General features: G+C 51.5%; 4 protein-coding genes across 22 annotated transcripts; 3 read left to right on the top strand and 1 right to left on the bottom strand.

The window, feature by feature from the left end:
* Nucleotides 1-2,371: 2,371 nt before the first annotated feature.
* LOC141935315 (rho GTPase-activating protein 20-like) lies at nucleotides 2,372-20,883 on the top strand. Of its 13 annotated transcripts, none has more exons than XM_074851429.1 (16): nucleotides 2,372-2,695; nucleotides 3,124-3,302; nucleotides 11,150-11,269; nucleotides 11,472-11,642; nucleotides 11,994-12,035; nucleotides 12,202-12,286; nucleotides 12,389-12,503; nucleotides 13,174-13,358; nucleotides 13,557-13,718; nucleotides 13,803-13,912; nucleotides 14,068-14,263; nucleotides 14,488-14,605; nucleotides 19,426-19,466; nucleotides 19,907-19,998; nucleotides 20,085-20,241; nucleotides 20,630-20,883. In XM_074851429.1, exons 1-16 carry the CDS (start codon nucleotides 2,387-2,389, stop codon nucleotides 20,741-20,743), a joined length of 2,196 nt encoding a protein of 731 aa, XP_074707530.1. In that variant the 5' UTR covers nucleotides 2,372-2,386; the 3' UTR covers nucleotides 20,744-20,883. The 13 variants fall into 13 exon arrangements, 7 of the variants coding, with proteins under 7 accessions (XP_074707530.1, XP_074707531.1, XP_074707533.1 ...); XM_074851430.1 differs by having other exon boundaries at nucleotides 20,085-20,232; nucleotides 20,630-20,789; XM_074851432.1 differs by having other exon boundaries at nucleotides 20,085-20,255; nucleotides 20,630-20,718.
* Nucleotides 20,884-22,069: 1,186 nt separating this feature from the next.
* LOC141935317 (uncharacterized) lies at nucleotides 22,070-37,382 on the bottom strand. 7 transcript variants are annotated; one of them, XR_012626538.1, is made up of 12 exons: nucleotides 37,268-37,382; nucleotides 35,688-35,731; nucleotides 34,477-34,588; nucleotides 33,745-33,922; nucleotides 32,967-33,112; nucleotides 31,877-32,127; nucleotides 31,703-31,787; nucleotides 31,546-31,599; nucleotides 30,922-31,063; nucleotides 29,872-30,017; nucleotides 28,811-28,973; nucleotides 22,070-22,843 (listed from the first exon to the last, which is right to left on the bottom strand). XR_012626538.1 is itself a non-coding variant. In XM_074851436.1 (11 exons), the coding sequence occupies exons 9-11, from the start codon at nucleotides 29,971-29,973 to the stop codon at nucleotides 22,767-22,769; spliced, it is 342 nt and encodes a 113-aa protein (XP_074707537.1). In that variant the 5' UTR covers nucleotides 29,974-30,017; nucleotides 30,922-31,063; nucleotides 31,546-31,599; nucleotides 31,703-31,787; nucleotides 31,877-33,112; nucleotides 33,745-33,922; nucleotides 34,477-34,588; nucleotides 35,688-35,731; nucleotides 37,268-37,382; the 3' UTR covers nucleotides 22,070-22,766. The 7 variants fall into 7 exon arrangements, 4 of the variants coding, with proteins under 4 accessions (XP_074707537.1, XP_074707538.1, XP_074707539.1 ...); XR_012626539.1 differs by having other exon boundaries at nucleotides 32,086-33,112; XM_074851436.1 differs by having other exon boundaries at nucleotides 31,877-33,112.
* A 5,033-nt stretch (nucleotides 37,383-42,415) lies between these two features.
* On the top strand, nucleotides 42,416-58,696 carry LOC141935605 (uncharacterized). The gene is made up of 10 exons (XM_074851999.1): nucleotides 42,416-42,421; nucleotides 42,755-42,898; nucleotides 43,142-43,339; nucleotides 44,273-44,384; nucleotides 45,017-45,162; nucleotides 46,002-46,252; nucleotides 46,342-46,426; nucleotides 46,530-46,583; nucleotides 47,104-47,492; nucleotides 57,165-58,696. The coding sequence occupies exons 1-6, from the start codon at nucleotides 42,416-42,418 to the stop codon at nucleotides 46,077-46,079; spliced, it is 684 nt and encodes a 227-aa protein (XP_074708100.1). The 3' UTR covers nucleotides 46,080-46,252; nucleotides 46,342-46,426; nucleotides 46,530-46,583; nucleotides 47,104-47,492; nucleotides 57,165-58,696.
* On the top strand, nucleotides 54,112-58,696 carry LOC141935445 (syncytin-2-like). Its single transcript, XM_074851617.1, has 2 exons — nucleotides 54,112-54,350; nucleotides 57,142-58,696. Exon 2 carries the CDS (start codon nucleotides 57,147-57,149, stop codon nucleotides 58,473-58,475), a length of 1,329 nt encoding a protein of 442 aa, XP_074707718.1. The 5' UTR covers nucleotides 54,112-54,350; nucleotides 57,142-57,146; the 3' UTR covers nucleotides 58,476-58,696.
* Nucleotides 58,697-60,948: the final 2,252 nt, after the last annotated feature.

Below are 60,948 nucleotides of genomic sequence, written 5' to 3'. Positions count from 1 at the left end.
TGAGTCTACCAATAGGAGAGTACAATTACTACTATAAAAGTGTGTTCTGGGATGTAAGCATTCAGTTTCTGCTTGAACTACCAAGACAGGAGATTTACCATTTCACTGAGAACATTCTTGTCTCACTACAGAGAGGGCAGCTTTGCAGAAACCTAGGCAGGAACAAGGGAGGCACAATCTTTTGTGGCAATATCCTGGGCTTATCTTAAATTGCCTCAGCAGTCAGTGCTGGCAGTTTTTTCTCAACTAAGGCGACATCACCTCCGCGAATGGGAGGAGTGGAGCGTAGCCAAGGCACAGCAGCCCTTTCATTTACCCAGGTGCTGCTGTTTGTTTGCAGAGAATACGCCCTGGGGTCGTGGCAGGGGGGAGGAAGAGCAGCAAGAAGCCACTTCTAGGAGCTTGGGTCTTCTGCTTTGATTAGGTCACAGCTACAAATAGCTTTAGGACTCAGCCATGCTTAGTACAGTCCTACTTGTACACGATGCTTTTAAAAACAACAAATTAAAAAATGGAATGGCAAATTAAGGAGGTTGGTTTAAATGACAGCAAAACCAAAAAATTACAGATCTCAGAGTCCAGCAGCTCCTTAAAAGAATCTTAAACATCAAAAGGCAAGAAAAATCCTCAGTCTGACTTTCAGTGTTTTAGTGCTTCTGCCCTTTCATGGCAAAACCATCAGCAGCTATTGGTTTCCTGGGCATAAAGTATTTCACTGTGCCTGTTCTGCTGGTGATACAGTGTACTTCATATTTACTAAATTTCATAGTTAATGATTGTGCTAGTAGCTATAGCTACTGCACACCTGGGGATAATCACAAGATTGGTCAGCTGAGACACTGAGATTTATAAAGAATTCCACACCCTAGAAAATAACTAGAACGTCCTGGGCCATAAAGACAATGTATAGAATTGTGCTGAGAATGAGTTGTCTGACAACCTGACAAAGTGATTAATCGATCAGTTAACTTGGCAATGAAACCAACTTTTCATTGTCCTGAAAGTGAATTACCTTCATTATAATACTAAAAACCACACCCACAGGTCAAAAAGCCCCCTGCCTGGGTTAAGACCCTTCCCCTGAGCGTTAGTATAGAAGTGTTAGTTAAGCCATATTATAATTGTATGTTAATTACTAACCAATCAGTACCTAGTAGGCATGTTATGGAAAAGTACTGACTTCTGATTTTTGTCTATAAAAGGAGCATGAAAACCTGCTGGTGGGGTGCTTGATTTGTGGAAAAGTCCACCAGCACCCAGGCCTGAATAAATACACCCTCTCTGCTGAGCGTGTTCCGAGGGGTCACTGTACGCCGGGCACGAAGCCGCTTTTCAGGGAACAGCACCAGTGCCTGGGTTTGTTTTACCCTTGCTGCAGAACGTGGCACAGCTCCTTGCTGAGCTTCATGAGCTGGGTTCTGCCTCACCCTCCAGGGCACAGAGGTCTCTGTTAAGGTCCTGCAGTTTCTTGTATGAGCCAGTTTAACCAGTGCAGTGTCACCTGTCAGTTTGCTCTGGCTGTGCTGTGTGTCACCAAGCCAGCAACTCCTGAAATGCTGAGCCATGTGGGCCCCAGTACCTGTCCTGGGGGTGCTCCACGTGTTACAGTCGCTGGCCGGGTGTCCTGCTGTCAGTCGGTTTTTGAGCCTGGAGGTCCAGCAAATTTTCAACCCATATAACAGTCTGTTTATGCTGCCTGTGAGTCCTTAACTTCCAGATGAGAAAGGTCCAAGACGCTCTGTCAAGAGCTGTTCAGAGCCTTGGTCTCTGCCTGTCTGTCTGTTCAGGGCTTTCTTGCAACTCTGCCCTTTACCTTTTAGTTTCCCAGAAAACGGCAGGAGGGTCAGTGGCCTGCAGGTGTTAAGTCTTCCTCATCTGTTCCCGGTTAATCATGAAGTGTCGATTGCCAGTGTCCTTCCCCTGGGCATTGAGATGGCAATCCCAGGCCTTTACTCTTAGAGGCTTTGCGTTTTCAGATGGAGAAAGTGATGGAGTTGCAATGAATTGAAACTGTAGGCTGGTAAATTGGAGTCGAACAGCAGCATTATGGATATTTCCCTTTCAGAGGAGGGAGCCATCTCCTCTTTGAAATGTTCAAATCTATCAGAATGTCAGAAGAAATGTCCTATGGGAATTTCCCCTTTAAGCATTGAACCAACTTTTTCTATGAAGGAGTCTTTTTGCAAACAGTTGTTTCTTACAGAACCTGTCGACAGTCCCCTGCGCACTCAGAGCTGTGCGGCAGATACTCGAGCATCAACCGAGCAGTATTGCTGCCCAGACTCCGTCCTGTTCTCAGCAAACTATTTTATAATTGAGATGTGATCTGTTTTCCCTGTTTTTAAAGCAGTGGTGTTGGAGTTTAAACTTTTAGAGCAGTGTAGCCATGCTTAGGTCGAGCAAGACGTTCTTTGTGTTAAAGCCAAAGGCATCCCGCGTCAGCAGAACAAGTCGACGGCTGCCTTTGAGCAGGACAGACCGTCCCCCCCCATCCCGGCTGCCGAGCCGAGCTGAGCCCAGCCCAGCCCAGCGCAGCCCAGCCCAGCCCTGCCCGCGGCTCCCACGCGTGTTCCCGGGCGGCGCTGCCCGCGCTGCCGCTGGGCGCCGGCGGTCCCTCAGCGCGGGGCTCCCCGCGGCGGATGCTTCGCTCCGCGGACGGGCAGGTGCGCGCTGCGGCCCCCACTGCCCCCCCCAGGTACGGCCCGGAGAGCGTTGGGTGGGGGGGCGTGTGTGTCTGTGTGCGCGGGGGGTGCGCGGGGTTTGCGCGGGGGGTGCGCGCCCGGGCGGCCCCGTCCGGCTGCCGATCCCAGCGGCGGAGGCGGCGGCAGCAGCCTCGGAGGTGCCCGCCGGGGCCGGCGCGGGCGGGGGGGGCTCGGCCGGCAGCGGCGGCGGGGCCGGGGGAGTGGCGGGGCCGGGAGGGCCCGGCGGGGCGGGCGGGGGGTGCCCCGGGGCGGGCGGGGGGGGGGGCGGGACGCTGAGCCCGGGGCGCCGGCGGGGGGGAGCGGAGCGAGCGGAGCGGAGCGGCTCTCTCGGTGCCGGCGGCGGCGAACCGGCCGCCTTTGCCGGGCAGAAGCTGCGTCCCGGCCCCGCGCCGAGAACCGCCCCCCCCTGCCGCCCCCACAGCCCCGGCCCCGGGAGGGGCGAGCGGCGAAACTGCCCCCCCCCGCGCCCGGCGCCCTCCGAGGGAGCGAAGCGCCGCTCCGTCCTGCCCCCCCCCAGCCCCCGCCGCCTCCGGCCCCCCCCTGGGGACCCCCGGGAGGAGGGAGCCTCGCCCGGCCCCTGCGAGGGAGCAGCCGCTCTGGGTGAGTACAGCGGGACCCTGGAACGGCGGGAGGTTTGGGGGGGAAAGGGAAAAAAAACCAGAAAAGCGGCTTCCCCCCCCCCTCGGGCTGTCCGGTGGCTCTTGGTGCTGAATTCCCGGGGGAAGCTGAAATGGGGCGGGGGGGCAGGGGGGGGAGCAGCGGTTTGGGGCTGGAAGGGCAACGTCCTTCAGCACTGTCCTGGTGGAGGAGCGACCCAGCCTCATCTGGCCGTTTTAATTACATTTTGCCTCTCTCCCTGTAAATCCCTGAGCCCGGGAGGTATCTCCAGCAGGTACCTTTAATCACAAACTGCTTCCGATGGATTCCGGAGGGAGACTGGGATTGCTGGGAAAGGCCTGAAGGAAACTGCTGTGCTGCCAGATGGCCTTGGCTGGGCACTGGGAGCAGCTTCCCATCCCTACTGCGGCACGGGGTGAGATATTGGTGTGGGGGAAGGAGCCATTTTATGGTTGAATCCCATCGCTGACGGCAGACAGAGCCCAAGGGAAAAACTGCCTGGGCTGCTTCTCCTGCCAGAGCTTAGGGCAGAGTTTCCTCCCGTGAGCGCCTCAGCCCAGGCAGCTCTGACCCATCCTCTTCCTGATGGGATTCACTCCGAATTTTTAATCTGGAGGTGACAATGCCATTTTCCAACAGAAATGGGATTCCAGCTAAACAAGCGTTTAACCCATCGCAGTCTCTACCAATCCCTCTTTATTAATCAGTGGCTCTTTTCCCCGTTCCCCTCGGTTTCCTGGCCAGCTCGCCTTTCGGCGTGGTGGGGCTGTTCTGCCTGTCCTGTGCCTTCCTTGCAGTCGGAGCTGGGGGAGCCCCTGTCCTTCCCCAGCCTCCTGCTCATGGCTCCGCTCCTACAAATGAGACTGTCCCAAGGCCCCTCCTCCCCGAGGCTGTGCACATCCCCCAGGCTGACTGTCGGCATTTCTGTAGCTGATGGGTGCCAGAGGTTCTTCCCAACAGGGTTTGTGTCTCCCTTGGGTGCAGCAGGTTCATCCCAGCCTGCAGGGAGTTCTGCTGGGATGTTGATCGTTATCAGCACCGCTGCCGTTCACCTCGGGGGTGTAACTACTTCTGTGTCAAATGCCATTTGTGAGGCATTTGAGGATCTTTCAAGAATTATTTTTGTGGGGTCCAGAGTCTAGGAAAAGGCAATACGCTGAGCGATGGTGCGTGGGTGAAATAACCAGTGAGAAATGCTCATCGCTGCTCTGAAGTTGTTATTGCTGTTATTTTCTGGTGTGGCTGTGCTGGGAAGTCAGGCACTATATAAATACTGGTAAAGGTACAGAACTTTCACAGGGTATAGTGTATGGTTGTTGGTTTTTTTTCACCCTGAGTCATTCGAGTGGTAAAATTAACGAGCTCTGTAATTAGAGCAGAGGACTGTCAGTTAGGATCCCTCCTGGTTTAGGCTCTGGTGTAGCCGTGAGCGAGCTTGCTGTGGTACACAGCTTGCTGTGAAGGCTCCGCTTTTGGCCCCCCAGCCTCTGACCCAGAGTTTGAGAACTTGGAAGCAGACGTTGACATCGACCAAAGTTACAAGTTTGCCAGGAGCGTTGATCATGTACTCCATTTTTTTCCCAAATATTGTCTACCTCTGATTGTGATTCAATTTTTGTACAACAAAATACACATTATTAAAAGTAGAAAACCTTGCAGTCATGCTGTGCATTTCAGTGAGGTTTTAGACATAAAAAGGCCAACCAAGTGTGGCCCGAATTCATATTTGCTATATCCCACTGCAAATGGGAATGAAAAACTGGGCTGCACTTACTGGTGAACATGACTTGGTCAGAAACTGAGCTCGAGGGGTAAAGTCGTGTGGTGTGTACAGTTTGATTCAGTAAGTGTAAAAATTTGCTCTGCTCACAGATTAAGGGCACTGAAGGTCCATGTATCTTCCCAAATTCAGCAGCTTAGCTGTGAAAGCAACACCTCCTCCCTTGGTTTTACATCTTCTCAGCTCCTCTCTTCGATGTGGCACAAGCACAGCGTGATGAACCCAGTCACAGGCTGTACATCGACTGGATTTCACAGCGGAGCGGTTCATAGCAGCAGTTTGTAATGTCCACGCTCACCCTCTGACTGCCTTAGCCCGTTGCTTCTCTCGACACCGAGTTTGGCAGCCTGGCTTTTCCTGAACAGCCGGGCTGATGATGGATTTATCCAAATCTGGGTGTTTCTTTCTCCACATGCTGAAAGCAGTGGAAGAGGTTGTTGGTGCCGTCTGTGCTCATGGAGCTCTTGCGGGGAAAATGTGTCGGACGTGTTTTCACTCTCATGATGGGTGACCCCTGAATCGTATCAACTTTTAAATTGGGTAGTGTCCATCCTGGGTTGCTCTTCTGCTCCTCCTTAAGGGATTATACAAAGCTTTTGCTCTGTGGGGAAGTTCCAGAATTTATCAGGAACATTTCCGTATTAAACAAGCCTTGTTTTTGTCAGTATGACCAACTGTATCAAGCAGTATACGGGGCTTTTCTGCCAGCGTCACTACTTACTTTTGATAAGTATGTGTCATTAAACCCATCATTTGACAAATCGTCTTGCTGATGTTAGGTTAATACTAACAATAGTGATAAAAATGTGACTTTTTTTCATACAGTCCTTCAGGTTTGTTATGGGGAAATGACTATAGAAAGATTAAATGACTTAAAGACACGTTTCATGTAAGAAACTGAGCTTGTCATGGACAGTGACTATGAGCCAGCAACGTGCACTTGCAGCCCAGAAAGGCAACCATGTCCTGAGCTGCATCAAGAGAATTGTGGCCAGCAGGTCAAGGGAGGGGATTCTCCCCCCTGCTCAGTTCTGGTGAGCCCCCCCTGCAGTGCTGGGTCAGCTCTGGGCCCCCAGAAGGGGTCCCCCAGCTCAAGAGGGTCCAGAGGAGGCCACAAAGATGCTCGGGGGGGCTGGAGCTCCTCCCCTGTGAGGACAGGCTGAGAGAGTTGGGGGGGTTCAGCTGGAGAAGAGAAGGCTCCGGGGAGACCTTAGAGAGGCCTCCCAGGACTGAAAGGGGCTACAGGAAAGGGGGGAGGGACTCTTGATCAGGGAGTGTAGGGATAGGATGGGGGTAACGGTTTTAAACTTAAAGAGGGGAGATTTAGATTAGATCTAAGGAAGAAATTCTTCCCTGTGAGGGTGATGAGGCCCTGGCACAGGCTGCCCAGAGAAGCTGTGGCTGCCCCCTCCCTGGAAGGGTTCAAGGCCAGGTTGGACAGGGCTTTGGGCAACCTGGACTAGTGGAAGGTGTCCCTGCCCAGGGCAGGGGGTGGGACTTGGTGATCTTTAAGGTCCCTTCCAACCCAGACCATCCTATGACAGGGCAGTGATGGGTTTGCCAGGTCTGTTGGTAACTCGGCATCTGGGTCTGTTGTGATCTCCTGGGCTTCCCCTGTGACCTGGGCTGGGTTTGGTCCCTGCTCTGGCTTTCTCCAAGGGCCGGAAGTGGGGCCTCTCGCCGGCTTTGAATGACGGTGACACTGGAGACTCATGGTTTTGTAAATACTCCGAAAAAAGGAAATACAGATGATCTCTTGAAACTGCAACCAGATTCTCAGCCAGTGAGGAGTGTTCAAGCCCTTATCATCGTGTTTTCCCTATGTTACTCCATGGGCTTTTCAGGAGAAAGCGCAGGCTGTGTGCAGTGAGGATTGCTGCGATTGCTATGGAGGCACCACTGGAGAGATGGCTGTAACCTGTTAGGGGAAGGTGCTGCTCGTCATGGCACAAATTGGGTTAATACACAAGAACAACCTACCCAACCTCCAAGCAATTATTCCTCTCATGGGGTGTGTTCTACTTGATTTAAAAGAAGGGAAAAAAAACCCCACACAACAGAAACCACCATATGGACTTATCATGTCATGTTTCAGTGTGGGTCAAAGAGGTGAAATTCATCAAAGTAGAGAAAACCAGGAGGAAGGACATTGTCCGGGATTGCTGCCGCATCACCCACGTGCGTGGGAGCTGCGCTGTGGCTGCTGCAAGGCTGCGCGGCGCTGCTGGCGTCTGGGCAGGTTGTGAGCGACCCACCTCTCGACAGCCTCGCAGACGGTGTCGGCTCATGTCCCGCCACGCTCGGCCCGCTCGACGAGGAGACTGAGCTTGGGGACGCAGAGGTCGAGCAGCTCCGCGGATACCCGGGTCACCTCCGCGAAGTGGCGGAGGATGAACGTGTCGGCCGCATCTCGCAGGTTGGGACAGTGGTAGCACCCTGCGAGCCTCCAGATGCTGATGCAATTTTCCAAGCACAGCTGGGATTGGAGGAACTCACAGCACAGCCCGGCGATGCCCATGACGTTGAACTGGTCTGCTGCAATCAGCAAACTCTCCACGTTGTCGGCTGTGACCGGCGCTGTCCCGGTGTAGGCGTAGGCGATGATGAGCCTCATCATGTCAGGTGAAGTGCCGGGGATTTTATATACTGGCTTCCCGGCGCTGTTGCACCTGCTGCTGAACAAAGCCCTGGAAAACCAAAGCAGCGCTGGGGGAAAAACCAGCTGTGCTGGGTTAAGCCCGTGATCCCCTGGGCCGCATTCCCCGGGCACCAGCGTGGGCACCTGCAGTAGCCATGCCAGGAGGCCGGGCAGTGGGTTAGTGCCTGTTTGACGAGCTGGGGGCTGGAAAAAGGAGCCACAGCCTCCGGCTGTGGCCAGAGAGTGACAGGGCGAGGGGTCCCCATGCTTCAGCAAGAGCAGCGGCGTGTAACGGTGTCGTGTGGGGAAGGAAAACCTCATGCTCGAGGGCAGGTGAGTCCGCTGGCCACGCTGCCAGCCCTGCGCTGCCTCGGGTCTCGACAGGCACCGCCTCAGATCTGCTGGTCAGTGCTGGGCTGGGGGTGAATTCTGGTGCCCAGGGAGGGACCAGGACCACAGGAGCTGCTGGGTGAGAGTTCAGTGCTGGTGGAAGCACTGGAGATACCCCCAGGCGCTGTGACCCAGGCCAGGAAATGCCGTCTGTCCCCATCCCCTCCTGCGTCCAGCACTGACCTGAAATAGTCGCTGCAGCTACAGAGGACGGTCTTGTGAACCTCGAACTCGATGCCGTCCACGCTGATGGTCACGTCACAGACTGTCCCCTCCAGGCAGCGATTGCTGAAGCTGGCACAAGCCATCTCCCTCACCTGCTTCTCCGGGCGTGAGGACGAAGAGCCAACGGGTGCCAAGCTGTCACCCCTGCTGCAGCCCGAGACAGTGGCAGGTGCTTCTCCCTGCGGTGCTGCAGGGCTTTGTTGTGGCCCTGCAGCATCGTCCTGGAAACCCTGCCCAGTGGTTCTGGAATCTCCCCAGTATGATGTCACTCCCTCACAATGTCACGGATGCGGGGGGACCAGGGCCGGCTGTGAGCCCCTCTGCAGGAGACGGGGTCCTGGTCCTGCCATCCCCTGGCTCCATGGCTGCCCTCGGCCTTTGCTCGACTGCAGCCCCGGTGACCCGGGACCCCCATGCCCCCCCATTTCTGCCCCCCCCCATCAGGGCCTCCCTTCCCTCATGGGGCCTCCTGAGTGGAGCCTTCCTGGGGGCGGGGTCTGCTGTGATGGGGGCATGGCCTATCCCCAGGGGGTGGAGCATCTCACGGGGGTGTGGCCTGTTGGTGGGCAGGGCCAGCCCCAGAGCCCCACCCATTGTTATTGAGCTGTGGCCGAGGGGGCTCTGTCCCAGTGGGGGCATGGCTTGACCATGGGGGGGCGTGGCTTGTCCCAGTAGGGGTGTGGCCTATTCAGGAGTGGCGTGGGCAGGTCCAGGGGCGCTGCTGTCCAATGAGGTGCTGCTGTTCCATGAGAAGTGCGGGGCCCTCGCCAAGCTGAGCAATGGGCACAAGACAGCCGAGCTTGGGGGGTCACGGGGGCTCTTATGGGGGTCCTCAGCAGCATCTCTGGGTGTCAAGGGGTGCTGGGAGGGTCTTTAGAGGGGTCCTGAGGGCCCTTGCAAGGATCCTGAGGGGTGTCATGGGGGTCCTGGGGGGCCTTAGAAGGGTTCTGGGGGTGTTCTAGGCTCCTGAGGGGAACCTACTGTGGTTCTGAGAGGTCAAATGGGGGTCCTGAGTGTTCCTGGTGTCTCATGGATGTCCTGGGGGGCATCACAGGGTTTCTGGGGGGGTCTTGGTGAATTATAGGGGTCTTAGGAGGTACCCCAGGGTTGGGGGCAGGGCTTGGGGAGAACACTGGGGACCTGAGAGTGCCCTGGGGACATACTGGGGGTCCTGGGGGCAACTGGGTGCCCCACAGGATACTGGAGTTGCTGTAGAGCACACGGGGTGGGGGGGGGGGGAATTCTTGGGAGCCAGCAGGGGCTTCTGGGGTGTTTTGGGGGTCCCCTGACACCCCCCCATGACCTGCCCCGGGTCTCTATTGACAAGCTGGTGGACAAATGGTCAGGCTCCATTGAGATGGGGGTGACGGCACACAACCCCAACATCCTCGAATACCCCACCACCATGACCAGCCTTCAGTGACCCCCATATACACCAGGGTATCCCCCCGGCTGCCAGGGTACCCCCCAGACACCTGGGTTCCCTCAGAGTGGGGCTGGGGACTCCCCAGGTGCCTGGTTCCTCCCAAGACAGCCCCCCTCTGTCACTCTGTGTGTGTGTGTGTCCCAGGCACCATCATGATGAGGGCTGCGGGATCCTGGCCAACGCGCAGTTGAACTCCAGTTCAGCCTCGACGAGCTGCAGGCTTTAGTCCCCTGCCATGTACAATCCACACCACCCTCGGCTGGTGTGTGGCCCAGGAGAGGGGTTGGAATCACACCAAGCACCAGGCGGCCCTGCAAGCAGGGGGGGAATTGCCCCACCACAGCTGCTTCTCCCCTCTCGTGTAGACTCATGAGGACAAAGCCCACACATCTTGTTCAATAGTTACTATAGTGTTCACAGTCACGTTCTTGGAGAGGCTTGAAAAAAACACGCCTGAATTAAGGCCAAGCACGCAAGTATTTCCATAGCAGTTTTAGATAGGACCAGGTACCCTGAACGTATTATTGTATTGGATAAGAAAAGGGGATCCTGTGTTCGTGGAGATGCTGGGAATGCCACAGCATGTCCTGGAAACGTGAAGGAACGGTCATTGGAACTAGGCGTCAGCATGGAGTCAGCAGGAGAAACCCTGCTGGCCCCACCTAATAACCTTCTGTGGGGAAATGACTGGCTGGGGAGACAAGAGGAGTGCGGTGGCCACTGTCCCCCCGGACGTGAGGAAGGCTTTCCGCAGCGTCTGCCAGAATAGCCCTGTGGAGACACTGAAGCAGTGTGGGCTGGCTGAGGAGAGGGGGAGGTGGGTAGAAAGTGGCTGACCAGCCAAGGCCAGAGGGTGGTGGGCAGCGGCACCAAGTGCAGCTGGAGCCTGGGAGCCAGCGGGGAAGCCCAAGGCAAGAGGCATTGCCAGCAGGTGGAGGGAGGGGGGGTCCTTCCCTCTGCTTCATCCTGCGCTGGGCTCCCCAGGGCAAGAGAGGCGGGGCCATGCTGGAGAGAACCCCCAGCCCGGGGCCCCTCCCACTGTCCGTTGGGGTCGGGCTGTCGGTCAGTTGGAGCCAACAGCCCCCAGTGCTGGCAGCACGGAGCTGTGCTGGCACGGAGCGGCACTGGGAGGAGGCAGGGTCTGGCCGAGCAGCGCTGACCAGGCTCCGGCAACCGCTTCCCATCCTCGCTGTCACCAGCTGGGCCGTGTCCTTGGTGCACAGCGAGGGTCCTCCTGTCCCAGGCAGGATGGGCCAGGCCAACAGCTGCTGCGGCTCCAGGTGGGTTCCCCCCATGGCTCAGGGACAGGGGGGCACGGCTGGGCCCCGCAGCAGTGGCCTTTCTGACGCTTGCCGCGCTCTGCTCTGCAGGGACGCTCTCGCCAACGCAGAACCGGTGCTGAGCGCAGACGTGCAGCTGACCTGGGGCTGCAAGAGGAGCGAGAGGCGCCTTTTCCTCCTCCAGGAGGAACTGGTGGTCACCAAGCTGCGGTAAGACCCTCGGACCCAGCTGCCCTTGCCCCATCCCTGGCCCCGGCTCAAGGGCTGGAACACCCTGGCCCCAGGCTCCGGGACCTGGGTGCTGGATGCACCAATGCCTGTCCCAAGGGCAGGGGGGGAGCAGGGCTCTGCCTGGAGGGGGGCACCCCAAGGAGGCCACCTCCAGCTCACTGCCTGCCTCTGCTCTCTGCAGAGGTGGCACCATCCTGCGCCCACAGCTCCGCCTGGCCCTGGACCAGCTGTGGGTGCTGAGTGACGGGAAGGAGGCGGCGTGGGAGGAAGAGGTGGAGGGTGTTGGCAGCCACGAGGAGAGGAGCTCCCTCATCTTCCTCTGGCCCAGGGGCTCCTGCACTGCCACTTTCGGGTGGGTCGTGGTGCCATGTCCCACGGCCGGGCAGGAGAGGTTCCTGTGAAGGGCCTCTGCCCTCCGTGAAGACCTGGGCAGGGAGCGGGCAGCACGCCGGCAGGGAGGGATGGGGGGCATTTCTGCATCCTGCATCCCCTGATCACCTTTTGGTCCCCAGAAGGGAAGGGCCAAAGCAGCTGCTCTGGCAGGACAGAGGGAGCCAGGGCTTGGGCAGCAGCTCTGTCCCGCCCCACAGGGCTTCGTTCTGCCCCTGTGTCCTTCCCCACGGGGAAGGGCTGTGCAGGCGCCCGCCTCTGCCCATGGGCTGGGGGGCAGCGGGGCCTGATGCTGTTTCTCCTCTTGCTGAAGCTCCCAGGCACTGAAGGAGCTGTGGGTGCGGACATTGCTGGGGTAAGCTGGGGGGTGCTGCAGGCACAGACAGATGGGGGAACACAGCTCCCCAGCTGGGGAGAGGTGCCCCCGCAGCTGCGGGCAGCTCTCGGGGAGAGCTGCCTGATGAGAGAAGAGGCGGCTTGGGGCTCACCCAGCTCTCTCCCTGTCTCTTCCCGGTGCACAGGACACCCGACGGAGCCAAGAAGCCCCGAGTGACCCTCGTCCCATCACTCAAGCTCCTGGAGAAGGAGCTGAGCCGCCGCCATGCTGTGAGTGTCTCTCTGGCCTGGGCGCTGTCCCCAGCACTGCTCCTCCAGCCGAGCAGCACAGGCATCACTGCTCACCTTCTGCCGCTGCTTCTCTCTTGCCAGTGGAGGCCGTTCAGCACCAGTAGCCTGGAGAGGCTGGTGGAGGGCCAGGCAGAGGTGAGAACGGCTGCCTTTCCCCTCTGGCTGTGCTGGGGTGCAGGGATGGGCGTGCAGTGGGGTGAGTTTGTGAGGGAGGGAGGGTCCCTTGGTGCAATTCGGGGAGCAGGGAGGGTTGAGGAGCCACCAGGAATGCTGTCATATCCTCGCTGGTGGCACTGGGAGGAAACCTGCCGCACGGGGCAGAGGGCCCGGGAGGGCAGAGGGTCCCCACTCCGTGGTGCTCAGGCTGCTGGTGCCGGGTTCTTGCAGGCTGATCTCAAGCAAGGGCCTCCAATGGTCCCATCTAGCAGTGAAGGGGAACTTTGCCACTCACCAGGTGAATTTGGGAAAGAACGGCCCCTCCTGCAAGCGGCTGGGCTGTGTTCACTTGTCCCTTGAGTGTCCCCGTGCAGGTTGGGCAGCCCGAGGGAGGACGTCAGTCGGAGAAGGAAGGACAGCGCTGGGCAGCGGCTGATGGACGTGGCTCTGCAGGGACACGCAGCCTCTGCTGCTGCCCACATCCTGGAGGAGGACAGGGCCAGGGCTGAGCCGGGCTGTCCCATGCTCTCAGGAGCCCCTGAGCCGGAGCTGTTGAGCTGGAGCTGTGGTTCCAGCTGCCGGCTCCCTGCCCGTCCTGCCGCACCACTCAGCACCGCGCTGCAGGCAGGGCAGGGCAGGGCAGGGCAGGCTCTGGGAGCGCTGGCCTGGCGTCATCCACTGACGGGCTCTTGCTCTCTTTTCCTTTGCAGCAGGAGGGATAATCAGCAGCAGCAGGAGGAGGAGGAGGGGGCTGCCCTGGCCCTTTGCTCTGAGGCGGAGCCTGGCCGCTGCCCCGGCGCCAGGGCAGGCGGGCTCCGGCTGCAGCAGGCCGCTCTTTGGGCAGCCCCTGGCAGCCCTCTGCGGGGAGGATGGCACACTGCCCCGGCCCATCCAGGTCAGCCAGCCTGTCCAGGGGGTCCCCAGCCCTCCCTCTGCAGGCTCCGGAGGGGCAGTGGGTGTCCCCAGGAGCTCCGGGGATGGGGCACTGGGCTCTTCACCCCCAGCATGGAGCCAGCTCTGGGGCAGTGCTCTGGCCACCGCCGCTGGAAGGCGGCTCCTCAGCCACGCAACTGTCCTCCTGCCTCTCCTGCAGGAGCTGCTGGCTGTGCTGCAGCAGGAAGGACCATCGACGGAGGGGATATTCCGCAGAGCCACCGGTGGGACAGAGCTTCGGGAGCTGCGGGAGGCCTTGGACTGCGGTGCAGACGTCGACCTGGGAAGCCAGCCCACGCTGCTGCTGGCCGCCATCCTGAAGGTGAGCGCTTCTGCCCTGTGGCTGGAGGAGCTCCTGGCTGGCCCCGAGTGTTCAAAGGCTCACCTGGAGCCCTCGGCCTTGCAGGACTTCCTCCGGAGTATCCCCTGCAAGCTCCTCATGACCGACCTCTACGAGGACTGGATGGCGGCGATGCAGAAGGCCAGCAGGGAGGAGAAGATCTGGGATATGAGAGTGTAAGTGTGGGCAGCAGCTTGCCTGTTGAGCAGGAGCCCTGACCGCTGGCCCAGAGCACCTGGAAAGCTGTGCTTGCTCCCACCGGCCTCGGGCGAGTCTGGGGAACGCTGTGGGCAACATCTGCTTTATTAGCGCCGTGTTCCTGTTCCCCCAGGGTGGCCGAGAAGTTGCCTGCAGCTAACCTTCTCCTCCTGAAGCGGCTGCTGTCCCTCCTCCAGCACATCGGCCACCATGCAGCCACCAGCAGGATGGGCTGCAGCAACCTGGCTGTCTGCGTTGGGCCGAACCTGCTGAGCCCAGCCCATGCGGACCTGGTCCCGCTGGAGGCCATGCTGGAGGTGACCCACAAGGTACGCGTCCCCACCCGCTGGGGCAGCCTTCACGGCCCACCAGCGCTTGGCTGCGCAGAGGGCTCTGCAGGCCTCCTCCTGCCAGCAAATGCTGTCGGGGTGGCTGCCTGGAGGAGCAGCCCCACAGCCACAGCCTCTGGGCAGGAGCAGGGGGCAGGGGTGGGAAAGGCTGCTTGGTCCCTTGTCAGGCAGCGGGGTTGAGACCAATGGTTTGATGTGTGCAGGTGAACGTGCTGGTGGAGTTTCTGGTGGAGAACTGCGGGGAGCTCTTTGAGGAGGAAGTGGGCAGCCTTTCCAGCCCAGCAGACAAGGAGCTGCCAGCCCCCCTGGAGAGATTCAGAGGTGAGAGGGGGGACTGAGGGTTGGCACCGGCTGGGGCTTGGGACACCAGAAACCTCTGTGTTGCTTCTGACAGGGCTGGGCATCGAGTGTTGTCCTCTCAGCACCGCTTGTCCTGTGGCCTCTCTTTGGCCACTGCTCTCCAAACATGAACGTTTTCCTCCGCAGGATGAGCTGAAGCCTGCAGACAGGGCATCGGAGGGCTGACCACAGAAGTGTAGGGCTTCGGGTGGGGGTTGCTTTAGCTCTGTTTGCTTCCAAGAAGTCACCATGTTGCACATGCTTTTGCTTTCTAGACCTGAGTTTCACAGAATCAACTAGGTTGGAAAGGACCTTGAAGATCATCTAGTCCAACCATTAACCTAGCACTGCCAGTTCCCATCTACACCATATCTCTCAGTGCTATGTCGATCCTACTCTTAAACACCTCCAGGGATGGGGACTCCACCACCTCCCTGGGCAATCCATTCCACTGCCTAATAACCCATTCTGTAAAGAAATACTTCCTGACATCTAGTCTAAACCTTCCCTGGCGCAACTTGAGGCCATTCCTTCTTGTCCTATCACTTGTTACTTGGTTAAAGAGACTCATCCCCAGCTCTCTGCAACCTCCTTGCAGGTAGTTGTAGAGGGCGATGAGGTCTCCCCTCAGCCTCCTCTTCTCCAGGCTAAACAACCCCAGTTCCCTCAGCCGCCCCTCATACGACATGTGCTCCAGACCCTGCACCAGCTTCATTGCCCTTCTCTGGACACGCTCGAGTCATTCAATGGCCTTTTTGTAGTGAGGGGCCCAAAACTGAACCCACTCATCGAGGGGCGGCCTCACCAGTGCCGAGTACAGGGGTAAGATCACTTCCCTGTCCCTGCTGGCCACGCTATGGCTGATACAAGCCAGGGTGCCATTGGCCTTCTTGGCCACCTGGGCACACTGCTGGCTCATGTTCAGCCGGCTGTCAATCAACCCCCCCAGGTCCCTCTCTGACTGGCAGCTCTCCAGCCACTCCTCCCCAAGCCTGTAGCACTGCTGGGGGTTGTTGTGGCCCAAGTGCAGCACCCGGCATTTGGCCTTATTGAACTTCATACAGTTGGCCTTGGCCCATTGCTCCAGCCTGTCCAGGTCTCTCTGCAGAGCCTCCCTACCCTCGAGCAGATCAACACTCCCACCCAGCTTGGTGTTGTCTGCAAACTTACTGAGGGTGCATTCGATCCCCTTGTCTAGATCATCAATAAAGATGTTAAACAGGAGTGGCCCCAAAACCAAGCTCTGGGGGACACCACTTGTGACCGGCCTCCAACAGGATTTAACTCCGTTCACCACAACTCTCTGGGCCCGGCCATCCAGCCAGTTTTTTACCCAGCAAAGCGTGCGATCATCTAAGCCTCGAGCAGCCAGTTTCGCCAGAATGCTGTGGGAAACGGTGTCAAAGGCCTTGCTAAAGTCAATGTAAACTACATCCACAGGCTTTCCCTCATCCAATAAGCAGGTCACTCTGTTGTAGAAGGAGGTCAGGTTTGTCAAGCAGGACCTGCCTTTCATAAACCCATGCTGACTGGGCCTGATCCGCATGTGTTGTAAGATGGTACTCTGGATGAGCTGCTCCATCAGCTTCCTGGGTACCGAAGTCAAGCTGACAGGCCTGTAATTTCCCGGATCATCCTTCCGACCCTTCTTATAGATGGGCGTCACATTGGCCAGTTTCCAATCTGTCGGAACTTCCCCGGTCAGCCAGGACTGCTGGTAAATGATGGAAAGCGGCTTGGTGAGCACCCCAGCCAGCTCCTTCAGCACCCTTGGGTGTATTCCATCTGGTCCCATAGACTTGTGTGTGTCTATGTGATGTAGCAGGTCACTGACTTTCTCCTGGATTGCGGGGGGGTCGTTCTCCCAGTCTCTATCATTTGGCTGAGGGTGCTGGATTCCCTCAATACAACTAGTCTTGCTATTAAAGACAGAGGCAAAGAAGGCACTAAGTACCTCAGCCTTCCCCTCATCACTTGTTACCAAGTTTCCTTCAGCATCTAGCAGGGGGTGGAGACTCTCCCTGGTCTTTCTTTTGCTATTGACATACTTATAGAAACATTTCTTGTTATCTTTGATTGCTGAAGCCAGATTAATTTCCAGCTGGGCTTTGGACCTCCTGATTTCTGCCCTGCATAGCCTCACAGCCTCTTTGTAATCACTGTGAGTGGCTAGCCCCTTCCTCCAAAGGCTGTAAACTCTCCTTTTCTCCTTGAGTTGCAGCCAAAGCTCCCTGTTCAGCCAGGGTGGTCTTCTCTGCCGCCTGCTCCTCTTAGAGCACCTGGGGACTGCCTGCTCCTGAGCCATAAACACTTCCTTCTTAAAGAGCGCCCAGCCTTCCTGGACCCCTATACCCTTCACGACCATCTCCCAAGGGATGCTGTCAAGCAGGTGCCTAAACAAGACAAAGTCAGCTCTTTGGAAGTCCAGGATGTCAGTCCTGCTTAGCCCTTTCCTGGCCTCTCTAAGAATAGAGAACTCTATTATTTCATGATCGCTGTGCCCTAGTCGTCTTCCAACCACCACATCATCCACCAGTCCATCTCTGTTCACAAGGAGGAGATCTAGCAGGGCACCTTCTCTGGTTGGTTCTCTCACCAGCTGTTTTAGGAAGTTGTCCCCCACACATTCCAGGAATCTTCGGGACTGGTCCCGCTCTGCTGTGTTGTATTTCCAGCAGATGTCTGGGAAGTTGAAGTCCCCCACAAGAACAAGGGCAAGAGATCATGAGATTTCACCCAAGTGCCTATAGAATATTTCATCCACCTCTCTGTCCTGGGTGGGTGGCCTATAGTAGACTCCTACTACAACATCTGCCCTGTTGGCCTTCCCCCTGATTCTAACACAAAGACATTCCACCCTGTCTTCACTGCACTTGTATTCAAGGCAATCATAACAGTCCCTAACATACAGTGCTACCCCACCGCCTCTCCTACCTTGTCTATCCCTTCTAAAGAGCTTGTAGCCATCAACTGGCACACTCCAGTCATGGGAGGCATCCCACCATGTTTCTGTAATAGCCACAACATCATAATTTTCCTGTTTCATCATGGCTTCAAGCTCCTCCTGTTTGTTACCCATGCTGCGTGCATTGGTATACATGCACTTCAGATGGGCTGGTGTTTTGCCCCCTTCCCCCTTCAAATCTAGTTTAAAGCTCTGTCAATGAGCCCAGCTAACTCCTGCCCCAAGATCCTCTTCCCCTTCTGGGACAAGTGCATCCCATCTAACACCCAGAGGTCTGGTGCCCTGTATACCAACCCATGATCGAAAAAACCAAAGCCCTGACGGTGACACCAGTCTTGAAGCCACGAATTCATCTGCTGTGTTCTTCGGTGTTCATCCTCATCCATCCCCCCAGCTGGAGGGATGGAGGAGAACACAACCTGTGCCCCCGACCCCTTGATCAGTTTCCCCAAGGTCCTGAAATCTCTCTTCATTAATTTAATACTTCTCCTGCTAATGTCATCGCTACCTACCTGAAAAACCAGAAGAGGGTAATAGTCCTTGGGTTTAAGTAGAGAGGGGAGTCTTGTTGTGAGGTCCTTGATGCGGGCCCCAGGGAGGCAGCAGACTTCCCTATGATGCGGGTCTGGTCTGCATATGGGGCCTTCGACATCCTTCAGAATGGAGTCCCCCACTACAATGACTCTTCTGGGGTTCCTTTCAGAGCTGGTTTTAATACCTTTTCTAGAGTGACCTGGCCTTGGTGGTCCTTGATCTTCCTCATTGTTTGTCTCATTCTCTTCCTCCATGTCTTCATTCAAAAGTTCCAGGGCCCCGAATCTATTGTGAAGGGGCACCATGGAGGGTGAGGGAGGTTGGGAGAGAATTTTCTTGCCTCCCTGAGCAGGGACCTGTTTCCAGTCTCCCTCATCTCTTAAGTCCCCTCCTTCTGCCTGGTAGCATGAGGGTGAGGGATCACCTGCCTTGCCTGGAGCCTCTGTTTGCTCCTGTTGATTCATGGGTGCCAAGGTGGAACTCCACCAATCAATCTCCCTTTCACATTCCCTAATACTTCTTAATCTCTCGACCTCTTCTTTGAGTTCTGCCACCAGGCTGAGCAGGTCATCCAGCTGGTTGCAGCGCACACAGGCGCTGTCACTGTGGCCCTCCAACAGCACTGACAGGCTCAGGCACTCCCTGCAGCCTGGGACCTGGACTGCTGCATGTTTGCGTGGTTGCTCAGTCTGGGTCGCCACGTTCTTGCTGGTGGTGCTTTTGAGGCGAGTGGAGACCATGACTCAGGCTACCAGTAGTTGACAAGTACTATTAACCGGTGGTTTACAGGTACTGTCTGATCACCCTGAGCTCGGTGGGCAGCGACCAGGTCGCAGCGACCAGCAACCACAGGGTTCTTATCTCCGAATTAAGGGTGGGTGGTGCTGGTTCCGCCCACGCTAACTAGGAAGCCCTCCCAGCTCGTTACCGAGGGGTGGGTGTGAGCTGCTCTCCTCGGCGACTGACCGTTGGTGTGTTTACACCTCGCTTGAAACAGGCGCCACCGGCCCTGGGCTCTGCCCACAGCCCACACCTCCTCAGCTGCCCGCCCACTGGCTTGCCAGTCTCCTTAGAGCCAGCTAGCCACCTTTCTGTCTCCAAAAGGATTCAAAAGTCCCCCCAAAAAAAGCTCCTTTCTAGTCCCTTTTGCCGCGAAAACCCCCCAGTACGGGCTTACCTGCACTGGAGCTGCTCTCCTCGGTGAGTTTGGAAGTGAAGAGTGTTCCTGCAGGCAAAGTGGACACTGAGCACCAGGCAGAAGCTTTGCCGCATGCACCCCCCTCTCTGCTCGGTGTCCTCACAGGAGCTGGGGGAGATACGGCGGTGGAGTCTGAAACAGGAGAGGTACGTCAGCTCCCCAAACATGGTGACAGTGTGTCTGGTGTAGGAGGGGAGTCGCTGCTGTGCCTCTGCCTGGCAGTAGAGCTGGTGTGGGTTTGGGTTATTCCTCCACCCCTTGGGATGATACATAGCAAGGGAAATCAGCAAGGTTGTGTCTCAAATGCGCTCGGCAGGTGCTTAATCAAACCAAAGGCCCACAAAATGCCTACAAAGAGGCAGAGGGGAGCAGCTGTCAACTTCAAGGAGGGGTTTGCTCAGGCCTTACTTCATCAGAGCTTCCTCAGGGCCATTTGGGGGTCAGCAGGGGGACTGTGTGAACTGTGGCTGATGCAAACCAGCCCAAGGCATCTCCTCTGGAGAGCTCAGGTACCAATTTAGCAAAGAGTCGCTTACCACTCCAGGTCACCCCTTGCCACATGCCAACGGTGACATTTCTGGTTTAGGCACCGCCAGCTTTGCTTCCAGCCACCCCCGAGAGCACGGCAGACTCCCTGGGGCGCCCAGAACAACTGGCCAGATTTCCAGAGGAAAGAAGGTAAAATGAGCTCGCTTTGGTTAAAATCAGAACTGACTCCAGTGGGTCATGGCTTTCCCTATCTAATCTCACTGTGGGATGGAAAGGTTTGCAGGCTCTGCCCAGGACGAGGAGAAGAAGAGGAGCCAGAAGAGAAGAGAGGCCTGGGGAGAGGACAGCGAAAGCTGCGCAGAAAAGAAGAGGAGGAAGAAAGAAGATGGTTCTGGGGACGGACCAGCGCAAAGACACCGGCAGGTGCAGCAGGTCGGGCAGCCCAGGTGCATGCCGGGCTCTCTGCCCATCTTTCACACCTCTCCACACTCCTCTGCGTCAGCCCAACATGCTGGCGAGGGACAGCGAGGGACGGTGCTGCGCAGGGTCTGGAAATAACTCCCTGGCAGGTCCCAGGGGCTCTCGGCCGAGCCCTGCGGCGTGGCACAGGGGCACTGCGTGTCTTTGCGCACTCGGGGCTCGAAGGGCATTGCCCGGGGGACGAGGCACCAGAGCCACCCCGTAGCCAGCGCCAGCAACAGCTCTCTGCTCTGGGCCGTCAGCAATTCCTCACACACGGTGTTCCCCGGAGAGGGCAGCACAACCCTGCCTCTTCCTGCTGCCAGGGATTCACCAGAACTTTCTGACTCTGTCCTTGCAGGTGCCGATTCATTGTCACCGCCTGAACCACTGTGACTCCGGGGCCCCGCAGTTGCTGTTTATAATAAAAAGATCTTTTCTCTCTTTTGACTTAGTCTGCCACAGGATATTCTGAAGCGGGGACCTGTTGTTCTGACGTGAATCCTCAGGGAGGAGTTTGGGATGGTCCCTTGTCCCAGCACCCTTTCCAGTGGGTGTCAGGGCTGAGTCGAGGTGCTGTAGGAGGGAAACCCAAGCCCAGATTCACGCGGAAGGGTGGAGGTTGGACGGAGCAAGTGACAAGAACAGTGACAAGTTGGTATCACTCAGAATCTAAACGTAGCTGCCCCCAGCCCCTCTGACACCTGAGGATAAACTGGAACACAAGGGGGTTTATTTTCTGCCAAATTACCCTGTAAGGCGACAGATGTCAATGTTGGGGATGCTCCAGGGCTGGAGACATCACCACAGACAACCTGGGGACACCCTGGTCCCCTCCCAGTTGTGGGACATCAAAGTGGGGTGCACCCCAGGAATGGGGATGTCCCCACGAGCCAGCTTGGGGTCTCCTGTGTCCCCTCAAGGTCATGTGTGTCAACGTGGGGGACACCCCAAGGACAGGGACATCACTGAGAGCCACCTTGGTGTTCCCATGTCCCCTCCCATGCCCAGGGTGACAATTTGGGAACTCCAGGAGACACTGGGGGTGTGTGTGGGGGGGTGTCCCCATGGCCCCCCAAAGGTGTCCCTGTTTCCCCCATCCTGGTTGATGCCGTGATGTACAAGTGGAGGGCATTGGTGGCTTTCCTCGTCAGCCCGATGTGGTCCCCTTCCTGGGGCGTGAGGGGGACACATGAGTGACAACAGGCTCCCCATATCTGAGGGGAGGGATTGTGGGGGGCATTGTGACCCTCCACCCTTCCCAGGTGTCCTCAAGAGTTTGGGGGTGGAGGGATAGGGGTGTGGCATCGGTGGGACCCCCCCAAAAACCCTGCGGGGGGTGGTGGGGGCAGCAGGGACACAGTGTGTGGGGCAACTGGGGGGGTGTGGGGGGGTGACAGTGCTGGGGACCCCCCAAAGCTCCTGCAGGGGACAGTAGGGATGTGGAGGAGGGGTTTGGGGGTCCCAATGGGGGAACTGAGGGTGCAGGAGGAGGAGTAACATCACTGGGACCACCCCCAGACCCCTGCAGGGGACAGTGGGGATGGGGGGGTTCGAAGTGGGGAACTGAGGGTCTCTGGGGGGTTAAGGCAGGGTCCTCCCAATTTTGGAGGGGTGCTGGTGAGGTTTTGGTGGTCCCAGAAGGACTTAGAGATCCCAGGGGTTTGAGGGGGGGGGTCCTCCTGATTTTGGGGAGCCTCACGGGTCCTTGGGGAAGCTTGAGGGGGTCCCCACCAATTTTGGGGGGCTCGGGGCGGGGTTGGTGATTCCAAGGGGGCAAGACTGCTAGAGAAGAAAAAGCAGCTCTTCAGCACCAACCCTCTGCCTGCCTCCCCACCCCCCCCTCAAAAAAAAGCACCCTCATTCACTGTTCCCCCTTAATCCTTCCTTGTTCAAAGCTGTGTGGCAGCGACGTTATGATGAAGTGATAAAGAGCTCACTTTGGGTGATAAAGAGCTCACTTTGGAGCTGGAGGAGGAGAAAACCCACAGAGTCCTCTCGGGTCTCATTTCAAGGACTGAGAAACCTTAAAACATGGAGAGGGAATCTACTCACTGCACCCCGAGTTTGTCAGCAACCTGCTGCTATTTCTTCACCAAACACTCCTGCAACTAACCTGTGGCATATTTTCTTAGGTGCATGTCTTTAATAACCATTGCCTCTTTGTACCTTTCATGAGTTTTTCTTAATTTCTTGAGCTTTCTGATGCCTACAATATGAGACAGAAAACACAGAAGTGAGCTGTCTGCTGTATTGACCAACCAAGTTCATTTCCAGTGACCTGACATGGCTTGTAATATGCAACACACCTAATTAAAGACACACCAAGCCAGGTTTCTTTCTACCTTATGTTGTTTATTGTTTGAAATCATGTCTTAATATTTTTATTAATTGTAAAAAAAAAGTGACTTGTATTACTAAAAGTAAAGTCATTATAAACTCAGTTGAGTTAGAGTTCAACAGCACAGTCCAAGTACTGATTAGAGCAAATCCCTGAGTCAGGAGCAGGTGCAGGAAGAACGTGATCTTCCCTCACAGTAGGTATGTGAACTTCCAGATGAAGGGAGACTTGGACCTTAAAAGAAAACACAACACAAAAAAAAAATAAAGTTAATTCTAAAGAGTCACTCTCCCCATTTTTTTCCTCCAAATTTAGTTTGGTTTTTGACTCTCCATATGCTTATGTCAAAGCTTCTTTCAGCTGCTGACACACTACTACTGCGAACTGAAGAACTTGCCGACATGTAAAAGTTTCTGCTGACAAGACAGAACAGCCGCTGCTTTGTTAGTGTAAAAACACACAGGAAGGGAACCTCTATTTCCACGCGCTTCTATCACATGTACCACCACAGCTATTGAGGGATTTAAAGGGGCGTGTGCTGGCCTCTACTGGTACGGGAACAGTTTTCACTACTCCACAACGATTTTGTTGCAGTAAGATGCAGAAAGAGCATCTGGCTACAGCGCAGTATCAAACGTCAAGAAAACCCCGTTTAGCCTGAAGACGGTAAAGCTCAGCTTTACAGTGCCAGTTTCGTCTACACAACGTCACTACTTATTCAGCAATTTGTGCAGGATGCCAAATACTTGTACTGCAACCTTACACACGGGACCATTTAATCCACACTTCTAGCCCAGATATCCTAGCAAAATTTTCACACACCTCTGGCTCTAACCAAGGGTAGTGGCTGCACTGCTAGAAATGTAATTTCTAAAAGCTTCTAAACTCAGCCTCTAGTAACAGGACTCAATGGCGTTACTCTAGGAAAGATACTGACAGCATTACTGAGAGAGAGCAATCCAGACTCCTGCCCAGGGAACTGGCAGCACTTGCACTATCCAGGAAAAATTGCTTTGCTTAGTTGCAAGAAAAAGAAGACCTTGTGCTTCCAGAAGCAGCCGTGTGGACTCCAGGCACTGAAATACTGCCCTTGCTCCTTGAAGAGCTAAAATAACAGTGAATCACAAGCATCTTTCCTTTGTCCATGCCCTGTGAACTTTACAAGTTGTGTGAATTTTCAAACATCCCTGAGGACAAGCGCTGGATTTGTCCCAGATTTTCAACATTTCTTCAGAACTGGCACTTCAACAAGAGCAGAAAAAACATTTGGACACAAAGCCCTCACGCTGCAGAAGCCACCTTAGGACTCAGCTGGGACATTTGTCGTGACAATCCATTTGCTTTCTCACACCACCAACGCGTGAATGAGGCTGCTCAGGCGGCTCCTTCGGGACCCCCCTGATCAGGAGCACCCGGCTGTAACTGCAGGTTTCTCTTGCTTTAAACCACACGGAAACGCTACGCGCTGGGAGGAAAGCTGCTCCCCTGTTGGTTTCTGAGCTGCTGTATGCCTTGGCTAGCAGGGCATGTGCATGTGTATGTGCACACACACACGCAGGTTTTCACGGGGCCCAGAGGCACAGCCAGGCCCTTCCAACAGCCTTTAAATAATCCAATAACCACACGTGGCTCTCAAGTGCTTCTCGGGCGTTAGGCCATCTACTCGATTACTGACTTTCTATGGATCACAGCTTTTATTTCCCAAGCTCTGGCATACACAAGGAAAACTGCTCTTGTTTTGCTGAGGCCAGCACTGGGTAGGTGTACTAAGAAAATCTTCTCGTCTGGAAAAACCCACCCTAAGGTGAGGATTTTTTTCAGTCTGTCTCTCAAAAGGCAAATGTCCCAAGCCATCTCCAGGTCTCACGCTGCCGCCACAACTGTGTGTGACGACTTTATCTGAGGGGCTGGAAATAAGCTTCCAACATGCTCTGGACAGCTGGTCAGGGGGGAGCATCTCTCACTTGAGAATGTCTGGGCACCGTCCCATGCACAGACCCTCCCAGCCAGCAGCTGCAGATGCACCAGGAACCCCATTTTTGCCATCATTACCACAAGGGCAGATGCTGCTGCAGCTCCCGTCATCCCCAGTGGGGCAGATAAACCTTCAGGTGCACAATCTCTCTGAAATCCTTCACAGAGCTGATGGTGATGGGCACGTCTTGCACCCCTGATGCCCAGGCCTGGGAAAAGGCCTTGTCGGCCCGTGTCTTCACAGCCTTAAAGAGGAGGAGACACCCAGCAACCACCCTGACCATCCGGCAACTCTGGGCAACCGCTCTGAGGATCAGCCGTGCTCGGATTTAACCCAACACTTCCCCAGCCTCACCAAGTCCCAGCGCTGGGATCAGCCCCCGTTTCTCTGTGCCTCTGGTTCAGCCCAGCCCAGATATTCCTCAGTCCGATGTCAAAGAGCTGAATTGCACAGCCCAGCTCTTGCAAGGGGTGATCCCAGAGGCCCGGTTTCATCACCTCTAACCAGCTCCACACCAGTACAACACCCTGATGATCAGACCCAAGTCATCACAGCTGTAACCAAATCAGAGCCGCATGCAAGTTTGCCAGGGAAGGGAGGGAGAGCAGCAAAGCCGCTTTGTTTCACAGAGCATTTCTGTCATATCTACAGATGCAGGTGTCAGTGACCCTCTCCTCGGGGAAACAAAATGGCCATGGGACACGGTGTCTGAAGCTGCAGCAGACTTTTCCCAATAAACAAAACTCTCCCGTCTAAGAGACTAAGATAGCAAATGCTGTCTTGGTATCACACTCCTCCCAAATCTACTTTTCCAAGTAAGACCTGAACAGGTAAACATGTTGCACAGATTTCATACCTCTGGTGTTCAGGTTCCCAAATCACTCCTGCCCTTGCAAGACGCAGGCAGCTGTCCAAAGCCACGTCCTGGCTGTGGCACAGGGAACAGGAGCCCTAGCCAACGCTCGTCTCAGCTTAAGTAGACCACATCATCATCAGATATCGCTATCAAAAGCATTTTTAGGAAGCAAGGCTTAATAATAGCCTCTCCCTGACCCACCTGGCTTGAGGCATAGCGCTGGGAAGGGCTGCTGATAAGAGTTAGCAGAGCCTGAAAATGGAACCACCCTGAAGGCTGAGCTTTCTGAGAGCGTGAACTGCAGCTGAGAGCAGGTGTTTTGTCTGCAAATATGACTTAACCTGTCTGGCCCCAGTTCTGATAACAGCTACACACAAGCTTAATACACAGCACAGGAGACTACTTATGCTTAAAATTAGGCATGTGGCTATTACAGGATCACCAGGAACATTTTAAAAATTAAAGGGGTCACTGCTAGTATCGGTTCCAAGTGTGTTAGTTATGCTCAAGCGAGCTCTGCGTGTAGCAGAGCTCGACAGCAATGTTACTAGGAGACTTTAAAAAATATTTTCTCCCATTTGGTAAACACCTCTAAGCAAAACAACATGGCATCTATCCATAAAATATCAACTGCAACATATTCTCCTGGGTACATTCCTTACCCAGAGCCACACAATAACCACACATGCATGCCTGGTGTCTGGCATCCCAGTCTGCTCCTGCTCGCCATCACAGATGGTTGGATCCCTTGCTGTATGGTCTGCTGGCCTCGGTATTCAAATTTTAGCACTAGCACAGACCATGCTTCAAAGGAATGAAACGTGCTGGTTGCCTGCACTGACAGAGGAGGTCTGGCTCCAGTTCAGAGTGAAGCCGAGGCACGCACATGGGCACACCCAGGACTACAAGTAGGTGCCAAGTCTGGGAGACGGACACTCCTCTCTGCATCTCCTGGGGACAGGTGGGGGTGTGTTCCTGCCTGACATGCTCTCTGCTGTGGATCTCGGATTGCAGTACCCAACCGCCCCCTCTTATTTTCGATGCCCTTCAGCCATCAAGCTCAGAGGTGGGAGCTGTGCTCCCAGAATGACGGTGAGAAGCCGAGCACAGCAATGCCTGGCACTGCCAACCCTGAGGGTACCAACAAGCAGCCCCTCCCCGTCCCACCACGCTGCCCAGTGAAGCCGTCGCTCCCCACTCATGGGCAGACGCCCACCCGACCACCTGCCTGTGCTCCCTCATCAGACAGAGCTGTTAATCACGGCTCAGCTGACTGCACGGCACAGTAAGAGCTGGGAACTCGGGCAGCTGGCAAAGATGCCGTCAGGGGAGACGTGGAGCAAAACTTCCAGTGTGAGTCTCCATCAGTTGTTCAAATCTGCTGGGCGAGGAGACTTCCAGCTCAACACCAGACAGATGACTTTGGGGAAGAACTGCAGTGTGGATCCTGCTTCCCTGCCTTTAGATCTAAGCTTGATTTTACTCTTTCCCCTCAATTCATACTGCTGGTTGTCTGATCTAAACTAATTCTTTACCTTGATTTTCGCTCATCTAGCTTGCTTACTCTTCTCACTTTGGAAGAAGGTTTGTTATCAAATAGTCAAAATTTAGCTCATGAAGCAGTTTTCTGATCCCATCTAAATACCATCGTTTTGGTAGTAATGGGAACTGCATTAATGCAAATTATAAGCACTGCAGATCTCAAAATAAATATGGAATGTGACTTGTGTATGCTGTGAAAGCACAACCAGTCAAGCTCTTCTCTAAACACAGACACTACAAACTAATTCCTGAGAGTGGCTGAGAGCCGTCATGTAGATTCTGCATATCACGATCCTCTGAGCTTGGGTGTTTCTGAATTGTTTTCCATTCACGGATTTGTAGAGCGGCCACAAGCGGATATTGGAACAGACAAAGACCATTACAAGCATTTTTGTTTCCTGCTTTATAGACCTTGAGGAGATTCTTCATACAGAAATCAGCCCAACCTAAATATTTTTCTGTGCTTCTATACACAGTTTGAGCTGTTCTAACACACCTTAAAACTGGCTCCCATCAATTGTCTCTCCTCAGCCTGAAATGATGTTTGTCAGGGGGAACGCATGTTCACAGAGTAGAAGGGAACAGTCTGGGCAACTTATTTTCCTCTTCAAACATAAAGGCTCTTTCAATCAGGGGTGGAAAGATGCTACTTTGCTACACCAACCTCATCAGGAACATTGAATCTGGAGGTTCAAGAAATACAGACAGTCCTATAACATGATACTCAACCTGCATAAGACAGCTTTATAAAACAGATGTGTAAATCCACCTACGGACTTCTCTTACTTAGAACAGATACTTATCTTTTCTAAGGAAGCACGTAGTGTCACCTCAGAAGATTGTTCCTATACCTGGCACTACTGTGCATTCTGCTTGAAGGGAAAAGGATGGCAATATATTTCAAGCGCCTTGGGGAAGTGATGTACACCTTGCAGTGGCTGGAGGCTGGATTTATGAAAGGATGCCAGGTCCCCAGCTCCAAAGGGAGAATTTTGGAAGTGGCACTCTCCCTGTCTGCCACCTCACTTGGGCAATCCCCATCTCAACCAGCAAAGCTTCTCAGCTGTGGGAAACGCTTTTTCCTGGGCATGCCTAGGAGCAGGACGGCTTTAAAAGCGCTGAACAGCTCAGCACCTGGCTCCTTTCTAGAGACCGGGGTGAGTGTTTCACACTACACCAAGGACATTGGGGTCCACGCAGAAGCAGCCCAAGGAAAGTTCCCTTCTGTCGTCTGCTTCACTTCAGGGGAAGGGACCCACCTGAGATTTGCAGGGCCACATTTAGCTTTGAACTGGGAGGAAGCTGCACATCACCTCCCCATCACACCACCTGAGACACGCGCAGCATCCAGCAGTAAGAACTGGATGAAGAAACGGGGTTCCCAGCCTCTCAGCTTATCGTGGCCCTCTCCAGCTCCTCCATAAATATACCCCATTTAGGACGCCTGCCTGTCGTCACTACCTGCTGCTACATGGTGGGATCCCAACAGGCCTGAATTTCCCACAGCTTCCACCTCCATCAGGAGACCCCCTACCCAACCCCTGCTGCCAACACACCTGAGAAAACTAAGCTCTACAATCTAAAGTTTTGGGCAAAGTTGGGCAACATCAATCTAGCTGCTCATCCAGATGCTGGTTTCTGTTTTATTTTCTTCATTGTGGTTTATTTATTGGAACAGGGACTGGCTCCCACACCTAGCTACAATTGTAAAGGAATAAAAAAAGGTTCCTTTTAGCACATAATACTACAGAATGGGACTGTCAAGTCTGTTTTATGGCTATTCAGCCTGCTACATTGCTACATTCACATATGAAAAAGTAACACAAACCTCTCTCAGTGGGGTCATTAGAACAGTTGCTCTCACTAGCGATGTGCAAGGCCGAGTTAAAAAACTCAACCAAGCCCTGCTCATCAAATGCCCACGGTGCCGACTGCGCAGAGGGCTCCTCCTGGGCCTGCAGCGGTGGTGTCTGCCGGCCTTCGCACGGTTCCTGCCAAGAGAATGCCACCTGTCAAACATTCAGACTTCAGCTGCCACTTCTCTGACCTGGAAGAACAACTCAAACAACACAACGACCAAGGACATGAGTCTATGCAGCATCTGGTCCCTCCAGCCTCTACTTCTGCAAAAACCATTCACAGGAGGGAGTGCTGGAAAGCAGGCACGCATTCAGCCTGGGCAGCAGCAAAAACCCACAGGCTGGAGGGGAACTTCCTCCTCGAGGTACCGGATTTCTTTTTGGTAAATCTGAAAGGCAAGTGTCTTGGGACTGGCCAGACTAAACCTTTCCTGCTGCCTCAGCATGCCCTGATCTCCAGACATGTGGCTTTATTGGGACTGCAAATAAAGATGACAGTTAGCCGTGGGGCAAGCGGAAGGTGGTCCAGGATTTTCTGCACTTTCCAGCATTCCTATTTTCTACCCTGTTTGTTACAACAGGATCAGCTGTTATATCCTTATAAGGCAAGAGTGAAAAAACAAATGTATAAGGTTGAGTTACAATGAATAATATAGGTTTACCTTTCCAGCTTACTGCTGATGGGGAATTACTCCCATCATCCATTGACTACTTGGAAATCACGGCTGCATTGCGCTGCTACTTAGGTTATAAGGTAGGAGGATGAATTTTTGAATTTCAGAGCCTTGCAAGTATTTGTTTAGGGTGTTACCATCATGAACACGGCTAAGCTAACTGCTTGACTTACAGCTGTATGAGGTACAGAAAAAGCTTGCTCTCAGGCTTGTCCTCTTGATGAGCCATCTAACAAGGCAAAGTCCCAGAGCACAGCTGCTTCAAAGAAAGCAGTCTGCCGCCTCCGTTTTGCCCCAGAAACTGCAGATATGGGTTGTTTTGCTACAGGGTTTGTGAGCCTGGCTTTGCCTCATACCTCTCCTCCTTCAGCTTGCCTGGCCACGGCTCCTCCTTCTTCTACCAGGCTGCAGGGCAAAGAGGGTAGTTGCTCAAGGTGCACGTCTGCCTGACATACCATCTCCACCTTTATTCTGTGGTCCCCAGGCTCATCAGAACACAACTCTGGAAAGCAAAGGCATAAGGAATGACACGTGTTGGGGTGTGCTGAGCTTTAAAAGTCATGACTCTGCCTGTTGATTCAGTAGGACAAACTACATCCCAAGACTGTGCCGCAGAATGACTCCTGTGAAGTAAGATGGCAAAAACCTACACCCCAACTGAAGAGGGACATGGTTATGATTGTCGACCCTCTGATGCCATGTGCTCTGCAAGCCCTGCTGCCCTCCTGAGGAAGGACTCCTGGCAGCAGGCGTCACTCAGCAGATGTCAGACATCGCAGCCCAGAGCACCGGGTCTCACCGTGAAGAGCATGCATGTTTTCTTCCTACCCCTGTCAGAAGAGCCCTGGAGGTGACAGCACATCTGAAATGTGGGCACTTGGTCTGAATTGTACCTGTCTCCTACAGGAGAGCTGAGAGACCTTGCTCAGAAAAAAAGGGCTACAGAGAACACAACACAATCTGCATTAGTCAGGCGGTAAGAGAACCAACTTCCACTGCAGACCACCTGGTTCTGGGTAAAATGCTGTGCCAGCGGAGAAGAGCCTCAGTGTCGCTGGGCAGCAGGGCAGCAGGCTCAGCAGGGCCCAGCTGTGGCACCGGTCACAAACCTCAGGCCACATCTGATGAGCATCTGGAAAGACCAAAGAAAGAAGCCCTGGCTTGTGTGCCAGGATGTGCACTGAAACCTGAAGAAAGGTCAATTAACCTCTGGAAAAGGTTACCCAAATTCACCCTGTTTGTTAACATTCAAAGCGGTAAATTCCAAGATGTTATAAGGGCAAACAGCTAGAGAACCACCACCCAAGGGGATGCTCCCAACTGCACCATGAACTGCCTGTTCCAGGTGTATCTAGATCGACTGGCTTTGAGTTGGCCATGAAATTAAGACCTTTACAGCATCCTACCTGTCTGCACACCAGCGTGTGTTCTGCCCGCCTCAGACTCAGGTGCTTTTGGCTCCAGCTGCTCTCACACTTGCTCCTCAGCCAGGGCTCTCCTCAGGTCTTCACCGTGCCTTGGAGTCTGAGGACAGTCACGTGGGATACTCTGGGCAGGCGGGAGAAAAAAAAATAAAATCCCAGATTACTTTCCGTATGTAAGTGGTACTCCTTCTGCCCAAAGGTAAATGAAGATGATCACCTCTCACCCCACAGACTTGCAGTTCAGGGCCCTGACCCCCAGGAGGAAGTCGTGGGCTCTGTGCCCAAGGGGGGTGTTTGCTCCCAAGGCCTGTGCTGCACCCAGCTCCTCGGGACCTGCCCCACAGGGCCCTGCCCCAGCACCCTTCTCGGCTGCCGCAGGGGCCAGAACAGCCACAGCCGGGCACAGGGCACCGGAGTGAGCACAGGGAACACAGGCTGCCCCTCTGTGCTCTCACCTTGGCACTGGAGATTTCCGCCCCAACTCCTCCAGGGAGGAAGACGCCTGTGTCTTGATGGCTTCCCATCCCAGAAAGGCCGACCTTCCTCTCCTAGGGCCTCTCCCACCCATACACAATGCCAAGGTAGAGAAATGTAGCCACTGCTTACTTTTGCCTGGCACTGAACCAAAGCCTTGATGGTCGGGGGAGTTAACATCACCGGCTAGAAAAGAGAACAAAGGCCAAGTGGGAGAAACTCCTCTGATGGTCCGTGCTAGAAAGCAGACTCACTCCCTTGACCCAGCTGGAACAACAAAGACACTTACAGATCCACTGAGGCCCAAGACTTTCACGAGTAGACCAATCGAGGGCAATGGGGTCACTTGCAGCTCCCGGGCTCTGCTCCTCTGCCTGTGCACAGGGAATGGACAAAGGAAGAGCTCTGTATCACTGAACCCGGCTTTGCTCTCTCCCCTGCCAGCCCCTCCAGCACCACTTACATCAGAAGAAGTCCAGGCACAGAAGGAGCAAGTGGTGGCAGCCGGATCGGCTCGGTGTTACTTTACCAACGCAAGGCTGAGCTGCCCCGCAGCTGCCCCAGCAGTGGGGGTACCTCTCCCCCAGCTCTCGAGCTGCCTTTCAGCTGAGCTGGAGCATCCCACCGACTGCCACGCTAGCGCCACAGGTTTGCTACTGCAGCGGGGCTCACCTGAGGATGGCGTCCAGCCAGAACTCTTTCCTCTCTTGCCAGCTGCAAAGACAGGAGAACCAGCATCACACCCCGCTGACACCAACCAGGGGTCGGGCTGTTTTCCCCCCCTGCAGTGGGAAAACCCAGACCTCTGGGGTCAGGTTCGCTTCTCAAGGTGCGAAGCGGTTTTCTAGCAGAAGCAGAAGGCATCAGGCTGATGCCTCTGCTTCCCCCCACTCCCGAGGGCCCCTCTCTGCAGCTGTGCTCCAGTCCCAGCAGCTGGAGCACACGGACAGCAGGGCTGTTCCTGCCCAGAGCAGCCGGGAGGGGGGCGGGAGGCAAGGACCAGGACCTCAGGCCACTCAAACACCAGCAGGACCTGGGAAAAAGCAGCTCTCCCCTTGTTCTTGGGCCTTCCCAAAAAGAGGCTCCCACTGTGCCCAAGAGCTTAGGGACTGACAGCGGCTGAGCAGGGGGAGCAGGAAAAAGCAAGTCTTTCTGCTCTCCTGGACAGATGGAGAACAGAGAAGGGCAAAGCCAAGGAGGCTCTGCTCCTCACCGAGCCGCGTCTCTCCAGGAACCCCTTTTGATCCTGCAGCTCTGCAGCCTTTGGGATCCCCCTGGGCTGAGGAGCACTGTCGCAGACACGGGGCTTCTCCAGAGCGGGGAGCGACAGCCCAGCTCTGCCGGAACTGCACCTGGGGCTTCCTGGGACCAAACGGGATCGACTGTCTACACACAGCTCCCCCTCAGCCCACGCCTTGCCTCACCCCTTTCACAGTGCACAGCTTGGGCAAGGGCTGTGTCCAGAGGGCAGAGGGCCAGCTCAGAAAGTATATGAAGAACTACCTCTAGAAGTCTTACTTCTTTCTGCAATTAGAATAAACAATAGCTCTTACCATTTGGAAAAAAAAAAAAAAAAAGAAGAACTTGTTCACAAGAGCAGAAGCCAAAGCATTTGGATAGAGTGGACATGTTCTTGCTACCAGCATTGCCCAGGAAACCCCACCAAGAAGTCCCAGCAGGTTGGAGTAAGTGCCATGTCCTAGAGCAGATACACTGGAGTTAGCCTGCAGTCTCTCAATACCCAAGGATATTCCTTCAAAGCTGCAGCACCAGCTTCACAATCTATAGAATACTCAGTACACTTCAGCCTCAAAAGGTCAGTTGTTATTGCAGTGCAATGAGGCCAAAACTCTTGGTCCTTAACAGCAATGAGAAAAAGAATCATTACCACACCACTTCCCAAAATACTGCTACTCTGAAATTTACCTACACTGCTACAGCTACTGCTTCACCCCAACTTCCCTTAAGAAAAAATTCTGCCATTCTTCTAGCACTTGCTCTAGCCACATACCCAAACAATACTTTCTTATTCCTTATGGATCAAGCTTTTATACTTACCTTGGCTTTTTTGTCGCCTGTAGTCAGGTTCCTGATAAGCAATAAAGCACCTTGTCTTGCAGGCACTCCCCTCTTCTCCCCACTCTACCCTCATTAAAAAACACACCCACTCCACCCCATGGACAGACCTTCAATCTAAACTAAAAACCAGGTTTTGTTTGAAAACTGTCATTGAAACGGCTATCCAAAGCTGAAGTACTTCTAATGGCCTTATTTTTTCACCATGAGGTGCCTCTGAAAAGCTTAAAGATTATGAACAATCACCTTACTCACGTTTTGCCCACAGTTTAATTGCACGGAGCGTGAGCCAGAAGTTCTCTTCACTTGGCGCTAGATATAGCATTTCATCGGTAACTCTAATTAAAAGGTTGAAGTACAGCAGTTCCTAGTAACAGGTACAGGTCTGTTTTATGCTACGCTGGATCAATAGTTTACAGTTATTCGTTCAAATCTATGAAAACAAGTTTGGATTACTCGCTTTGTAGTACGTTAAAAATTACAGATTACACATAACATTCAGTATCCCTCCAGGTAACTGGTGCCCTCAACAGCTTTGTCACAGTTTATAGACTATCGCCAACCATTTTTAATAAGGCCTTTCTAGAGGATTCCAAAAGCCAGGTTTCTTTCGACAGCCAGGAACAATTAAACCAGTCACTGTTAAACAGCGAGCAAGTTAGGCTGTGGGTATTTTAAATATCTTTATTTTTTTTATGAACTACAACACATTCTCCTCTATCAAGTGCTCTGCCTATTCACCTGAAGCAGTCTCTGTGGCAAACTGGAACAATGCACACACCCTGATCCAAGAAACATGAAATACAGGTCTACCTAAACACACAGCTCCTTGAAACATCTAAATTTAAGCCCACTTGCCACCTCCTCAGATCTCAAGTACACAGGAGATCAGCTTATGCACCTTGTACAGAAACTGGAGTTGTGTCATGTGCATTCTATACCAATTTCAGTAACACTTTCTTCTTAAAGATGTGTAAATATGCTCACCATTTAAGCTCAGTATACATCTCCTATCCAGGCTTCTCAGCTGCCAGTCATCTCCAAGATCAAGATTATCAGAAACAGTTTGCACAGACGGTCTTGCAAACACCAGATCAATCTTAAGAGGAAAAAAAGTGAGTTAGAATGCTGCACTGTTTGTGAACAGCACACTAGTGGGGGACAGTTAGTCAAGTCTAAAAAAGAGTGGTTAACATCTGTATTTAGAACTATGTGACTATAGATACATCTCCCAAGAGATTTATTTGCCAAAAGAACTCAAGAAAATTGCTAGAAGTTCCATATTTTATTTACAAAACCTTCATTGTAATCCCCCTTTCTTTTTAAGCTAGGGAAAGGAAGGGGTTTTTAAGTTGAAAAAGATTACTCTAAACTTTCAATTTCCATTAAAAGGGAACTTAAAATTAATCATAGAATTAAGACGTAAGTTCAATCACCTCAGCTGTACTTCAGCAAAGGAGAGAGCATTTCCTCTGTGCAGTAAGCCCTTTTGATCCTGAAGCATCTGGTTCATAGCACAGTCTGAGGCCAGAAAGTTATTCTGTGAATGTCTGCACCAGACAAAGGCCACAAGAAGGTCACGGAACAAGTGACTTCATGAGAGTGGTACCAAGCAGTGACTTGCTTAGGTACTACAGCACGCAGGTCTGCAGTCACCGTATAAGAGGCAGTCAAGATACAAGGATTCCTGCAGCTGACAAACCCAGGCAGGAGCCACATGAGTATTTTACATTTCATTTTCCAGATTGTTTGTCTCATGACCACTTCATTTTTGATTTGCAACAAAGCATTTAGTCTGCTGACATGATTCACACCGTGAACTACCCCATACCCATCCCTCTGTAGAAAGCCAGCTGGTCAGAGCTGGGAGGAGTCAGCAAGGGCACTGCCTCTGCTCCCACTCTGCACAGTCCCTGGGAGATAAGGGCCGTTCCAGCAGGCTCCCCCGCTCTAAGCACAGGGCAAAAAGGGGTGTCCCTGATGTCCCCCCGCCTGCCAGGCTCCCTGGGGGCTTATTTTCCTATCAGCTCCCATTTTACTGCAGCATCTTCTCCTGGGACAGGCTGTGGTCAGGCCGTTTAATTACAGTTTCCTAAATACACTCTAAGGTACCAATAACCTTGTAAAACAGCAGTTAACCTGTTCCAAAGGAAGAAAAAAGTATTTCTCACTTAAAGAAAAAAATGCAAAACGCTTACCTCAACACCATCAAACTTGACAACTGGTACATACGCATCTTCAACTGCCTGTAAAGGAGCGGATGACTGTGTAAGAAAATATTTTTTGTTACTTTCATGTTCTTCCTAAACTGTGATAAACTACAGAATTTACACTGCTCAACTACTTAGTATAAAGACTGAGTTGCTTCTGAACCAAAAAAATTGTTAGTAAGCTGCAAGCAGTATGGCACTAATACGGTGCTAACACTGGCTTTAAAGAGTTCCTTAGCCAAGAGATTCAGAGGCTGATCCTGTGCTGTAATGAACCAGCAGTGCACAACGAGCCATCAGTGCTGGTAAGGCACTTACCTTGGCAGTGAGGAAGAAAAGTAAGAGATTTCTGTCGCTATCTTACCACTGGTTAACATCCAGAGAAATCGAAAATGTCCTGTCCACATCTGACAGTGCGCACTACCCTTCCTTATTTTGATTTTCTACCGTGTCTGAGGGGCTGTCAGATACCTTACGGGACAGTTTTCAGTGCTGCAGACCCCTTGTCAGAACGGTGCCGCAGCCCACTGAGAGTCTGGTCTCAGGGGACAGTCATCCCAGCAAAGGCTCATTCACTGTGCACATGAAGTCTGTCCAAATGTCTGCACGAGGAAGACCAGGCTAAGAGAAACCCTTCTCAGGAGCTCAGTGTCACAGGCGAGGTGCGCAATACATCACCCGGGGGTGATTTTACAAAGCAGTTTGCACGTTCACAGCGCAGCCCCTACTCACTTGATGTCAAGCTGACAGCGTGCGTCCCTTCCGCAACGTCTGGGGCTGAGTGGCCAGAGAGGAACAGGACCAGGGCAGAATGAACTAGAGGTTCTAAAGTGCATCCAGAGGGACACCACTGTAACTGACTGTTACTGATTTGTTATTGAGTTGATGATTTTTGGTGATTTTTATAAGAAATGATTAGGACTAATCAATTAAATGGAAACTCACAGGAATATCGGGTTTTATAAAGATAGTGGTGTAATGTTCTAAGTAGTCACAGAGATGTTGTATTTAGTTTAGAGTAACCATACAACCAGTTATGCTGCTAGACAAGGCACCATTGTTAGACTGTCTGGTGAGGATGATTTATTGCCCTGTAGACAAGGTGTTTTAAAAGTTGTATTGCGAAAGGGTCTTGAGGCGTGTTAAAATTGCAATGTGAGCCAAAGTCCTTGAGTCAAGGACATTGGAGGGTCTTTCTTTTAGGTCAGTAGTCCATGGTAGTTGCAAAAGCAGCCCCCCGACTCATTTCAGGATTCAAGTGCGCATGACCGGGAAGGGGTGAGAATAAGAAAATGAGTTACAGGAATGGTCATGTTTATGTATGAGAACTTGATTAATATGTATGATGTGGTGGTTTGACCTTGGCTAAATGCCAGGTACCCACCAAGTCGCTCTATCACTTCCCCCCCCTTTCCCCTTTTTTCTCAATAGGGCAAAGAAGGGAAAGAAAATAAGATAGGAAAACAAAACAACCCTTGTGGGTAAAACAACAGCAGTTTTAATATAAGCAAAGCGAAGCAAAGGTCCGCGCGCGGAAGCAAAAAAAAGAAAACAGATTTATTCTCTACTTCCCATTAACAGGCGATGTCGGGCCTTCTCAGGAAGCAGGGCTCCAATACGCGTAGTGGTTGCCTCGGAGGACCAAGGGTGACCCCACCCCCTTCCTCCTTTCTCCCAGCTTTATACTGAGCAGACATCATATGGTCTGGAATATCCCTTTGGTCAGTTCGGGTCAGCTGTCCTGGTTGTGTCCCCTCCCAAGATCTTGCCCACCCTGTCCCACTGTGGGGGGGGAAATGTCAGAAAGAGCCTTGGTGCTGTGTAAGCACCACTCAGCAGTAGCCACAACACCAGTGTGCTATCAACACCCTGCCAGCTCCCAGCATAAAACACAGCACCATGAGGGCTGCTACAGGGGAAAACCAATTCTGGCTCAGCCAGACCCGATACATATGACTGTATCCTATATAATCAGCATGCCACACCAGTTAGGTGTGCGTTGTTGGTGAGACGACTCCCCTGCGCACCCGGCCGTCAATAAAGAAGTGTCTGCTTATCTACATCAAACTGGTGTTGATAAGTTCTTTTATCCCAGTTTGGTGACAGTTTCTGTCGACCTGGATGGGACCTCGCTGAGAGAGATTGGAGGAGTTGGGGACCAGAGTGGTTCTGGCTGGCACCAAGGAATTCTCGGGGATACCCATCGATCCCCAATCCATAAAGCTCTTTGCGCTGTCCCCTGGAATTGATAAGACACTTCTTATTTGGTTTGGTTTGGGAAGTGCCTGCCAGACACGGTGAAAGCTGCGCAGGGTTGGACAAAGGGTACGTGTTTGGTTTGGGAGCTGAGGCCTCTGCCTGTAAGACATAAGCGAAAGCTATTGCAGGGTTGGAGAAATTTGGGTATTGGAAAAACCTATATGCTATAGGTTTTAATTGGTATTTGTATTTTGGTATTAAAAAAAAAATCAGAAAAAAAAAAAATTGGTGGTGTTTGTTTTGAGACGTACAAATAAGTATGAAGTGAGTGTGGAGTTCAGATCCGTGGTTCTGTTACCCCACGAGGGTGCAGCTGGAGAAGAACGAAGCGAAAGATTGAGTGATTGTGTGTGTGAATTTTAAAATATTTTGAACTGACATCTAAACTAATGCATTTGTTCAAGAGTAAGAGTGTTGGTAATTTGGCTTTTGATGAAAAGGTACCGAAGATTTCCCCATCAGGATGTGTGTTAGCACATTGGTGAGGAATACATGGTGACTTATATAAAAGTCAAATATATAAAAGTATTATAATTATTGGTGGCTTTTATATGTTTTGGAAGATCAGGAAAAGTGGCCTACCAATGGAACTTTGGAGGAGGATTTGTGAATTCTAGGAACCGAGATTTTAATGCACCCCTAGGAATAAATCAGTGTGCTTATTGTAGAGAAGAAGGTCATTGGAAATGAGAATGTCCAAAGATGAGGGGTGGTCAGCAAGAGGCAGCGAGAGTAACGATCCCAGATGAATGAAGGGGACTGGAGGGGAACCCAGCTGAACCTCTGGTTGTAATTAACCTGGGAGAAAAAGAGGTTAAATTTTTAGTAGATACAGGAGCAACATTTTCAGTATTGAATACCTGTAAAAGGAAATTGGGAATGAAAACAGCAAGTATAAGGGAAGCAACAGGGAAAGAAGAAAACAGCCATTTCTACAACCCCTGGATTTAAAATTTGGGAACAAAATACTTACACATGAATTCTTGTATGTACCAGAATGTCCAACACCTTTGTTAGGAAGGGATTTGTTGTCCAAATTAAATGCACAAATTGCTTTTGAAGAACGCAAACTTTTCCTAAAAATACCTGAGCCAAAGACAGGAGAAATCCTGATGATACAAGAAAGAATAACAGAACAAGAAATTCTACAGGAAGTAGATGTACCAGTAATCCCTATAGTAGGGGAAACAGATAATCCTGGCAAATCAAAATTAGCACTAGCTGTGAAAATACAATGGAAGGAGGGTGCAAGACCAGTAAGGATTAAACAGCACCTGATTAAATCAAAAGTTAGACAGGGAATTAAGAAATGATTGACAAATTTTTGGAGTATAAAATCCTTGAGGAATGTGAATCTGAATATAATACTCCAGTTTTACCGGTTAGGAAACCTTCAGGTGAATATAGGTTAGTACAAGACTCAAGAGCAGTGAATCAGATAGTTAAGGATATTTATTTTGTAGTGGCAAATCCATATATATCGTTGACAGCATTAAAAGAGACCCATCAGTGGTTTACAGTGCTTGATTCAAAGAATGCTTTCTTTTGCATGCCTCTGGAGAAAGGAAGCAGAAAATTGTTTGCCTTTGAGTAGGAAAATCCACAAACAGGATGGGAAAAAATGCAATAGACATGGACAAGACTACCCCAAGGATTTAAAAATAGTCTGACAATTTTTGGAAATCAGTTGGCAAAGGAACTTGAAATATGGAAACAGGATGATTCACAGCCAAATCCTGGGCACCTACTTTTGCAATATGTGGACAACATACTGATTGCTACAGAAGAAAGATCCACCTGCATAAAGGTAACAACAGAACTTTTAAATTTTTTTTTTTTTAATAAACGGATACAAGGTATCCAGAAATAAAGCCCAAATAGCCAAGCCATTGTATGAAACTCAAAAGAACTTTGTATGGGGCCCACATCAGAAACAGGCCTTTAAAAATTTAAAGTGAGCTCTAATGTCTGCACCTGCCCTGGGACTTCCAGATTTAACCAAAGATTTCCAGTTGTTTGTTTATGAAAGACAACATCTTGCACTAGGTGTGCTGGCCCAGAGAATGGGAAGCTGGAAGAGACCAGCTGGATACTTTTCCAAACAGTTGGACACTGTGAGTAAAGGATGGCCTACTTGCCTTTGAGCAGTTGCTGCTACAGTGATGCTTATTCAAGAGGCCCAGGAATTGACTTTGGGAAGAACAATAACAGTATACGTCCCACATATGGTGATAACTGTTTTAGAACAAAAGGGGGGACTTTGGTTGTCCCCGAGCAAAATGATGAAGTACCAGGCGGTCCTGACTGAACAAGATGATGAGGTTTTAAAAACAACTAATCTGGTAAACCCTGCAATTTTTCTAAGCTCTACACAGGAGGAAGGGCAGCTGGAGCACGACTGCCTGACTACCACTGAGCATGTGTACTCCAGTCGAGAGGATCTGAAGGACACACCGCTGGAAGATCCCGACTGGCAGTTATACACAGACAGCAGCAGCTTTGTGGAACAGGGAGTTCGATTCTCTGGATGTGCTGTAACAACAGACAACTCCATCATAGAGGCAAATGCATTGTCTGGCACCACTTAGCTCAAAAGGCAGAACTCATTGCCTTAACTAGAACTAAGTAAAAAGAAGAAAGTAAATATCCAGACTGACTCAAAGTATGCTTTTGGGGTAGTACATGTCCATGGAGTCTTGTAGAAAGAACGAGGATTATTGTCCTCCCAGGGATCAAATATTAAACATCAGGATGAAATTTTGCAATTATTGCAAGCAGTTTAGAAACCAACTCAGGTGGAAATCATGCACTGTGAAGCACATCAGATTGGGAATACAAAAGAAATTGGAGGAAATAATTTAGCAGATAGGGCTGCCAGAAAAGCAGTGAAAGAAATAACGTTACAAATGGCACTGATTGCAACCAAGACAGTAATTCTCCCAAGGGAGAAACCTAAATATTCAGAAGAAGATGATAAATTGGGGCAATTATTGAATGCTAAGAAAAATTTAGCTGGATGGTGGGTGACATCCAAGGGACAAGTGGTGGTTCTGCCTCTCTTGATGAGAGAGATAATTCAGATGAAACACCAAGAATGTCACTGGGGTGTAGAGGCCTTATAACCCTTTTAAAAAGACAAGTCATATCAGTCAAAATACTAGGATTAGCCAAAATGATAACTGCAAATCTGATGTGTGTTTAAAAAATAATCCAGTAACAGAGAAAAGGGTCCAAATGGGTAAACTCAAATCTGGAACAGAACCAGGAGACTATTGGCAAGTCGACTTTTCAGAGTTACCTAGACAAAATGGGTATCGATACATTCTGGTGGGGGCTGATACTTCTGCAGAATGACCAGAAGCCTTTCCTTGTCATACCACTCAGGCAAAAGAAGTGGTAAAATGGTTACTATGAGAAATAATCCCGAGATTTGGAGTCCCTACTGGGATCTCTTCAGATAGAGGCCCACGCTTTGTTGCTGAAGTAGTACGAAGTGCTTGTAAAATTCTGGGAATTACTTGGGATTTACATACACCATGGAGGCCACAATCCAGCAGAAAGGTAGAAAGAATGAATCAGACTCTAAAAAGGCAAATTAGCAAAATATGTCAAGAAACTAATTTAAAATGGCCTCAGGCACTTTCATTGGCATTGTTGCGAATCAGGATACAACCAAAGAGTGGCAGATTATGTCCTGAGCTCTGGGGTGCCATCTGTTTCTGGGGGCTACATGGCCAGGCCCCTGGTCCTGAGCCCTTCTCACAGCACCATTTCTGCTTCAGCTTTGTCCCAGGAGCAGCGTAAGGCTGGCAGTCATAAACTGGGGCACAGCCCAGCTCCGCAGCCACAGCGGTGTTTGTCTGGGCTGGTTTTGGACACCCGCATCTGTCACCCCCTGGGCGAGGAGCTGGCCGACAGGCTGTGAACTGGTTGGCCTGGAGCCCAAGGCTGAAAGCCAGGGTGCAGCCAGGGAGCAGCAATGCTCACAGCCCAGCCTTCCTGATGTCTCTAGGAAATTTTCTGCTCTGCTTATACTGAACTTTTAAACAGAAGAATGACAGGGGCAGTTTCTGATTTAAGACTGTTGCAGTAAAAACAAGGAACCAGGAGATAAGGGAGTGAGTTACTCCAGCTTTGCATAAATAATGTGCCTTGCTAACAACTATACCTTTGAAGAGCAGCTGAAAGAGTGATAAGAGGGGAACATCCTGTCCCAGAAGGTGTCAGATGCTTGGATGATTGTCTGAGAAGCATGAATTCAGCAAGAATCAGCAATAACTGGGGGGAAAGGTAAAGGTGTGGGCGGGGGGGGGGAGACTGTGATCACTGACTCAATTCAAGACCACAGAGACTTGGCCCCCCACGCCTGTAAGGAGCATGCGTGCTAATTTACACAGCAAGTGAGGGTAATTTAACTATAACTAACCAATAGGAGATGGAATGGTAATTACGGACCCATGAGTGTAATCTTAGATAGGTTTTTACTAATCATGTAACAAGATAAATAGGATGTAGTTCCTTTGTGTAGCATGTGGAATTACCACCTGGCCCCCATCTTTGTGCAAAAACGGCTTAAACTGCTCTCTCAGCTCTGTGTGTAAGACTGGCTTTTTTGCATCTGGGGTAATGAACCCTGTTTGAAGGACAACACGAGCCCTGTAAGAGTTAACAGAAAAACACACTACTCCTATTACTGTAGTAACTGAACATGCTGGGGGGCTCCTGGGGGCTCTGGGGGTAGGGCTGCCCGGTGCCTGTGCCCAGGGGGGGCTGTCTCCTTCCCCCTTCCCCCCCAGCTCTCACATTACTCCTGGGCCTGCGCTGGCCAGGCCCGGCTCCAGCTGACCAGGAGCACACCCGCCCCCCCACCACCAGGCATCCATCAGGCAGGAGAAACCCCGACCCCTGCCCAAGGGCCTCGCTCCTCACGGGTGACCCCAGTACTGACCTCAGCTGGGCCGCAGCTGGAGCAGAGGCTGCACCTCCTGAGACAACATGGCCGCCTGGCAGCGCTGTGCCCAGGACTACAGCTCCCAGCATGTCCTGGGAACCAACATGGCCGCCCAGCAGCACCATGCCCAGGACTGTGGCTCCCAGCATGCCCTGGGAACCAACATGGCTGCCTAGCAGCTCCATGACCAGGACTACAGCTCCCAGCATGCTCCAGGAACTGTTTCCTGCAGTCTGACCCTGCGGGGACACCGTCCCCTGGCGCGGCCCCGCCCCCACAGCCTAATGGCCGCTACCCGGGGCTGCTCTGGCTGATGGAGCAGGGAGGAGGAGGAGGAGGAGGAAGAGGAAGAGAAAGAGAAAGAGGAGGAAGAGTTGAAGGAGAAGAAGGAGAAAAAGAAGAAGAGAGAGGGACAGAGCGGCAGAGAGAGGTGGGACAGGGCACTGGGCTGACTGGAGAGGGACGGGAGGTGGACAGAGGGATGGGAAATGGGCAGTGGGACGAGGAGAATGGGGGGAGCTGGGCAGGGAGTGGGGGAAGGAAAAATCCTGGTGAGGAGCCAGACAGAGGGGCAGAGCGGGAAGAGGGTGGAGGGGAAGGGGACAGTGGGTGCAGGAAGAAAGATAGTGCTAAGCCTCAGGACGGAGGGACAGAGAGAGGAGAAGGGCAGGAAGGAGGACAGAGGGACGGACAGACACAGGCAGGGCGAGGGAGTGGGACGGGGGGGCGAGAGACAGCAAAGGCACCAGGAGAGGAGTGACAGAGACATGGGACAGGGAGCAGGAGAGAGGGACGGAGGGGAAAGGGTGAGAAGGAAGAGCAAGGGAGACGCAGGGACAGAGAGCAGGGCACAGAGCGAGAGAGGGACGGGAACCAGTCCCCAGAGACTGAGAAACAGAGGGTGTGGATCAGGACAAGGGGGCGGAGAAGGACAGAAGAGCGATGGCCTCCGGGATGGAGATGGAGGAAGAGCAAAAGGGGATGGGGAGCAGGACAGAGGCCCAGAGAGAAGGCCCAGGCATCTGAGCAGGGGAGACAGGGGGGAAAGAGGGGACAGGCTGCAGGAGAGAGAGGAAAAATAAGGCCAGGAAGCAGAACATGGTGACAGAAAAAAGAGGACAGGGAGCGGAAGAGAGAGATGTGGAGAAAGGAAAAAAATAGCAACAGCCTATGTCATGTCTATAAACTATGACAAAGCTGTTGAGGGCACCAGTTACCTGGAGGGATACTGAATGTTATGTGTAATCTGTAATTTTTAACGTACTACAAAGCGAGTAATCCAAACTTGTTTTCATAGATTTGAACGAATAACTGTAAACTATTGATCCAGCGTAGCATAAAACAGACCTGTACCTGTTACTAGGAACTGCTGTACTTCAACCTTTTAATTAGAGTTACCGATGAAATGCTATATCTAGCGCCAAGTGAAGAGAACTTCTGGCTCACGCTCCGTGCAATTAAACTGTGGGCAAAACGTGAGTAAGGTGATTGTTCATAATCTTTAAGCTTTTCAGAGGCACCTCATGGTGAAAAAATAAGGCCATTAGAAGTACTTCAGCTTTGGATAGCCGTTTCAATGACAGTTTTCAAACAAAACCTGGTTTTTAGTTTAGATTGAAGGTCTGTCCATGGGGTGGAGTGGGTGTGTTTTTTAATGAGGGTAGAGTGGGGAGAAGAGGGGAGTGCCTGCAAGACAAGGTGCTTTATTGCTTATCAGGAACCTGACTACAGGCGACAAAAAAGCCAAGGTAAGTATAAAAGCTTGATCCATAAGGAATAAGAAAGTATTGTTTGGGTATGTGGCTAGAGCAAGTGCTAGAAGAATGGCAGAATTTTTTCTTAAGGGAAGTTGGGGTGAAGCAGTAGCTGTAGCAGTGTAGGTAAATTTCAGAGTAGCAGTATTTTGGGAAGTGGTGTGGTAATGATTCTTTTTCTCATTGCTGTTAAGGACCAAGAGTTTTGGCCTCATTGCACTGCAATAACAACTGACCTTTTGAGGCTGAAGTGTACTGAGTATTCTATAGATTGTGAAGCTGGTGCTGCAGCTTTGAAGGAATATCCTTGGGTATTGAGAGACTGCAGGCTAACTCCAGTGTATCTGCTCTAGGACATGGCACTTACTCCAACCTGCTGGGACTTCTTGGTGGGGTTTCCTGGGCAATGCTGGTAGCAAGAACATGTCCACTCTATCCAAATGCTTTGGCTTCTGCTCTTGTGAACAAGTTCTTCTTTTTTTTTTTTTTTTTCCAAATGGTAAGAGCTATTGTTTATTCTAATTGCAGAAAGAAGTAAGACTTCTAGAGGTAGTTCTTCATATACTTTCTGAGCTGGCCCTCTGCCCTCTGGACACAGCCCTTGCCCAAGCTGTGCACTGTGAAAGGGGTGAGGCAAGGCGTGGGCTGAGGGGGAGCTGTGTGTAGACAGTCGATCCCGTTTGGTCCCAGGAAGCCCCAGGTGCAGTTCCGGCAGAGCTGGGCTGTCGCTCCCCGCTCTGGAGAAGCCCCGTGTCTGCGACAGTGCTCCTCAGCCCAGGGGGATCCCAAAGGCTGCAGAGCTGCAGGATCAAAAGGGGTTCCTGGAGAGACGCGGCTCGGTGAGGAGCAGAGCCTCCTTGGCTTTGCCCTTCTCTGTTCTCCATCTGTCCAGGAGAGCAGAAAGACTTGCTTTTTCCTGCTCCCCCTGCTCAGCCGCTGTCAGTCCCTAAGCTCTTGGGCACAGTGGGAGCCTCTTTTTGGGAAGGCCCAAGAACAAGGGGAGAGCTGCTTTTTCCCAGGTCCTGCTGGTGTTTGAGTGGCCTGAGGTCCTGGTCCTTGCCTCCCGCCCCCCTCCCGGCTGCTCTGGGCAGGAACAGCCCTGCTGTCCGTGTGCTCCAGCTGCTGGGACTGGAGCACAGCTGCAGAGAGGGGCCCTCGGGAGTGGGGGGAAGCAGAGGCATCAGCCTGATGCCTTCTGCTTCTGCTAGAAAACCGCTTCGCACCTTGAGAAGCGAACCTGACCCCAGAGGTCTGGGTTTTCCCACTGCAGGGGGGGAAAACAGCCCGACCCCTGGTTGGTGTCAGCGGGGTGTGATGCTGGTTCTCCTGTCTTTGCAGCTGGCAAGAGAGGAAAGAGTTCTGGCTGGACGCCATCCTCAGGTGAGCCCCGCTGCAGTAGCAAACCTGTGGCGCTAGCGTGGCAGTCGGTGGGATGCTCCAGCTCAGCTGAAAGGCAGCTCGAGAGCTGGGGGAGAGGTACCCCCACTGCTGGGGCAGCTGCGGGGCAGCTCAGCCTTGCGTTGGTAAAGTAACACCGAGCCGATCCGGCTGCCACCACTTGCTCCTTCTGTGCCTGGACTTCTTCTGATGTAAGTGGTGCTGGAGGGGCTGGCAGGGGAGAGAGCAAAGCCGGGTTCAGTGATACAGAGCTCTTCCTTTGTCCATTCCCTGTGCACAGGCAGAGGAGCAGAGCCCGGGAGCTGCAAGTGACCCCATTGCCCTCGATTGGTCTACTCGTGAAAGTCTTGGGCCTCAGTGGATCTGTAAGTGTCTTTGTTGTTCCAGCTGGGTCAAGGGAGTGAGTCTGCTTTCTAGCACGGACCATCAGAGGAGTTTCTCCCACTTGGCCTTTGTTCTCTTTTCTAGCCGGTGATGTTAACTCCCCCGACCATCAAGGCTTTGGTTCAGTGCCAGGCAAAAGTAAGCAGTGGCTACATTTCTCTACCTTGGCATTGTGTATGGGTGGGAGAGGCCCTAGGAGAGGAAGGTCGGCCTTTCTGGGATGGGAAGCCATCAAGACACAGGCGTCTTCCTCCCTGGAGGAGTTGGGGCGGAAATCTCCAGTGCCAAGGTGAGAGCACAGAGGGGCAGCCTGTGTTCCCTGTGCTCACTCCGGTGCCCTGTGCCCAGCTGTGGCTGTTCTGGCCCCTGCGGCAGCCGAGAAGGGTGCTGGGGCAGGGCCCTGTGGGGCAGGTCCCGAGGAGCTGGGTGCAGCACAGGCCTTGGGAGCAAACCCCCCCTGGGGCTGTCCTGATCCAGCATCCGGGGGTTCTTAAACCATCCCGAGAGCCAGACTGAGACGCAAATGAGGCTCCCAGCAACCCGGGCAGTGCTGCCGCCATTGGCCGAGCGGAGCCCCACCCCTGCCCGGTATCCTAGCAACCCGGACAGCGCTGCTGCCACTGGCTGAGAGAAACCCCTCCCCTGCCTGGTTTCCTAGCAACACGGGCAGCAGCACTGCTGCTATTGGCCGAGCGAAGCCCCGCACCCGCCTGGTTTCCTAGCAACCCGGACAGCACTGCCGCTATTTGCCGAGCGAAGCCCCGCCCCTGCTGTGTCCTAGTAACGCCCGGGATGCGACCAGCCAGGGCAGCGGTGGTCATTTGAGGAGGAGGACGCGAGTAGTGACGAGGAGGCGATCAGTGAGGAGGAGGAGGCGGCGAGCAGCATCAAGGCCATGGCAAGCAGTGTTGGGACACGGCGACCAGTGCCACCAGCAGCTCCCAGGCGTGGCCGGAGCCAGACCCAGACCCAACAGGCTCCTCGGCAGAGCTGCCCCTCGCCACGCCTGGAGTGCCGGCCTTTCGACCTGAGCCGCCCACCACTTTGGTGAGTGGGGCCAGGGGGGACTCCGTGCGGGGCACTCAAGGGGGCTCTGGAGGGCCCAGGATCACTCCAGGGGGACTCCAGAGGGCCCAGGGCTGGGCTGGGTGGGCTCTGGGGCCGGGGGAGGCTCATGGGGGGGCTCCAGAGGGCCCAGGATCGTTCCGGGCAGGCTCCCGGGAGGAGGGGGGGGTCAGGGGGCCAGTCCGGTCGCTGTCCCTCCCGCACGGTCCTGGGGGGTGGCGGCAGGGGGTAGACGGGGGCCACAGTGCAGTCAGGGGCACCCCTTGCGTGTGCACTGGGTGAACTGGGTGGCCGCGCTCGTTTCACGGCCCCTGGCCTTTCGATTCTGTAAGAACAACGACGCGGACTTGAGCACCGCAAACAGCTGGAAGCCCTGAAGGTGTTTCCCGGCGCTCGGCGTGGGCAGAGCGGTGGTTCTGGGTGAAGGTTTTGGTCGGGGGGGAGCTGTCGGGCGCAGGTCGGCACCTTGAACCCGGCTCCTCTGCACATCCTGGGCCCCTGAGCCACGGTGACGGCGTGTGCTGGGAGCGGGGCCGCTGGCCTCAGGCCTTCCCCTTGTTGTTGTCCAGCTTCAGAGCTGCAGGTTGTGAGTTTCAGAGCAGCCAAACAGTGAGGGTAGACAAAGGTTCAACAGTCAGGTGAGACAAAGAGTAAAGGAAGTAGTGTGAAGCTTTTGAAACAAAACCCAGGTGAATGTGAGCGGTGCGTCCGTGGGGCACGGTGAGCGGTGGTCTCACTGGGGTCAGATGGCCAGGGCTGAAGGGGTCCTGCAGATTTTTCAGCAAAGATACGAGGTGATTTGGAGAGACTGTGGCCTCTCCCTCCTGTGGTTATCACCTGAGTCAAACGGTACGTGTACTTAAGGGTTTGGTGGGCTTGGAAGAGACCAATTAATTATTGTTGGGCTCCAAAGCCCCATCAAAATGTCGCCTGCTGACTCAGGTCAGTTTTGTTCAGTAGTTGTGGTTTCTGACAAGCACGGCAGTAGTAGTTGAGGTTAATAACTGTGGAAGCCAGAGCAGTTCCTCGAGGTGAAGTCCCTGAGGCGCAGCGCGGGCAGCGGCTCCCTCTTGGAGCAGGAGGGTCAGTGTACACGTGTCAGAGCCCTGGCTCCTCACACAGCACCAGCCTCCTTTTGCAGAGACACAGGACTGTTTTCGTGGCTTTTCATCTTCTGAATAGATGGCCCTCGGGGAGAGAGGAACCCGCTGGCCGTATTCGCTTGGCGTAAGCTTGGAGGCACCAAACAAAATAAACATTTTTGCTGAATAGTGTCATAAAGGCAGCAGTTACCTTCTGGATGCCTGTACTGGCACGTAGATGGCAAAATCCCATTCTCTGTGATGGACTTGCACCATCTTTTGAGTCCTAGGCCCGCATGGGCGTGTTAGGCCATTCCCAGCTGGGACTCACAAAGTCCTTACCGTCAGGATTTAACGCCAAATCCCAGTTCTGCAGAAAACCACTTTGCCAGCGTCTGCTTCCCTCTCTGGAGACCCTGACAGCATTTTTTTGTGGAAGTGGGACATATGTGATGGTGGCTAAAGAGTTTCTTAGGGAGGGAATGGCAGGCAGGTGCCAGGTGCCTGGGAAGTCTCCTCCGAGGAGTCTTTGCTCCCAAGCGGAACGCGCTGGGCCGGTGCCCCTGCCTTGGGGGATGTTGAACTTGCCGTTTGTGGTTGACAGCCTGTGGTTAGACTTGTCCTGCCTGAAAGCCGGACGAGCCTTTCTTGTTTGTGTCCCCAGCAGACACGGTGCGAGATCCAGTAGGTTGCTGGGGTGAGGAGTGGTCTCCACCAGGGCAGGGCTGGCTGGCTGAGGGGCAGAAAGCTCCAGCTGGGGCGTACGACACCAGGGCTCCGGGTCCCCATGACTCCACCAGTCCGGAGCTACAGCTTTGGTGATCTCTTAGATTATGTCTTTGGGGAGCAGTCACTGATTTAATTGCACTGTAAGTTATTAACTGTGAAGATTTGCTTTACAAAGCTGACGCGGGATGCCTGTTGTGACTTTGTCTTGATATCCTTTCTATGAGCAAGAGCGGTCTTAAAAATCGTTGTGATACACAGCCCTGGCCCTGAATATAGTGCGTTGTGCACCGCAAGCTGAGAAAAACCAGATACTGTTAATAAATAGAAGCAGCAGTGATAATACAATGAAAATCCTGCTGAATACGGAGTTCCAAGTGGGCAGATCCTTAATTGACTAAAATCCTAGTCATCAGGTCTGCTCTGGTTTGTGTTTGTTTTTGTAATCCCGATTTGCTCTGTTTCAGTAGAATGGCTAGTTAATGCAAGGTGTATGTAAATTGGGGAATATTCTTTTTTCCCATGGTGTATGGTCCCTCACTTTAAAATTCTAGACAGGTGAGAAGCAGAGAGACTTTTTCTGATGGTGACCTTTTCCTTTTAGAAACTCAAAAAATCTAATCTTTAGTATAATGTAAAGTATATTCTCACTGATGATAGTAAGCAAGTTAAAGAACATTTATTAAAAAAAAGTGGATGCCCATTGAACAGATGTTAAAATGGGATGTCACCATTTCTCAGTGGCTGCAGTAAAGGTGCTACATCTGGAACATCTCTGCTGAAGAATTTTGAGGAGATTGTTTCACTTGAATCAGTCTTGATTTGACATGAATTTGGGGAACTCGACTCAAATTTAGATGCAAGTGAAGGAGGATTTTGAGCAAAGTAAAAGAAAAAAAAAATCAGGAACAAACAGTGTACATCCAAGCATTCTAAATAACCTTAAATATGAAATTACTGAACTAACAGAGATATGTAGTTACTGTCTGTGACACTAATTTTGAGAAGAGCTTCGAATCTCATCCTGGAGGCTACAGATCAGTCAGTCTAGCTTCTGTGCTAGGAAAATTGTCTGCAATTCCAATAAATACCGAGGATTTGTAGAGAGAAGAAGAAACAGGATAAACAGCAGAGAAAAAGGAGTCCCAGAAATACCAAAAAAAAAGACTTTTTGGGCTTACTATGATACGACTGTGACAAACATTTTGTACAGTACTGTTTAAGAGTGATTCTCCTCCTTTGCTGTATGTTTTTCTAAGACACGTTTTTGTCAGTTCTGCGCTTCTGTCTCTTGTAGAGGATTTAGAGGTGACATTTGTATGTAGTTCTTAAATATTTAAATCTCTGGAAGAAAACTTCTCAGACATGAACTTCTGTTATCCTTGTGCTGATAACATGTGCAGGAGCAGAGGACTAAATGAGACCAGGGGTCTGCTTTGCTCAGGAGTTTGTTTCTGACAGCCATCGAGTTAGGAAATCCGTGAAGTTTCTCGGATAACTTGCTCTTAGGGAGACGCTGCACAAGTCCCAGGTCACGTTGCTCTGTGGAGCCAGCAATGAGCCCAGATCCGTGCTGCGCCGGCGCCAGTGCCCGGCGTGTTCTGTGTGGCGGCCCTGTGCCGCCCTCCTGGGCGAGAGGGGCCTTCCCCCGGCAGAGAGCTCGGGCTGCCCGCCGCACCGTGCCTCTGCTAAAAACCAGGGCACCCAGCTGCGTTCTTTCCAGTGGTTTAATGGGTCTTGGTTCAGGCCCAAAACATGTCCTCATTCCCTCCAGTACCCTTTTGAACCTTGAATTTAATTCAGCATTTGTGAGGACCAGCCTGTTCATACTTTAAATGAGAAAATACATGAGCAGGCTTCTTTGAAACTGAAGTTGCTACATCCCTCTGCTCGGGTGGGAGTTGCATTTTAGCTGATTATATTCTCCATGAAATATTGGATGGAAGGAAGTAAATGAAAAGGAATTGCATGGCCTTTCTCCTCTGCCGCCGTATGCAGCTGCCAGCTGATACCATGAGTCAATCCTTAGCACAACTGATGTAATCTGGTGGTTTCAAAAGCGAATGCAAACAGTGGATTAAAAAAGTAATGTAGAACAGTTGCTGTAGTACCGGTGTGTCATCAACGTGCACAACAGGGTGAGCTAAATCCTTTGTTTAATTTATTGTTGGTTGTCGGGGGAGGCAGCGGGTCTGCCTCTAGTCTAACTGAAGAAGAATTTAACCTTGAAGACATTCCAGTGTATCCATGAGAGGCCAGAAAGTCCCGAGAAGTGCCATGGAAACAAGATTAGAGAACTAAGATAAGAAGAACTGTCCTGACGATTCAGGCGAGAAACTATCACCCAATCGTGAACTGTTAGTTACTAAAGTAAACCAATCCTGTATGAACACCTACTTTGAAGAAGGTTATAAAAAAGCTTGTTAAAACAATAAAGGGGCTTTTGCAGCCATTTTGGTCGCTTTCACACAATCTGATGTTTGTCGTGTCCGTCTCAACTGCGACAAATGGTGACCCCGACGTGATTGATTAGAGCGACGTGATAAATTAGAGCAACGTGATTGATTAGAGCAACGTGATTAGAGCGAAGTGGTCATTTAAAGGAGAAGTATAACGGCGGCGGGAAGAGCCGCGGAGACGGAGCCCGGTGTAGCTGAGAGCAGAGGGAATCTGCCTGGTCCGGACCTGAATTTCGACACCTAAAAAGGTGAGCCACCGGGAACGGGACTGTAATTATGGGGCAGTCATTAACAAAGGAAGAGGAGACAATTTTGTCTACCTGGAAAGCCCTATTAAAAAGAAAGGGGGTTAAAACCTCAGAACAAAGCCTGAAAAAGATTTTGCTATGGAGTAAGATGCAAGGCTTTGAAGCCACAACAGTTACTGCATTCAGTGTGAGTGCATGGCAAGCAGTAGGATTGAAAATATTGGATGAGGTCTCTAAAGGACAAAAAGAGGCATGTGAGTTGGCAACCACATGGCGCTTATTGAGTGAAACCTTAAAGGAATGGAAGATAGAGCGTGAGGCCTCTGATGGGAAACTAACAGACATTCGACCTGAAGACAATGACGGGGAGGACTGTGGCAAAGGGACAAAGGCAGTGGATACCTCAGCCTCAGGAATAGCAGGCAGGAAACCCCTCACGGGCAAAAGCAGATCGCGCCCTCGCCCACCTCCTCCTCCTCCACCATTAAATATTTTGCGGGGCGATGAGGAGCCCCCCCCACCTAGTGGTGCAGCGGCGGCCCCTAGCGGCGCAGCAGCAGAAGGGGTGATTCCATCAGCCCCCCCCGAGGAGGAAAATAGGGCGGGTAACACAGAGCCAGAGAGCGAGAGCGAAAATGAAAGTGAGGGAGAAGAAGCTTTAACCACGGCTTTACAAACTCTACATATCACAGATAAACCCATGGTGAAGAAAGCCCAGCCATGGACTCTCCCTCCATCCACAGTAACTGTAATTCCAAGGTCCCCTGATCGATTTTGGGAGGGAGTTAGAAAGTATGCTGCTGAGGCTGGCAACTGGGATCTGGTTGAACGCCTCAGCCCATACTCTCCAACCCCGGCATGTCCAAAGCCTGTAGATATAGCAGCAGAGGCTTATGGTGCATTCCCTGTTTATAAAGCTGTTGCAGGCACAAATGAGCATGATGAGCACAATCCGATCAGTTGGAAGGTGGTGCAGGATTTGCAGAATAAAGCACAGAAATTTGGAATCAATTCTCCTGAGGTGATGCAACTTATTCGAATAATCAGCACAGATTTGTTGTGTCCATATGATGTTACACATCTCGCACAAGTGCTGTTTCAGCCAGTACAATTACAAGTGTTTCAATCTACTTGGAGGCAGATGGCACGAGCAGCTGCACAAAATAATGCTCGACTGCCACAAGACGATCCGAGGTTAGGACTCGGAGAAGACGCCTTGCTTGGCGAGGGACCATTTAGTAACCCTCAGCTGCAAGCTACGTGGCCTCCGATTGTCCTTGAACAGGCACAACACATAGGGATTACAGCATTAAAGCGAACCATGGAAATGGCAGCTCCAAAACAGAAGTATATTGCTATCCGGCAAGGTCCTAAAGAACCCTTTTTGCAATTTGTAGAAAAAATATCTGCTGCATTGGAGAAACAGGTAGAAGATGAAACGTTAAGACAAATGTTATGCAAACAGCTAGCAAAGGATAATGCTAATGAGGACTGCCAAAAGATAATACAGTCTTTACCAGGAGATCCTTCTATTCCTGACATGGTGGCTGCATGTTCAAAGGTTGGTACAGTGGAACATAAAATGGCGGCTTTAGCTACTGCCATGAACATGCGAAATACAGGAAAATGCTTTGGATGTGGTAAAGACGGTCATATGAAAGTAAATTGCCCGAACAGAAGGTCGGCAGGCAAGCAGCCCATGACTGTCCCACCAGGAACTAATTGCAATAAATGTGGGAAATTGGGACATTTCGCAAAACAATGTCGTTCCAAGTTTCATGCTAACGGGCAACCGATACAGGGAAACCACAAGAAGAGCGCGAGAGGGCGCGCGAGGACATCAAATCCCCTCCAGACAACAGGTCAAATCCCCTCTGTGAGCAGCTATCAGCCGCAACTACTGGCTCAGCAGGGTTGGATGTATCCACCGCCGACACAATAACTATAGTTACAAAAGACATTGTTAAGGTCCCTCTTGAGGCAAGGGGTCCCATAGGACGAGGACTGAGTGCGTTACTTATAGGAAGATCAAGTAGCACCTTAAACGGATTAATCGTGCATGTGGGAGTCATTGATGCTGACTTTACGGGTCAAATTTGTGCATTAGTTTCGACCCTTTATCCACCTGTTACGATTCCAAAAGGTACTCGTCTTGCTCAACTTGTTCCTTTTTTGAGTTGTGTCCCAAAAGCAGAACAGCGACTGCGAGGCGATGGAGGCTTCGGTTCTACAGGACCCCCTCAAGTGTGCTGGTCTCAGACTGTCTCATCATCTCGACCACATATGACGTGCACGCTGTCAAATCATGGACATTCACCGACTACAGTAAGGCTTGCGGGGCTCCTAGATACGGGCGCCGATGTGACTATTATTTCTAACTATCTGTGGCCATCCACCTGGCCAACAGAGGATGTGGACACAGGGGTAGTGGGGCTGGGAGGCTCCGCACGAGCAAGAACAGCAGCTACGGCAATTCTGATCACCAATCCTGAGGGCCAACAAGCAGTCGTTAAACCATATGTGACAGCAGCTCCCCTCAATCTATGGGGGAGAGATTGCTTGTCACAGTGGGGGGTGAAGATTACTACGGATTTTTAACGGGGGCCACTGTGCTGCAGGGTGTTAGGCAACCCACGCTTGTTTTAACTTGGTTAACGAATAACCCTGTGTGGGTGGATCAGTGGCCCCTACCAATGGAGAAATTAAAGGCCCTGCAAGAATTGGTGGCAGAACAGCTAGCTGCTGGACACATTGAACCCTCTCAGAGCCCCTGGAATACTCCAGTGTTTGTGATAAAAAAGAAATCAGGAAAATGGCGATTTTTGCATGACCTGCGGCAGATCAATGCTGTCATGGCCACGATGGGGGCTCTACAACCAGGCATGCCTTCACCGGCCATGATCCCTCAAGATTGGGAAATCATTGTCATGGATCTCAAGGATTGTTTTTTTACAATACCATTAGCCTTTCAAGACAGAGAAAAATTTGCATTCTCTGTGCCTTCTGTCAATCATGCAGAACCTGCAAAAAGATATCAATGGAAAGTTCTGCCGCAGGGCATGAAAAATTCACCAACAATTTGTCAATGGTTTGTGGCACAAGCTTTGTCACCTGTAAGGGAAAGATTCCCTACCAGTTATTGTTACCATTACATGGATGACATCCTGTTAGCATCAAACAACAAGGAGCAGTTGAATGACATGGAGAATGTGACTAGAAATTCATTACAACACTATGGATTAGTTATCGCCCCTGAAAAGGTGCAGAAAGTAGAACCCTGGAAGTATTTAGGACTAACAGTCACAGGTAGGCAGGTAATGCCTCAACCTGTGAAACTTAACCTTGAAGTTAAAACCCTTAATGATGTACAGAAGTTAATGGGATCTCTGAATTGGATTAGACCCTATCTCGGACTGACCAATTCACAACTGCAACCTTTATTGGAATTATTAAAAAATTCCAATGATCCAACAGAACCCAGAGTATTAACTGAGGAAGCATTAAAGGTAATTCACATGGTGGAACGATCTATACACGAGAAATTTGTTTCTCGAATAGATCTGTCTCAATTGGTGCAACTCTTTGTACTAATTGACAAAACTGTACCATTTGGTGCTTTGGTGCAGTGGAATTCTGAGTGGGATGACCCACTGCACATTCTAGAATGGATGTTTCTGTCATTCCGACCACGAAAAACTGCTCCTGGACTGTTTGAGCTTATTGCTGATGTAATCATAAAAGCCAGAAAACGATGTACAGAACTAACAGGGCGTGACCCAGCTAAGATTGTTTTACCTGTTCAAAATTGGTATTTTGAATGGTGCTTGGCAAATAATTATGAACTACAGGCAGCCATGGCGGGTTTTCAGGGACAGGTGTCATATCACCTGCCGTCACACCCGCTACTGAAATTTGCTTGAGAAATACCATTTGGTCAAAAAAATTTAAGCCGCCCAGAACCAGTGAACGGCCCTACTGTTTTTACAGATGGCTCAGGAAAAACAGGTAAAGCAGCAGTAGTATGGTATGAAAACAACAACTGGAACAACAAAGTAGTATATCAAAATGGTTCTCCACAAGTAGTAGAGCTACGTGCAATGGCTGTTGTTTTTTCTATTTTTTCTGTTCCTGTAAATATTGTAACTGACTCAGCATATGTAGCTAACTTAGTTTCTAGACTAGACAAAGTGGTTTTGACCATGTCAGACAATCAATTATTATTTGATGTACTTTTAGAACTCTGGAAAAGTATTCAACTACGGACAGAACCTTATTTTATCATGCACATCCGTAGTCATACCACTTTACCAGGATTTTATACAGAAGGTAATGCCAGAGCGGATGCTCTTGTTTCCGCTATGGCTCTTAATACTGTTCCTAACATTAAGCAACAAGCTGTATTATCACATCAATTTTTTCACCAAGGATATCGAGCTTTACGACGGCAGTTCGGCTTGTCTCATGCGGAAGCTCGGTCTATTGTAGCCGCCTGCCCTGACTGCCAAGGAACTCACACACCAGTATATTTTGGTACTAACCCCAGAGGTATGCAGGCTTTACAGATTTGGCAAAGTGATGTTACTCACATAAATGAATTTGGCCGACAGAAGTATGTTCATGTTTCCATTGATACTTATTCTCATGCCTTAGTAGCAACAGCACATAACGGGGAGACAGGAAAAGATGTAGTTCGACACTTCCAAAAGGCTTTCTCTATGCTTGGGGTACCACGCCAAATAAAAACGGACAATGGCCCAGCATACATTTCACAGAAGGTTCAAACATTTTTTAATTTGTGGGGTGTTACTCATGTTACAGGAATTCCCCATTCCCCAACAGGACAAGCAATTGTTGAGCGTGCACATAGTACGTTGAAGCGGCAGCTTCAAAAACAAAAAGGGGGAATGATTGGGGAACCACCACAGGCATGTTTAGATAAAGCAGTTTATGTTCTTAACTTTCTCCATTACGGGGATAATTCTTCTTTACCTCCTCTTTTTCAGCATTTCTCTTCTCTTTTTTCAAAACAGGATTTGCAAAAAGACATCAAAGTGCATGTTAGAGATCTAATTACTGGCCAGTGGAGTGGACCATGTGAATTATTAACCTGGGGCAGGGGTTATGCTTGTGTCTCTACAGATGCCGGCCCTCGCTGGGTTCCTGCTCGGTGTGTTCGGCCTGTGCTGGAACCTGCATCAGGCTGAAGGATGGGTAGTTCCACAACCCAAGCAGAATATCTGGGTAACTTTGGCAAATATGACACATCAAGAAACCTTGTGCCTTTCTACTGCGAACCCGGAAAATCCATTCTCCACCTGTTTGGTGGGAGTGCCAGTAGACACATGGCCAATCCCACAAACCCTTCAGGCTTTCTCTCTTTGCAACTCTTCAAAAAATTGTACAGATAATTGGGATGGTGTATATAGTCACCTTCCACAGGTTACGCAAGAACCCCAAGAGCTAGAGTTGCTAGGCTCTGTTATAATGGATGCTTGTGTGTTTTTTAATTACTCCTATAACACCACACGGAGAGGGCAAAATGTGAATGCAACTAATGCTGCTTATCATAATTCAACTGCTTGGTGCAATTATACTTCGACTAACATCTCACGATCTTTTGCTGTTCCTCTTGCATTACCTCCTGGTGTGTTTCTAATCTGTGGAGATCGTGCCTGGGGAGGCGTCCCATCTAAACTGAATGGAGGCCCGTGTAGCCTCGGACGTCTCACGTTATTAACACCAAATGTGTCAATGATTCTGAATATGACTCGAAAACATAAGCGAGTCCCAAGGACCGTTCATCGGTTTGAAAGTTCTTGTCGAGATAACGTTGAATTCTGGAATCCAGGCCAGATCATAACGGCCTCCATATTGGCACCAGGAGTTGGTGTTGCAAATGCCTTAACGACTTTGAATAAGTTGGGATGTTGGCTTAGCAAACAGACTAATGCTACTTCTTTAGCTTTAAGTGGCCTTTTAACTGATGTTGATAGTGTTAGACATGCTACTTTACAGAACAGGGCTGCAATTGACTTTTTGCTTTTAGCGCAAGGACATGGATGTGAAGATTTTGAAGGAATGTGTTGCATGAATTTGTCTGACCACTCAGAATCTATTTTTAAAAGTATACAGCAGCTGAAGGATGGTGTGAGGCGTCTAACAGAAGAGGACGGATTGGATTGGCTTACAAGGATGTTTAAAGGATGGGGACTTTCTGGATGGTTGATATCTCTGGTCAAAACTGTGGGGGTCATGATCTTGGTAATTGTGACTGTGCTTTTGATGTTGCCATGTCTTGTCAGTCTTCTGCAAAGGGCCCTGCAGAAGACTGTTTCTGCAATATTTCTAGCACAAATACAAAAAGGGGGAATTGTCGGGGGAGGCAGCGGGTCTGCCTCTAGTCTAACTGAAGAAGAATTTAACCTTGAAGACATTCCAGTGTATCCATGAGAGGCCAGAAAGTCCCGAGAAGTGCCATGGAAACAAGATTAGAGAACTAAGATAAGAAGAACTGTCCTGACGATTCAGGCGAGAAACTATCACCCAATCGTGAACTGTTAGTTACTAAAGTAAACCAATCCTGTATGAACACCTACTTTGAAGAAGGTTATAAAAAAGCTTGTTAAAACAATAAAGGGGCTTTTGCAGCCATTTTGGTCGCTTTCACACAATCTGATGTTTGTCGTGTCCGTCTCAACTGCGACAGTTGGTAGGCTACCTGTGAGATTATTGTGAAACCCCAGATAAAATTCCTGTAAATCCATGATCTCTTTGTGGTTTTTTGATTTCTTTTTTTTTTTTTAATTGTTCTTTCTTTTGTTGAGCACACCTTTGTGTGTGGTAATTCAGCCTAGCAACAGACATTTATCTTGAATTACCCTATTGAAAGATGTGTAATACAGGTACGGTGGCATTTAAATGTAAAGCCAAAGGAAGCAAAGGAGTTCAACCTCTTGTGTAATTAAAACACAACCTGCCTAGAGCCCAAAGGCCAGGCTGAACGTATTATGCAATAAATTTATGCACTCACAAACATGAGTGGATTTAGAGTATTAAAAACTTAAGCCTACTGTCACTTCCTTTGTTATTTCTCCTGTCTTCCAGAGGGTGAAGTCAGATAAGGTTGTGTTAAGAACTATTTAAAAATGTGTCTGCTAATTATGGATGCTTCAGTTTTTGTGTTCAACTCATAGCTGAGGTTCAGTTTTTGGAACCTCTGCTCTTTGGCAGCTGTAATGATTCACCTCTGTTGGCTTTCCAGGGATGCAGGACATGCCTTGGGTAGAGCAGGGGAGGGCCCTGCTTGGATGGGCTGCGTGGTCTGCTTCTTCCTTTGTTGGTCTTACAGTTTTTCACCAAGAAATAGGAGAGAGATGCAATTTGTTCACTTTGGATTGTTGAAGGTACGCATTAGAGAACCTTTAGTGTATTGACTCGGGAACTGGAAGAGACTTGAGGAGGCCTTGCATTCATTTTTATTGCTCTGGATACAGAGGAGGACTTGGCAGCCCTACGCCAGGGCTCTGGGAAGGGGAAGAGCCCAGCAGAGAGTAGCCCAGCCCAACCGTTCTGGCCTCTACAGCAGCGCAGTCCCGGGAGTCTGCTGGACTGAACAGCACTTGAGAGCCGTCGCAGTTCTGTCTGGTCGGTCTCTCTCAAGTCTTGGAAGCGCTCTCTAAAATCTCGGAAGAGTCTGTTATCTGAGGAGGCTGTTGTAGACGTCCCTTGTTTCTGATAGGAATCTTCTGGAGGCCATAAGATGTTGTTTCTACATAATCTGATGGGCATTTACCGGACAAAATGTTGGGCATAATTCAACAAGACAGCATTTTGTGCAGCGAACTATTGCGCAGGTCTCTGTAAATTAAGCTTTAATAATTTGGCTGTCAAGGGGCTTATATGCATCTGTATTGCTTTTATTTCAGATTACTGGAAACCTACAATAGCCTGAGGGACAAACACTTGGTTGAGTACTTCAACAGTCCCCGGATAACATGACATCTTTGGAGATCAGGACTGGTGAGACTGAAAAATTTCCTTTTCTGAGAAAAAAAGTAAAGAATTATATGTTTCTCTTAATATTGTGCAAGTCAAATCCCTGATAGTCCTGTTGGTCATTTGTTAGAGGTATGTGTTGTCGTTGGTAAGAATTTGACCAGCCAAACTCGTGCAATTGTGCTGTGCCAGATCAAAGCCACACGATCACACTGTGACCGAGGGAAAGTTGTTTAATCAGAGCATTCCCCACTCCATTGTTCTCTGCCGTTGGTCAGCTGGATGTCGCAGGGACACAGGGCTGTGGCGCTCACGGCTGCGCTACTGGAGTCAGAAAGGCAGAAGCACAGGTGAAGCGGGGCTTGGGGCTCAGCTCCATGTGCTGAGCGGTTTTTGAAGAGACTGGTGACAGCTGAGGAGATGCTGTAGCTGGCGCTGGGCGCGTCTCGGGCCTGAGGGCCGCCTGGGGCTGTGAAGGCGCTGGCCCGCGGGCTGCTGGTGGGTGAGGGTGGCACGCCAGGAGTGCCATGCTGACCATCGGGTCGAGGCCACGCTCCGTGGAGGATCACGCTCACGCTCTGTGGTGGTGCAATTCTTACCCCCCCTGACCCTCTTTGTTGGGCTGCTTGGTGCTAGGTGCGATTCCACCCACATTCCCCGAGCTATACACCAATCTGTGGAGATAAGGACTGACAATGTTAACGAGCCTGGCTCCTGCCCCTCCCGATTGCTCGGAAATGGTTAAAATGGCCCATCAACTCCTAAGGGCCTGGCACACCTGTGCCTGGGATATGGTCAAATGGGAACAATAACAGAGTCGCACATTAATCAAATTCTTATGTAACTGCTGGAAGGCACCAGAAGGTATTTGACAAAAGTCAATTATCTTGGACCCTATAAATGGCGACCACAAGGGAGACCCTTTGAG

The sequence above is a fragment of the Strix uralensis genome, chromosome 27, assembly GCF_047716275.1.
Source record: "Strix uralensis isolate ZFMK-TIS-50842 chromosome 27, bStrUra1, whole genome shotgun sequence".
Taxonomy (NCBI): Eukaryota; Metazoa; Chordata; class Aves; order Strigiformes; family Strigidae; genus Strix; species Strix uralensis.
The sequence above is the reverse complement of the archived record's forward strand: the minus strand, read 5'-3'. Positions and strand labels throughout refer to the sequence as shown.

Bases quoted from the DNA above. Each gene is read 5' to 3' on its own strand.
- LOC141935317 (XM_074851436.1), bottom strand. From the start codon at position 29,973: ATGGTATGTCAGGCAGACGTGCACCTTGAGCAACTACCCTCTTTGCCC. The intron at 28,974-29,871 runs GTATGAGGCAAA...TTCTCTTGGCAG, and splicing joins GGCAAGCTGAAGGAGGAGAG to GAACCGTGCGAAGGCCGGCA. The intron at 22,844-28,810 runs GTTTGTGTTACT...TTTTCTTTTAAG, and splicing joins TAATGACCCCACTGAGAGAG to GTCCAAGTCTCCCTTCATCT.
- LOC141935605 (XM_074851999.1), top strand. The intron at 43,340-44,272 runs GTGGGACAGGGC...ACCTGTTACTAG, and splicing joins GGACAGAGCGGCAGAGAGAG to GAACTGCTGTACTTCAACCT. The intron at 45,163-46,001 runs GTAAGAGCTATT...CTGTCTTTGCAG, and splicing joins TTTTTTTTTTTTTCCAAATG to CTGGCAAGAGAGGAAAGAGT.
- LOC141935315 (XM_074851429.1), top strand. From the start codon at position 2,387: ATGCTTAGGTCGAGCAAGACGTTCTTTGTGTTAAAGCCAAAGGCATCC. The intron at 19,467-19,906 runs GTACGTCAGCTC...TTTCTGGTTTAG, and splicing joins TGGAGTCTGAAACAGGAGAG to GCACCGCCAGCTTTGCTTCC. The intron at 20,242-20,629 runs GTCGGGCAGCCC...CTGTCCTTGCAG, and splicing joins GACACCGGCAGGTGCAGCAG to GTGCCGATTCATTGTCACCG.
- LOC141935445 (XM_074851617.1), top strand. From the start codon at position 57,147: ATGCTTGTGTCTCTACAGATGCCGGCCCTCGCTGGGTTCCTGCTCGGT.